Genomic DNA, 58,245 nt, shown 5'->3' with positions numbered 1-58,245 from the left:
TGAAGGTGGGATGCATACATGATGGCAGAATATTGTTGGAATCTTATGTGGGATTGTCTTGGAAGATCCCATTCTCAGAAGTCATACAAAAAGAGCTTCTTGTATGTCAAATGACTGGAAAATTTGTATCATAAACTTGTGGTTTTGGTATGAAATAAGTAGATTTTCATGTTGTACACTTTTCTTTTGATTTTTAATGTTTCTTCATGCATAGAAGATATTAATTTAACACTATATTAAAATATCCTGATTATTTAATGGGCGAACAGAGTGAAGAGTGATATATGGCACGTATTCAGTATCTCAAAAACTAGAGCTGATAGAAGAAATCTGGTGCTATTTTTTGGAATCAGCGGGTCAAATATATCTAGAAACAGGTCTAACATTTGAGGCACCAAAATGAGTGTTAGCCAGTGTTATTATCTATATTCCATTTAAAACATTAAAAAAAAATTATTCTACATTTGTTGTTTGGATGCTTTATTTTTCTATCATGTTGTTTCCAGTTTCTCTTTTCTGCAAATTCTTCAAGTGGTTGCTCTCCATTTGTCTTTTCTTCTCTCTCCTGTCTATTCTCTCACTACATCTCCCTCTGACATATGGATCATTCTATTTTAGCTCTTTCCTGCCTCTTCTTTATCTTTTTTCTCCTCACTTTTCAGCTACCTAACACATTTTCATCTTCTCTCACATTCCCCATCTCATTCTTTCCTCAATTTTCAATTCCCTTTCATGTTCAACATACCCCTACCTTTGTAAAATCTATCCTCTCATCCATTTCCTTGCCAACCTCTCCCCTTCTCAAGTTTCTACTATTCTCAGTGTCTTCCTTCCACCACTCTTATGACCCAGCATCTGCTCCCTCTTCCTTTCCTCCCCATATTTGTAGCCTGACATCTCCCTCTCTCTTCTATCTTCTCTCATACACTCTCCCCCATGGTCCAGCATTTCTCCCTCTCTTTTCCCTCATTCCCATTGCCAAGAATCTCTCCATCACTGCACTCTGCTCCTAGATCCAACATCTCCCTTCTCCCCCTCTCCTCCTGTATATTTTTCACTCCCTTTCATCTACCCCTATGTCCAATACCTCTCCCTCTCCCTCCCTTATGTCCTTCTCCCCATGCAGCATGCACTCCCTACCTCTTCTCCACTGCCATATCCAACATTTCTGTTTCTTTCCCACTGCTTGTGCCCTTGGTTAAACCTTTCTATTTCCCTCCATGCATCGTCCCCCCTTCACTAAATTTGGTGATGGATTTTTCTTTTTCCCCCTTTTTTTTAACATATGCTTTTAAATATATTTTATTAATTGCAAACCGCCTAGATATTATTTTGTGATAGACGGTATATCAAGATATTAATAAACTTGGATTATGTGGACATTTTATCCTCTCCCCTCACCATGCATATCTCTCTCCCTTCCTCCTGTACAATATTTCCCTTAGTCTCACCCTCCCCTTCTCCTGTACCAGCAACTTTCTTTCCTCCCCTCCCCTCCCCTGTACTCTCTTTCCCCTAGTAAGGCTTGCTTCATCAGGTCCCAGTATCAACAGTGATTCTCACACGCTGCCTGCTGCTAACTTAGAAACCTCATATCTGCTGCAGAGAGACTTCCAGGTTAGTGGTAAGCAGCATGTGGGAAATGCTGTCTATACTGTGACCCAAGAAAGCTGACCCCCTTTGAGATCATGCATGGGAAAAGGGAATTATGTACATAATTATGCCAGGAGTAGTAGTAGTCAGTGTAATAGACTATAGAGAAGGGTCCCAGACCCATATCCCATACTAACCATTACAACTGTGGTAGAATGTGTGAGTTCTCAAAAACCCACCTATAACCTTCTGTATCTACAGTATAGTACGTATAAGTGACACCTGAAGGCATAAGGGCTATTGCAGTATACAGTTCGGTACAGTAGGCTTTGGGTGTATTTTGGAGGGCTTCCATACAATGTAAGGGAGTAATGGTGAGATGTGTACCTGGGACCTTTTGTTTAAAGTCCACTGCAGTGTTCCCTAGGCTGTCCCACTGCTCTGCTGGGATGTCAATGTAGTCAGTCTTAAAATAAAAAGTTTGTCATTTTTCTGATCTGAAAATAGCTATTTTCTCCACTAGCATTTATAATAGAACATAAGAACATAAGCAGTGACTCTGCTGGGTCAGACCAGAGGTTCATCATGCCCAGCAGTCCGCTCACGCGGCGGCCCATCAGGTCCAGGACCTGTCTAGTAATCCTCTATCTATACCCTTCTATCCCCTTTTCCTTCAGGAAATTATCTAATCCCTTCTTGAACCCCAATACCGTACTCTGTCCTACCACTCTCTCTGGGAGCGCATTCCAGGTGTCCACCACCCTTTGGGTGAAGAAGAACTTCCTAGCATTGGTTCTGAAACTGTCCCCTCTTAATTTTGCCAAATGCCCTCTCGTTCTTGTAGTTTTTGAAAATTAGAAGAATCTGTCCCTCTCCACTTTCTCTATGCCATTCATGATCTTGTAAGTCTCCATCATGTCCCATCTAAGCCTCCGCTTTTCCAGATTCTCTAATCTTTCAGCATATGAAAGGTTTTCCATACCTTTTATCAATCGCGTCGCTCTTTTCTGAACCCTCTCAAATATCGCCATATCCTTCTTAAGGTACGGCGAGCAATATTAGACGCAGTACTCCAGATGCGGGCGCACCATCGCCTCATATAATGGCAGGATAACTTCTTTCGTTCTGGCTGTAATACCTTTCTTGATAATACCTGAGGGGGGCTGAGACAAGTTCATGCAGGAAAAGGCCTTAAACATAGAAACATGATGGCAGATAAAGGCCAAATAGCCCATCCACAGCAACCATTCTCTCTTCCTCTCTCTAAGAGATCCTACGTGTTAATATGAGAAACAAGGAATAGATTTGCTCTTTGGGATCCTAGCAGATATTTGTGACTTGCATTGGTCTCTATCTGAAACCAGATGATTATGTTCTTATAATTTGTGCTTAGAAACCCTGTAGGGTCAATATTTAAAGCCACTTATCTGGTTAAAAGTTTCTGCTACTCGATTAAGTGCCAATGAGAGGGATAGTCAGTGGCAGTAACGAGATGGTGCTACTAAATAGGAATACCTTGGCATTTTCTGGACAAACCATGGAAGAGCCAAAGGTTATCTAGTTAGTGGCCATATTCCAAATGGTAACTGAATAACAAACTGGATAAACTTAGACAACAAAATGGCTGTTCTATCTTTTCCTGGCTAACTATACATTTAGTAGTCTGAACATAACTCTAACCCATTTGCACTTCCTGGACAATGCTGAAATGGGATCCCTCAGTTTTATACTGCTAAATGTTGAGTGTTCCATTTTTTCTAACAAAATGTCCACAGATTTAAAATGTAAATCAAAATCCCTGAAAAATAAAAACATTTTAAAATGTGCTCACCCAAATAGGTATCTAGTACAGGGCTTTAGCTAGCTATTGGCTCTGAAAACATGTGTTTATGGTAGACCATGAAAGCTATATGGATGCCACTGAAATTTAGTTATAGGATAGTTATTTAGGTAATTTGACTCAAACTGCTAAAGAAGTCAGCTGTCAAAGTCTCCATTCTTGGATAACTCACCTTATCTGTGCTTCCTGAATCCAAAGGTTTCTATGGGCTTTACAAACTTCCTTCCTTGACCAAGAAAGACCTTTATGTCCATACGGGGCACAGGCCCATAAACTACATGTGAAATCTACTGTCAAGAAATTAACAAGAAAATGACTTCAAGACATATGGATACATCAGATTGTCTAACCCCGTCAGCACATACCCTGCTGCTTCTCCTGCTGATCAGAAATGAGGAAAAGATGATTTGGGAGGATATTTAATTGGAATTAATTCTATTGGCTCTGGGGACTATGAACTCTAAGGATTTCAGTTGTCTGAAGAAGAAAACTTTCATGTCTTCTGAGTAAAGCAGTTCCTTAAAGTGACCAAGTTACTAATTTGTGGATTATATGCAGTCCTAGCTTCCCTGATTGTTATTTGGATACTAGCATTGAAAATCAATGGTGCCCAGTTAAATAGTTCAGAATATTGATCTGCATGCTTATAAAAGTAGTTCTTTTTGAGGTTGAGATGCTGTTCAGCATCCCTTGTTAAGTTCGATCGGATCTGTTACACCCTGAGGCAGCAAAATTGTAAAACGCTGGCCATCGTTGGTGTACCGATCAATAACACATAAGTGGAAGATTTTCCTCTATCCTTAAATGCATATAACTTATGAATGATGAAACAGCACCAAGCAATGCTTTTATCTATCTACAACATTACAGAAGTTTTTTGCCAGTGAGGTTATCGCCTAACCACCTTTAAACCACCATTGTGGTGATGGGAGGGCCTCAGTCTGTAGTTTTTTCCTCTGCTTGTTTGTTGTTTATGATTTAGCTTGCAAGGAACCATAGATATCCAGTAGACATCTTTCTTATATCTTTTGTGAAAGTGTTCATTTGATATAAAAGTAGTTCTGCCATTCATTTACCTTGATTTAAGATTCTAATTTATGAGCCTAGTTCTAAAATTAAGTGCTAGATTCCTAAGGGCCTCTTTTTTAAGCCATGGTCAAATCTGCAGTTACTACGTCTTGACAAGGAACTTTTCCCCACAGTAGCTGCAAGTTTTACGTGGTAACAATTGGAGGGTGTGGAAAGCATGCCCTGTAAGGTCCCACATTAACCTGCCTATTAGCATGTGATAATCATGTGCAGTTGCTATAGGGTTACCAGATTTTACTATTGTAAAATCCGGACCCATGGCCCTGCCCCCAATCCCGCCTAGTTCCACCCAGCTCTGCCCCGTTCCGCCCAAGTCATGCCCATTCCGCCCCAGCCTCGTCCCCTAGCCATGCCCCCTGAACCTGTTCTCGAGCCTGGGAGAGCATCTGCACCTGCGCAGGTGTGACACAATCACATCACACACATATGTGCGTGTGCGTAACATCACCGCGTTGCATCTGCATATGTGCAGATGATTTCACGACGTGGCCCGATGCTGAAGTGCAGGGTTTTGTGAAAAGCCATCCAGATGCCTGAACATATCCTCTAAAAAGAGGACATGTCCAGGTAAATCTGGACATCTGGTAACCTTACTTAGGGAGCAATTCTATGATGTGGTGCCTAGAGGTAGGTGCTACATACTTACATGAAAGGAATTATCAAGTAGACAGTTGGGTACCTATGTACACTAGGTGCTATTCTAAAATGTAGTGTCTAAGTGCTATAGTTCCTAACTACAATGGGATGGACATGTAGGTGGAGCATGGATAGGCCAAGGGCATGTCTCTCAGTTAGGTGCATACTGTGACAGGGTCATGGGTGCCCGAGGGTCAACCATGGCACCCGCCACTCGCTTCAGATCCACGCCTCTTGGAGTGCCAATGATAGTAAGGCTCTGGGCCCCAAGGAAAGAAGGTCCAGTCAATATTATTTCTCCCCCCAAAAAAAACAACCCATCTTTTTATTTTTCTTTAAAACAAAACAAATTTCACTCTGATAGAAACATAGAAAGTGACGGCAGAAAAGGGCCAAAGCCCATCAAATCTGCCCACTCTATTGACCCTCCCCCCCTAGTTGCTCTTTGAGAGATCACACTCTGATGACCCATCCCCTTAACTCTACCCTCTTAGAGATCCGACATAAGCATCTCATCTATGCTTAAAATCTGGCATGCTGCTGGCCTCGATCACCTGCACTGGAAGCCCATTCCAATTGTCAACCACTCTTTCGGTGAAGAAGTACTTCCTGATGTCGCCGTGAAACTTCCCGCCCTTGATTTTTAGCGGATGCCCTCTTGTGGCCGAGGGTCCTCTAAGAAAGAAAATATCATCTTCTACCTTGATACGACCAGTGATATATTTAAACGTCTCAATCATGTTTCCCCTCTCCCTATGTTCTTCGAGAGAGTATAGCCGCAGTTTATTCAGCCTTTCTTCGTACGAGAGATCCTTGAGCCCCGAGACAATCCTGGTGGCCATTCACTGAACCGACTCAACTCTCATCACATCCTTACGGTAATGTGGCCTCCAGAATTGTACACAGTACTCCAGATAAGGCCTCACCATGGTTCTGTACAATGGCATTATGACTTCGAGTTTCCAACCGACAAAGCTTCTCCGGATACAACCCAGCATTTGCCTAGCCTTGGATGAAGCCTTCTCTTGATTGGTAGTTTTCATGTCTTCACTAATGATCACCCCCAAATCTCGTTCTGCAGTCTCATTCAGAGGCAGTTTCTCTCAGGTAGCCCTTGGCTTTACTTTATACACAGTCCATACCAGGAACTTCCAAATAATAAAAAATAAGCTTTCCACAGTTCAACTGTTCTCTGGATTCTGTACAATGGGTAGTGCTTGTAATATAGGCTGCTTTGCGTTAAACACAGTTCCAGCAGCTGCCTCTCCCTTCCCCCAAGGGTGGGATAAAGGAGACTCTAGCCTCCTAGCTGGGATAAGGCTTTCCCCCTCCCTGCTCTCTCCTTCTCAGGGAAAAAGAGGTTTTTATTTTCCTCTCTTTTTATTACTATTCAAGCTACAGTCTAGCTTATTGCAAGGCTTCTCTCAGCACTTTTGCCCTGCTTGGGCAATGGCACTGCTGACCCGTTTACTTATGGCCAGAGTGGAATCATGCCCTCCCGGCCCTCTGATAAGTGCCCTAGAGCTCTGATAAAGAAAGCAGCTTTTAGCTCCCTAAGTTTTCTCACCTAGTTCTCCATGTGCAGTGAATGTCCTTTCCCCTTCCCTGGCTGGGGAATTCAATAGTCTTCACTCACACACTTTCCATTTTGAAACCAACTGCAGTGTTTGCTTTCATACCTCTTAGGTTTAAAGTTAAACCGAAGCTTCATTCAACCATATTTTCACTCACACAGACTTCCCCTTCATTTAGCCATTCCATGAACTACCCTAGATCACTATAAACAGATTCAATCTCTTCATAACCCATTAGGCAATCAGGCTCTGCATACTCCTCCCTGCCCCCTGCTTCAGGAGACAGACATTTTCAGCAGTTTCAAAGCTTATCTTTCTCCCACCTCCTCCCACACCGCTACCTGGGGTTGAAGAACTATCCTTCTCTTGGTAGGGCTCTGCTGGGAATTCAAGTGGCTGGGATATGAAGGAGCAGGCAGCTTTCTGCCTACAGAGGCTGTCTGTGTCTTCCTATTTCCCTGGCTCTGAGAACCTTGCTGCAGTCAGCTTCCATGATAGACCAGCTGGGTTCAATTTACCTACACATTCTCTGCCTGCTGGGGAAACTCTCTATCTGATTGGCTGCACAGCATGTTCCTCACTAGACTGAAACCCACCTCCTCTGTTAACTCTTTCAGTGTCAGATCTTATTCTCTGGAGCTCACAGATATTCTGCTCAGTCTTCCTAGCAAGGGAATAATAGGGAGTTACATAATCCTGTCTGATTCTGGTACAAATCTCCCTTATGTTTTTATCCCTCTGCCTTATATCTCCTGAGCTGTCTCTCTTAGCTGGAGTTGACACACTTTTATCCCTGGCAGTATCAGAAGGGGTATTTCTACATGAGATAGGCAGTTGCCTGTCACAATACGAAGGGCCGCTGAACAGTTCTCAGCCTAACCAAGAAGAGAATGATGTGGGACCATGAAGCTTACAAGTTATTCCACACTTTTCGTTTCAATGTTATGAAATAACATGGAAGGTGTGGACTAACTTGTAAGTTTCATACTATAGCACTTAGACATTACATTAGACACATATTAATTCTTAATATATATTTATTTGTAATGTACACATCCATGCTTATCAATATTGGTGTATTAGTCTATAATTCTTTTCTGTGACATTTGCATTCAGTGACAGTAACTTGCACTGCTGATTTTCAATTTGAAATCACAACTGGTTTACTGCTTTTGATTTTGATTTCAAATTCATTTTATATTTACCTCCAAATTCTATAAAGCTCACCTAAAGCTATGTAAGTGCTTAATTTAATAGGCTTAATCAGTGCTGATAATTAGCACTTAATATCTCATAATTGCCATTATTGGACTTAATTGAAAGTTAGACATCTAACTCGAAAAATGCAGCTCAATAAAAAGTAGGTGCCTAGTCCGAAGTGCATATATAAAAGTGGATGTGGCTAGGGGTAGATCGCCTTGATAAAAGGGTCCCTTGGAGTATGGGGGGGCTAAATGTAAAAAAAAAAATTCATTTGGAAGATTCGACTGCAGAAAGTAAAAGTTATATAGCTGAATGCTGGATTTAATAGACCACTTAAAGTTATGGGTAGATTTTCAAAGAATGACTTATTTGGATATATGCTACTTAAATATGCAAATCTATAAAAGACCATTTATATGTTCAATAAATAGTAACTACACCACTGAATTTTGACTTCCTAAACTTTAATTAAAACACAGACTTTAAATGCCTGAACAGGAATCAACCTTCTACCAATAGTACGTCTTAAAGCTCCCTTCACATCATTGTTTCTAAGACTATAAATAAATGGGTTTAGCATTGGTGTAACAACTGTGTACATTACAGCCATGATCCTGTTCCTTTCTTGGATATAGCTAGAAGAGGGTTGCAGATAGGTGAAATAAGCAGACCCAAAGAACAAAGTCAGCACAATAAGGTGGGAGGAACAAGTGGAGAAGACTTTGCTTCTCCCCTCAGATGACTGAATGCCAAGGATGGCGATGAGGATGCGTACGTAGGAGATCAGTATACATAGGAAGGCGCCACATCCTACAATGGCTCCATCAATAAAAATCACTATTTCATTTGTGGAAATGTCAGAGCAGGAGAGCTTTAGTAGAGGTACGAGGTCACAAAAAAAGTGGTCAATTTTATTTGGCCCACAGAATGACAACTGAGACATCAACAAAGTGTGCAACAAGGAATGGAAGTAAGCAATGGTCCAGCATCCAGCTGCTATCAGACTACAGAGTTTCCTGTTCATCACCAGTGTATAATGGAGAGGGTTACAGATTGCCACATATCGATCATATGCCATCGCTGAAAGAAGAAAACATTCAGCAATTCCTGTAGTAAGAAAGAAATGCATCTGTGTAATACATCCAGAGTAAGAAATGGCTTTACTCTTGGAAAAGAAATTGGCCAGTAGATTAGGAACATTGACTGTGGCCAAACACATGTCTGCAAAGGACAAGTTACAGAGAAAGAAATACATGGGGGTTTTAAGTTGGGGGTCATTGACTATTAATATGATCATGACAATATTTCCTAACAAGTTAAGCAGGTACAGAACTAGAAACACCAAGAAAATCAAGATCCGATGCTCTGGAAGGTCCGACATTCCAAAGAGAATGAATGATGTCACAATGGTGTGATTTTTAGTTCCCATTTTCAAGTAATACCTGTGGGAATAAAAATAAGATTATTAAAATTTCAAAGTTTTCCTCTCTATAAATTATAGAATAACTTTTAGATCTTTTTTACTTAATATTCCTTAGTGTTTTTGTATCCCCATTTAAAGTATTGTTGTAAATACTGTAACTTCTTATTTCTTATTTATTCATAACTAGCTGATGCCCCGCCGTTGCACGGGTATTTAATTATAGCAATAGCACTGTAAATGGATTCAAATAAAGATACTTTATAGTGGTGAATGAAATTATTTTTTTACAGCTTAATAAAAAGTACAATATTCAAATTATAATGTGAAATATTTGACAAAATGAATACAATACAACTAACGCAAAACGTGATTATAAACAACATTTTTAGTTTCACCTCCAGGAGCTAGAACATATAAATTGTTCGGTGAACCCACCCTTGAGCAAGCAACATAGAGTTGTGGGCTGAGAGACCCCCAGAACATATCACCCCAGGTAGTGAGGGATCTGCATGCCAAGTTTCGTTCAAATCGGTCAAGCCATTTTTGAATTATAGTGAGAATGGCAGCTTTTTACATATTTTCCATTGACATGAATGGGTGATATCTGATTTTCTGTTTGTAGCTCCGCCCACATGTGCAGGTGGGCTGCGAGACCCCCAGAACATATCAGCCCAGGTAGTGAGGGATCTGCATACCAAGTTTCGTTCAAATCGGTCAAGCCGTTTTTGAATTACAGTGAGAATGGCAGCTTTTTACATTTTTTCCATTGACATGAATGGGTGAAATCTGATTTTCTGTTTGTAGCTCCGCCCACGTGTGCAGGTGGGCCGAGAGACCCCCAGAACATATCACCCTAGGTAGTGAGGGATCTGCATACCAAGTTTCGTTCAAATCGGTCAAGCCGTTTTTGAATTACTGTGAGAATGGCAGCTTTTTACATTTTTTCCATTGACATGAATGGGTGAAATCTGATTTTCTGTTTGGAGCTCCGCCCACGTGTGCAGGTGGGCCGCGAGACCCCCAGAACATATCACCCCAGGTAGTGAGGGATCTGCATACCAAGTTTCGTTCAAATCGGTCAAGCCGTTTTTGAATTACTGTGAGAATGGCAGCTTTTTACATTTTTTCCATTGACATGAATGGGTGAAATCTGATTTTATGTTTGTAGCTCCGCCCACGTGTGCAGGTGGGCCGCGAGACCCCCAGAACATATCATCCCAGGTAGTGAGGGATCTGCATACCAGGTTTCGTTCAAATCGGTCAAGCCGTTTTTGAGTGATCGCGGCACATACACACACACATACATACACACATACATACCTCCGATTTTATATATATAGATAATCTTCTAAATCTTGGCTCTTTTTCCATTCCATCACCATTCTCAAGCCGTCTGTTCTTCTAGCTCATTTCTCCATTCAGTGTCAAGATTACTATTTGTTGTTCCCCCTATTTCTTCTGTCTTGAATTTCTTTCCTTATCAATATTCACCTTCTCGAAATAGCTTGTCAGAAGACTACACTTATTTCACCTTCTTTTGATTTGGGATATATGAAACTCTTTAAAAAGAGGATCAGTGCTTAATTTTAAAAATTAAGAGAAAATTTGCTGGATGATATTATTAAGCCATCTTTAAAGAAAATGCCTCATCTGAGAAACAGTCTATTGGAGATTATACTAATTCCACAATTGGATCTAGAATATATTTATTCACAATCTGTGTTGTCTATCATTCTGTTAAACCGTAATAGAGAACTTTCTCTGGAGTAACTGCGTTCCAGCTCTCTAAAACTGTGAAAAGTTTCAGGAAGACCTTAGGAAATTGGAAAATTGGGCATCCATATAGCAGATGAAATTTAATGTGGACAATGCAATGTAATACACATCGAGAAAAATAATCCAAGTCATAATTACCTTACACTAGGGTCCACCTTAGGAGTCAGTACCCATGGAAAAGATCTGGTTGTCATTGCAGACACTACACTGACATCTTCTGTCCAGTGTGCAGCCGTGGTAATAAAACAAACAAACAAGATGGTAGGAATTATTAAGAAAGTGATTATAAATAAGATCAAGAATAAAACACTCCATGATGTGTCTAACCTTGAGTATTGCACACAGTTCTGGTGAGGTGGAACTCCTCTTGTATGATGAAAGACTAAAGAGTTGCAAGAACTGCCAATCGAGAAGCAGCACCAAACCAGGCAGGAACGTGAACAGCATACTCCTGCCTTCTGTGCTGCTCTGCCCGAACTGATGAAGAGCCGCTCAGTGAAAGAGACAGGTAGGAACAGGAACAGCTCCAACGGACTTCAAAAAAAGGTACCGGGAGGGCTGTTGTCTACAGGGGGGTAATCGCTCCATAAGATGCACCCTTATTTCCACCCCCTTTTGAGGGGTAGAAAAAGTGTGTTTTATAGAGTGAAAAAATATGGTACTGTTTTGGAACAAACTGTATCTGAAACCACTGAGAGAGCTACGCTCTTAGTTGCTTTTGTATTTGAGCAAGATATGAATATGATCCTAGGTTGTATTTTAAAAATTCTCAAAAACTCTTCAGTGGCTAAACAATTTGGCCCTGATTCTCCAAAAGTGTGTCCCGATTTTAGGCAGCTGTAGGCGTCCTACAGCTGTCTAATCAGCCAATCGGGATGCACATTTTTTTTTTAAATGCTCCCCAGTCAGGCCGCCTATATTGAAGGCAAGGCCCGCAAGACACCTAGGCCCTGATTCTGTATAGGACGCCCGGGAGAGGCGTCCTATTCAGAATCGGCCTAAACTAAACCCCGATTCTGTAAACCGGCGTCCATGTTAGATAATCGGGTTAGATTAGACATGGCCCGCTACACTTATCGTGGCAAGGAATCTCTCTGCCGCTATAAGTATAGCAGGCCGTGGCCCCCTGACCGATCGCTGGCAGGAGGGTGCCCAAACCCTCCTGCCTGAAGACGCACCCCCCCCCGACACTACCGACCGCCCCCCCCATACCGACCGCCCCCCCCAACACTACCGACCGCCCCCCGACATTACCGATCTCCCCCCCGACATTACCGATTTCTCCCCCCCCGACAATATCGATCGCTGGCAGGAGGGTGCCCAATCCCTCCTGCCCGAAGACGCACCCCCCCCCGGCGCTAACAACCCCCAAACCTCCACTCCACCAAACCTGTTCTTACGGCGAGATGGGTCTTGCACGTCCAGCCGGCAGGCAAGCCTCATCGAAATGAGGCAGGCCCGCCCCTTCCCGGCCCATCCCGCTGAAACCTAAGGCCTGATTGGCCCAGGCTCTAGAAGCCTGGACCAATCAGGCCTTAGGCATAGCGGGTCCGCCCATCCCCACTTAATCTAAGGTCTTGAATCCCTGGAGGGTGTTTTCCCCTTTGACAGACTCGGGAAGCACATTCCAATTTTCTACCACTCTCTGGGTGAAGAAGAACTTCCTTACGTTCATACGGAATCTATCCCCTTTCAACTTTAGAGAGTGCCCTCTCATTCTCCCTACCTTCGAGAGGGTGAACAACCTGTCTTTATCTACTAAGTCTATCCCCATCAATACCTTGAATGTTTCAATCATGTCCCCTCTCAATCTCCTCCATTCAAGGGAGAAGAGGCCCAGTTTCTCTAATCTTTCGCTGTACGGCAGCTCTTCCAACCCCTTAACCATCTTAGTCACTTTTCTCTGGACCCTTTCGAGTAGTACCGTGTCTTTCTTCATGTATGGCGACCAGTGCTGTACGCAGTACTCCAGGTGAGGGCGCCCCAAGGCCCAGTACAGCGGCATGATAACTTTCTCTGATCTGTTCGTGATCCCCTTCTTTATCATTCCTAGCATTCTGATCGCTCTTTTCGCCGCCACTACACATTGTGTGGATGGCTTCATCGACTTGTCGATCAGAACTCCCAAGTCCCTTTCCTGGGAGGTCTCTCCAAATACTGCCCGGGATATCCTGTATTCGTGCCTGAGATTTTTGTTACCGATATGCATCACTTTACATTTATCCATGTTGAACCTCATTTGCCATGTCGATGATTGTGGCACGTAGCAGATCTTTGCAATCCCCCTTGCATCTTCACTACTCTGAATAGCTTCGTATCATCTGCAAATTTAATCATCTCGCTCATCGTACCTATGTCCAGATCGTTTATAAAGATGTTGAAGAGCACGGGTCCAAGCACTGAGCCCTGCGGCACCCACTAGTGACATTCTTCCAGTCCGAATATTGTCCATTTACCCCTACTCTCTGTTTCCTATGCTCCAGCCAGTTTTTAATCCACATATTTCACCCTCGATTCCATGGCTCACAATTTTCCGAAGTAGTTGTTCATGCCGGAACCTTGTCGAACACCTTCTGAAAATCCAGATACACAATGTCGACCGGGTCGCCCTTGTCTATCTGCCTGTTTACTCACTTGAAGAACTGCAGCAAGTTTGTCAAACAAGATCTCCCTTGCTGAAACTATGTTGGCTGGCCTTCATCAGTCCGTGAAGGTGATCAATGATGCGGTCCTTTATCAGCGCCTCTACCATCTTTCCCAGACCACTTGAAGGAGTTTCTAGAGGTCAAGAAGATCATCAAGGACTGATTATGGGAAATAGAATATAAATGAAGAGCCTACTCACACTATTGCCTTTTCTTTAACGCATATTTTAATTTTCTCCAATTTGGTCTTATGACCACTCCTTTATAACTGAGGTCTTAGGAAGGATTAAAGATATTTTCCTTTGTTAAATTTATTGTCCATTGAAAATTATTTCTTTCTCTGTTTTTCATGTAACAAGGTTTTCTCTTGGAATTGTAATTTGAAATTAATAAATAAATAATTTTAAAATAAAAAAGATGGATACAATTAGTAGAGAATATGCTCTTTCATTTCAACAGGCTTGGCTGTAAGATGAGTGTTAAGATTCTTTATCTGCACAGTCACTTAGATCGCTTTCCAGAGAATCTTGGTGACTTAAGCGAAGAATAAGGTGAAAGATTTTACTAAGACATGAAATCAATGGAAACCATTTACCAATGAAGGTGGGATGCATACATGATGGAATCTTATGTGGGATTGTCTTGGTAGATCTCACTTTCGGAAGTCATACAAAATGAGCTTCTTGTATGTCGAATGACTGGAAACTTTGTATCATAAACTTGTGGTTTTGGTAAGAAATAAGTAGATTTTCATGTTGTACACTTTTATTTTGTTTTTTAATATGTTTCCTTCATGCTTATAAGATATTAATTTAACACTACATTGAAATATCCTGATTATTTAATGGGCGAACAGAGTGAAGATATTTTTGAGTAAAGGAACAGTCAATAAGTGGATCAAAGTGTTCTGGTAGGAAAATAAGGGATCAGGACCTTGTCAGTGAAGGCTGGGGTTTTGTACAACAATCATTTAAGAGTTAACAGACATATTTTATATTTTATTCAGTGTGACACCAGAAGCCAATGAGATTTTTTGAGAAGCGGTGAAACGTGATCAAATTTATTTGCTTTCATTATCATTTTAATAGAAGCATTCTGGATTAATTGGAGGTGTCTTATCTCCTTTTGAGCAATACCCTGAAATAGGGTGTTACATTAATCAATTCTAGAGATGACTGAGTGGATCAATATATTTAGCAATTTTGGTACTAGCCATTTAGAAACCAAACGAATCTGCCGTAATCTAAAGAATGTTGATTTCACTACACTACTGATATGATTATGGTATGACAGTCTATGATTGAATATGACCCCCACAATTTTAATAGTGGTGACTGCCTGAAGAGTAATACCTTTAAGAGAGATATGGGGGTTGCATTTAAGTCCTTTTTTCCATGGGAATATCATTACCTTTGGCTTCTTGACATTGGTTGTTCTCCATTTGTCCTTTCTTCTCTCTCCTGTCTATTCTCTCACTACACCTCCCTCTGCCATATCGATCATTATATTTTAGCACTTTTCTGCCTCTTTGTTTTCCTTTTTCTCCTCACTTTTCATTCTTTCCTCAACTTTCAATTCCCTTTCATCTTCAATATACCCCCTCCTTGGTAAAATCTATCCTCTCATCTATTTCTTTTCCATCTCTCCTTCCTCTCAAGTTTCTACTATTCTTACGTCTTCCTTTTACTACCCTTATAGCCCAGTATCTGCTCCCTCTTCCTTCCCTCCCCACATTTGGAGCCTGACATCTCCCTCTCTCTTCTATCTTCCCTCATGCATTCTCCCCATGGTCCAGCATTTCTCCCACTCTTTTCCCTCATTCCCATTGCCAAGAATCTCTTCACCACTGCATTCTGCTCCTAGATCCAACATCTCCCTTCTCCCCCTCCCCTTCTGTGTATCTTTCACTCCATCATCTACTCCTATGTCCAACACCTCTCCCTCTCCATCCCTTATGTCTCTCCCCATGCAGAATAATCTCCCTACCTCTTCTCCACTGCCATATCCAATATTTCTGTTTCTTTTCTACTGCCTTGTGCCCTGGGTTAAATATCTCTATTTCCCTCCATGCACCATCTCCCCCTTCTTCCACTCCATTATGTGCAACATTTCACCCTCTCCCCTCACCATGCATATATCTCTCCCTTCCTCCTGTACAATATTTTCCTTACTCTCACTCCTCCCCTTCCCCTGTATCAGCAACTTTCCTTCCTCCCCTCCTCTGTACTCTCTTGTTCCTAGTAAGGCTTACTTCATCAGGTCCCAGTATCAACAATGATTCTCATACAATGCCTGATGCTAATCTGGAAGCCTCACCTTTGCTATGGAGAGACTTCTAGGTTAGTGGCAGGCAGCATCTGGTAATTGCTACCTATACTGTGACCCAAGGAAGCTGACTCCCTCTGAGGTCATGCATGGGAAAAGAGAATTCTGTGCGACAGTGCAATTCTGTGGAAATTTGGCATTGCACAGTCACACAGAATTATGCCAGGAGTAGTCAGTGTGTAGACCACAGAGAAGGGGACCCAGACCCATATCCCTACCTAACCATTACAACTGTGTTAGAATGTGTGAGTTCTCCAAAACCCACCCATAACCTTCTGTTTCTATAGGACATATAAGTGACACCTGCAGGCACAATGGCTATTGTTGTGGTATACATTCCGGTACAGTAGGCTTTGGGTGTGTTTTGGAGGGCTTCCATACAAGGTAAGGGAGTAATGGTGAGATGTGTACCTGGGACTTTTTATTTAAAGTTCACTGCAGTGTTCCCTAGGCTGTCCCACTACTCTGCTGGGATGTCAATATGGTCAGTCTTGATATAAAAAGTTTGTCATTTTTCTGATCTGAAAATAGCTATTTTCTCCACTAGCATTTACAGTAAAGTTTAAAGGGGGCTGAGACAGGTTCCTGCAGGAAAAGGCCATAAACATAGAAACATGATGGCAGATAAAGGCCAAATGGCCCATCCACAGCAACTAAGAGCTCCTACGTGCCTAACCCACGCTTACCTCTGAGTATGAGAAACAAGGAATAGTTTTGCTCTTTGGGATCATAGCAAATATTTGTGACTTGCATTGGTCTCTATCTGAAACTGGATGATTATGTTCTTATAATTTGTGCTTAGAAACCCTGTAGGGTCAATATTCAAAGCCACTTACTCGGTTAAGTGCAAGTGAAAGGGATATTCAGTAGCAGTAACTAGATGGTGCTACTAAATATGAACACTTTGGCATTTTCTGGACAAACCATGGAAGAGACAAAGGTTATCTAGTTAGTGGCCATTTTCCGAATGGTAACTGTATAACAAACTGGACAAAATTAGACAACAAAATGGCTGTTCTAACTGTACCTAGTTTACTATACGTTTAGTGGTCTGAACATAACTCTAACCCATTTGCACTTCCTAGTCAATGCTGAAATGGGATCCATAGATTGTATACTGCCAAATGTTAACAGTATGAATTTTTGTTTTTCATTTTCACTAGCAAAATGTCTACAGATTTAAAATGTAAATCAAAAACCCTGAAAAAAAAGCTTTTTAAAATGTGCTCACCCAAACAAGTATCTAGTACAGTACTATAGCTAGCTACTGGCTCTGGAAAACCTGTCTTTATGATGGACCCTGAAAGCTGTCTGGTTGCCACCGACAAAACAGGTATAAGTTCCGAATAGGGCTGGCTCCATATATATCCTAATGGCTTGTTTTTTGTATGTTTTTTTCTTGAACTGTATTTTAGTATTGCTCCTTAAAGATAGACACACTGGGTTCAAAATCATCTAGGAAATGTTCAGTTTTGAAACAAAAAGATTTGACATTTTTCTGGTCTGAAAATATCAAAATCTGATTTGAGATGATTGGGAGAAAATGTCCAAAAAGGCAGTAGAGCAAAAAGCTGTCATATTGAAAATGTCCCTAATAATGGCATACAAAAGGCATGTAAGAGAACATGCAAATTGATAAAGGGGAAGAATGACTCCCCTGTGAAGAAAAACTAAATGGGTTAGTGCTTGTCAGCTTTAATAAAAAACGATTTTGAAAGAATATCATACACGTTTCTAAAATCATAATAGGGGCAGAGTTGGTAAATAGATAATGGCTGTTTGTTTACCATTTCAAATTGTACTAAAACTTTGGAAAAATCCATCAAATAAGCAATAGATTTTTCAAAAGTAAAACTTATATATATTTTTCACTCAACCTACAATAAAGGAAATTGTGGCTAGAAGAAGTGGTCAAGGCATTTAAGAACATAAGAAGTTGCCTCCGCTGGGTCAGACCAGAGGTCCATCGCGCCCAGCAGTCCGCTCCCGCAGCGACCCATCAGGTCCATGACCTGTAAGGTGATCCTTATCTAAAACCCTTTAGTCCCCTTTATCCTTCTATCTATACCCTTTTATAACCTATCTCTACCTCTATCTGTATCCCTCAATCCCTGTATCCTTCAGAAATTTATCCAATCCTTTGAAACCCCGTAGTGTACTCTGTCCTATCACAACCCCCGGAAGCGCATTCCAGGTGCCCACCACCCTCTGAGTGAAAAAGAATTTACTAGCATTTGTTCTAAACCTGTCCCCTTTCAATTTCTCTGAGTGCCCCCTTGTTCTTGTGGTTCCCAATAGGCTGAAGAATCTGTCCCTCTCTACCTTCTCTATGCCTTTCATGATCTTGAAGTCTCTATCATGTCTCCTCCGAGTCTCCGCTTTTCCATGGAGAAGAACCCCAGCCTTTCTAACCTGTCTGTGTATGAAACGTTTTCCATACCTTTTATCATTTTTGTCGCACTTCTCTGTACCCTCTTAAGTATCGCCATGTCCTTCTTAAGGTATGGTGACCAATATTGGACATAGTACTCCAGATGCGGGCGCACCATCGCACGATACAGCGGCATGATGACTTCCTTTGTCCTGGTTGTAATACCCTTCTTAATAATACCCAACATTCTGTTTACTTTCTTTGAGGCTGTTGCGCATTGTGCCATTGATTTCATTGTTGTATCCACCAGCACACCCAAGTCTTTTTCAAGATTACAGTAGTTAAGTTTAAAGGGGCTGAGACAGGTTACAGCAGGAAGACATTGGAAAGCCAACACTTACCTCTGGGTATGAGAAACAAGGAATAGATTTGCTCTTTGGGATCCTAGCAGTTATTTGTGCTATCTGAAACAGGATGACTATGCTCATATATGTGCTTAGAAATCCTGTGGGGCCAATATTCAAAGCCTCTTATCTGGTTAAAAAGGTGCTACGAGTCGGTTAAGTGCCAGTAAGAGGGATATTCAGTGGCAGTAACCAGATGGTGCTACTAAATAGGAACACCTTGGCATTTTCTGGACAAACCATGGCAGAGCCAGAGATTATCTAGTTAGTGGCCATATTTCAAATGGTAACTGAATAACACACTGGACAAAATTAGATAACAAAATGTCCTAACTTCAGCTGGTAGCTATACATTTAGTTGTCTGAATATAACTGTAACCTATTGCCACTTCCTAGTCAATGCTGAAATGGGATCCCCTGTTTTTATTCTGTTAAATATGAGTTTTTCTGAGCAATATGAGTTTTTGCTGTTCCATTTTCACTAGCAAAATATCTACAGATTTAAAATGTAAATTAAAAAATCTTTAAAAAAAAATATTTTTACCATTTGCTCACCCAAACAGGTATTTAGTGCTGGGCCATAGCTAGCTACTGGCTCTGAAAACCTGTGGCTATGGTGGACCCTAAAAGCTATCTGGAAGCCACAAAATTTAGTGCTGGTACCAGGATAGTTATTTAGGCAATTTGACCCAACTGCTAAAGAAATCAGCTGTCAAAGCCTCCATTCTTGGATAACTCACCCTGTCCTGAATCCAAAGTTTCTATGGGCTTTATACACTTCCTTCCTTGACAAAGAAAGACCAATACATCTATACAGAGCACAGGTCCATAAACTACATGTGAAATCTGCTGTCAGGAAATTAACAAGAATTGACTTCAAGACAAATGGATACATCAGAATGTCTGACCCCCATCAGTACATACCCTGCTGCTTTTCCAGCTGACCAGAAATGAGGAAAAGATGATTTGGGAGGATATTTGACTGAGATTAATACTATTCACTCAGGGGCCATGAACTCTAAGGATTTCAGTTGTCTGCAGAACAAAACTTTCATGTCTTCTGAGTAAAGCAGTTCCTTAAAGTGTCCAATTTATTAATTTGTGGATTATATGCAGTATTCGCTTCCACGATAGTTATTTGGATACCAACATTGAAAATCAGTACAATACAATACAATTTTTATTTGTATACCGCCAATACCTCTTCAAAGTTCACAACAGTTCACAAACAATAAAGAATAAAAATTAGGTGCTTTGAAAATACTGTCCAATAGGCTCACAATCTGATTAAAAGCACCTGTATGAACAATAGCTTACATTCTAAGGGGCTCATAATAAAAAAAAAGTCTAAAAAGTGGCCTAAATGGGTACTTGGATGATCAAAAAGCCTGATCGTCCAAGTACCCATAATCAAAGCTGGTTTTAGACATATCTAAAACCAGCTTAGGTCTTTCCCCTGCCTCTAAACACATAAAGTGAAAAGAGGTGTTTTAGAGGAGGGGAAAGGGCGGGTGGTGGGCGAGAGGTGGGCTGATCTAGACCTAGGTGTGCAGCAGGTATAACCAAAACTTTAGGCAGGTTGCCTAGTAGGCACTTATACGTTTTGACTTAGACCAAGTCAAAACAGGTATAAATGCCGAAAAAGGGCCGCTGAGCTGATGGCGGCTGATGCGATCAGCTCAGCAGCCCGGCAAACTACCTACCCCCCATCGCGAACATCAAGGCAGGAGAGATGCCTCATCTCCCCTGCCACAATAGCGATAACATCAAGTGCAGTCAAACGCGTCACTTAGGATCGCTAAAGCAGCAGGAGCGATGACCCATCCCTCCTGCAGTGATCCAACCCTCCCCCCATCCGATCGGACCAGGAGAGAGCCCAAGCCCTCCTGGCCCCCCCCCCCCGACAATGATCGGGGCAAGAAGGAGCCCAAGCCCTTTTGCCCAGCGGCACCCCACCCCCATAACGATTGGGCAGGAGGGAGCCCATGCCACCCTGCCAGCGGCATCCCCATCCCCCCATCACGATCGGGCAGGGAGCCCAAGCCCTCCTGGCCCACCGACAACAATCGGGGCAAGAGGGAGCCCAAGCCCTCTTGCCCCGTGGCACCCCCACCCCCCATCATTATTGGGCAGGAGGGAGCCCAAGCCCTCCTGCCCAGTGGCACCCTACCCCCACTAAGATACAGGCAGGAGGGATCCCAGGCCCTCCTGCCCTCGATGCAACCCCCCTATGACTGCCCCCCTGAACCCCCAATCGCCCCCCGCTGACCCGCCAACCCCCGCCAACCCCTCGAACCCCCACCCCAACCCCAATCCCCCTCCCCATACCTTAAATTTGATGTGCCTAAGGCCCCGCCCACAAGAGGGGCCTAAGCCTACTGGGCCAATTCCGGTTGGCCCAGGTGCCTCAGGCCCCACCTGTGGGCGGGATTTGTTCTGCCTGAGCCAATCAGGCCCTAAGGCCAGCCATTCCGGGGATGGCTGGCCTGTCAGACGGACGGGCTTGGCACCCGTCCGTCCGACCATCGAATTTAAGGTATGGGAAGGGGGATTGGGGGTGGCGTGTCAAGGGGTCAGCGGGGGGGTTCATGGGTCGGCGGGGGGGGCGATTGGGGGTTCATGGGGTGGTTGCGAGGGGTTGCTTTGCCCCACACACTGTGCATGACCCCCACCCCCATCCCGTGTGAGGTCAGTGGCCTGTTCTTTACCAGACCTTAACCTGCCCTTGGCCAGGGACCAACCATATTTCTGTTGCAATGCATAGCCTCTAAGAGCCCCTCTACTGTGTTGGGCCAGGTCTAACCCCCTGGTGTGCACCCCAGCCCACAAAAATGGGACCCCTCCTGTTGGCCGCAGTTATGTGACCCAATAGCTCTCTCAGACCCCAGTGTCTATCAGGCTAGGGTAAGTTTACCTGCCCTCTGCCAGTGTCTCTGCTCCCCAGGCCTTTCTGCTCTTCCCAGCCCTCGGTTTTCTTTGTTGTGCTCCCATGCCCACCTTCAGGCCTGTGGCCTAGGCCCAAGTCTTTTTTACGCATGCATAGAAGTCCGTGCTTGCATCGCACTGCTCCCATGTTCTTCTGCAGCCAGCAATCAGCTGATTGCCGCCATAGAGGGAACCAGACCTCTCTCCCATGACTCTTTAATTTTCTCAGGAGCCTCTCTTGAGGAACATTGTCAAAAGCTTTCTGGAAATCTAGATACACTGCATCACCTGGCTCATCTTTATCCATATGTTTATTCACATCTTCAAAGAAGTCAAGCAAATTGGTGAGGCAAGACCTCCCTTGGCTGAACCCCTGCTGGCTCTGTCTCATTAAATCATATTTGTCTACATATTCCCCAATTTTATTTTTTATAATTGTTTCCTCAGCACTGAGGTCAGGGTTACTGGTCTGAAATTCCCCAGATCTCTCCTGGAATCCTTTTTAAAAATCAGCTCCAGGTACTATAGGCAATTTTAGCAACAGGTTACAGATCACTAACAACAGATCAGCAATTTCATTTTTGAGTTCCTTCAGTACCCTGAGATGTATACCATCCAGTCCAAGTAATTTATCACTCTATTAAAATAACCAGTACCCGGACCACCAGCAAGAATGCAGTGTTCAATAGCAGCTAAAAGGTCTTGGTTGATGCTACTTACATGCAATTTTTTAAGTATTTGGTGGATCTACATATATCGCTGAAAAAATGTCCACAATGATACATTGTGAAAAAGAGAATAATTTAGAGGAGTGGGGGAGCCAAAGGTCCCAAAAAATCCTTATACATTTAGTTGGAAGATTCAGCTGCTGAATTTAAAAGTTATAAATCTGAATGTTGGATTTATAAGGAAAAGGGATTGGGACTTGTAAACCACCTTTTTATAGTTTTACAACCACACTCAAAACGGTTTACATACAGGTACTTCAAGCATTATCCCTATCTGTCCCGATGGGCTCACAAACTATCTAACAGACTATTTAAAGTTATGAGTAGATTTTCAAAGAAGTACTTATTTAGATATATCGTTCTGAAATATGCAGATCTCTGAAAGACCATATATATGTTCAATAAATAGTAACTACACCACTAAGGCCCTCATTTTAAAAAGTGCGCTAAGTGTTTTAGCACTGATTTAGTGTGCGCTGAATCAATGTGTGCGCTAGCCACTAACGTGTTTAGTGTGCAATAATATTTAGCGCGCGCTAAAAAGCTTAGCGCACCTTTCTAAAACAGGGGGTAAATTTTGACACCCTAGACTTTAATTAAAACAAAGGCTTTACATGTCTGAACAGAAATCAACCTTCTAGCTATGATGCGTCTCAGAGCTCCTTTCACATCATTGTTTCTAAGACTATAGATATATGGGTTCAGCATTGGTGTAACAACTGTGTACATCACAGTCATGACTCTGTTCCTTTCATGGGTATAGCTAGAAGAGGGTTGAAGATAGGTAAAATAAGCAGATCCAAAATACAAAGTCACCACAATAAGGTGAGAGGAACAAGTGGAGAAGGCTTTGCGTCTCCCCTCAGATGACCGAATGCTAAGGATGGTGATGAAGATGCATATGTAGGAGATCAATATACACAGAAAGGTGCTACATCCTACAATGCCTCCTGCAATAAAAATCACTATTTCGTTGGTAGAAATGTCAGAGCAGGAGAGTTTTAGTAGAGGTAGGAGGTCACAGAAGAGGTGGTCAATTGTATTTGGTCCACAGAAGGACAATTGAGACATCAACAAAGTGTGCAATAAGGAATTAAGGTAAGCAACGGTCCAGCATCCAGCTGCTATCAGGTTACAGAGTTTCCTGTTCATCACCAGTGTATAATGGAGAGGGTTACAGATTGCCACATATCGATCATATGCCATCGCTGAAAGAAGAAAACATTCAGCAATTCCTGTAATAAGAAAGAAATGCATCTGTGCAATACAGCCAGAATAAGATATGGTTTTACTCTTGGAAAAGAAATTGGCCAGTAGATTAGGAACATTGACTGTTGCCAAACACATGTCTGCAAAGGACAAGTTACAGAGAAAGAAATACATGGGGGTTTTAAGTTGAGCGTCATTGACTATTAATGTGATCATCACAATATTTCCTAACAAGTTAAGCAGGTACAGAACTAGAAATGCCAAGAAAAGCAAGATCCGATGCTCTGGAAGGTCCGACATTCCAAAGAGAATGAATGATGTCACAATGGTGTGATTTTTAGTTCTCATTTTCAGGTAATAAATACCTGTGGGAATAAAAATAATATTAGTAAAATTTCAAAGTTTCTCTTTCTTCTAAATTATAGAATAACTTTTAGATCTTTTTTTTTACTTATTTCTTAGCGCTTTTGTACCCTTGTTTGAATTATTGTTGTAAGTACTATTGTAACATCTTATTTCTTCTTTATTCACAATAATCTTCTAAATCTTGGGTTTTCTCTATTCCATCACACTTCTCAATCCATCTGCTCTTCTAGCTCATTTCTCCATTCACTGTCAAGATTTCTATTTGTTGTTCCCTCTATTTCTTCTGTCTTCACTTTCTATCCTGACAAGGGCCAAAATTTTTCATGATGACTCCTTCTCTACGTATTAGAAATAACTAATTACCATTTCTTTCCTATCAATATTCACCTTCTCTAAATACATGTTCTGAAAACTATACTCTTCTCACCTTCTTTGGATTAGGGATATATGATTCTCTTTAAAAAAAAAAAAAAAAAAAAAGTTCACTGCTTAATTTTAAAAATCAAGAGAAAATTTGCATGTTGATTGAACTATTTTATTGAGCCATATTTAAATAAAAAGCTTCATCTGAGAAATAGTCTATTTCACAATTGTATCCAGAGTATATCTAATAACAATATCTGTTGTCTGTTGTTCTGTTAAACCATAATAGAGAATTTTCTCTTGAGTAACTGCATTCCAGCTCTCTAAAATCTGTGAAAATTAATAGGGAGACCTTAGGAAATTGGAAGATTGGGGATCCATATGGCAGATGAAATCTAAAATGGACAATGCAAAGTGATGCAAATCGGGAGAAATAATCCAAAATCATAGTTGCCTTACACTAGGGTCCACCTTAGGAGTCAGTAACCAAGGAAAAGATCTGGCTGTCATTGTAGTCACTACACTAAAATCTTCGGTCCAATGTGCAGCTGTGGCAAAAACAAACAAACAGGATGGTAAGAATTATTAGGAAAGGGATAGTAAATAAGATCAGGAATATTATAATGCCTCTATATCATTCCATGGTGTATTCTACCTTGAATATTGTTCACAGTTCTGGTCGTCGTATCTCAAAAAATATATATCGGAATTAGAAAAGGTTTAAACAAGAGCAACCAAAATGATATGGGGGCTGGAACTCCTTTTGTATGAAGAAAGACTAAAGAGGTAAGGGTTCTTCAGCTTGGAAAAGTGATGGCTGAGGGGGAATATGATTGAGGTCTGCAGATTCCTGAATGGTGTAGAATGGGTAAAAGTAAGTTGATTTTCACCCTTTGAAAAAGTACAAAAATCAGCGGACATTCAGTGAAATTACATGGGAATACTTTAAAATAAATAGTAACAAATATTATTTTACTCAAATAATAGTTTAGCTCTGGATCTTGTTGCCAGAGGACATGGTTACAAAGGTTAGCATAGCTGGGTTTAAGAAAGGTTTGGAAAAATTACAGGAGGAAAAGTTCATAGCCTGCTATTGAGACAGACATGGGGGAAGCCACTGCATGGGGGCAAGATGAACCTCCAAGATGGAAGAGAGAGGTCATTTAAATTTAGGAGGGACATTCTTAAGGTTACAGGGGAGAATGTTGCCATTCCAGGAGGGAAGTGAATCAGGACAGGGGCAACTGGAGCCCCTACCTAGATGGTAACTGGGTACCAGCCAATATTCAGGCTGATGCTCAGTTGCCTTCGCCCCTTGTTAGTACAACCTTTTTTCTGACCTAACTTTATGCAGTTGCTCAGCCGATTATCAGAGAGATCATTTCTGATAACTGGCTAGCTTTCTGCACTTTCTTGTTTCTGCCCTAATACCACTTCCATACAGTCCACAAAGTATCCAGTTTCAACATGGGAGGTTAGAAGGGATATTCGGTGGCACTGAATATCTGTATACTGTGGTTGTTGTCTGGCACTATCCAGATAGGGGTGGCATTCAGATGCTCTCTGGATAGCTTATCCAGATACAATTAGCACAACCTTTTTGGTGAACTATGTTATCAGGATAGTTATCTAGGTAGATCCAAGTTTATTCCTAATTTTATTAGGATTTACTATCCCACCCAATGGTGAATAACCTGGGTGCCTTACAATCTAAATTTGGGGGAAGTGCAATGATATATGTAACATAGACTCAAAAGTGAATTGCAGGGAAGAACTGCAATTTTTTGATTGAAAATGAGGGGTAAGGTAATAATATATGGGGAAAATGCATCACATCTGCAGGTACTGCAGCCCTGATGAGGGAGAGAAGGGTTGGAATCTTATGGATAGGCATTCCTGAAAAGGAAAGATTTTCATTTGGATTTGAACTTATCAAGAAATGGCTGATAATGGAGTGAAAGTAGGAGTGAGTTCCAAAGCTTGAGTCCTTAAACAGAGAGGATTATATATCTAATATGTTCATGTATAAGATAATGGTATGTAAGAAGAAGGAGTTGATTCTGGCTTCCGGATCTAAGAGAATGGCCAGGTCTATAAGGTGTAAGAAGATGCATGAGATAAGCTGGTTTGCCTGAGTCAAATACTTTTTATGTGAGTAATAGTATCTTGTGGCTAATAAAATGGGAAATAAGTAACCTTTTTAAGGAGAGGAGTGATATGGTCAAATTTATTTGTGTTTTAGAGTAATTATAGACAATGAAAATCTTTCTGTTTCAAACCTACATAAAGAGAATTACAGTAATCAACTTGTTGTATAATCAATGAATGTGTTAATATGTTGAGAATAGAGGGATAGAGTAAAAAATGGATTAAGTGTATCATGTATAATTTAAAGAATGAACTTTTGATTACCTGGGATATCTGTGGGCTAAGATTAACTCATTGATCGAGTATTATTCCACTGGTATGAAAAGCATGGAACAGGAACATTCTGAAGTAGGTTTGGTGTTAGTAATCATATTTCACCTTGAGTGTAAAAATGGATAAGCTTCAATTCTCTGGGTTGAGTTTTTTATTTGTCCTGAGTAAGCCTTTAGTGATTTGTACCAAATGAACATTTATGTTGATATACAAGGAAAAAGGCTACAGAGAGGTCGAGTGATAACATTGACAGTTTTGGATTGATCTAAAGCTTTACATATGAATATGGTAATACCAATGAGAACTGTTTCAGTGCTACAAAATTAATGAGGGTGAAGAGCATTTGTTTTCTTAATAAAGTCTTGCAATTGTGAATGGACAATAGTTTCTGCAATTTTTGATAGAAATGGTAGGTTTGCAATTGGGCAATAATTATTAGTGTAACCAGTGATTGCAAATAAATATATATTTTATAGCTGGCCCAGGGCAGTAGAGACCTGACAGGAATTTTTTAAAAAACTTTTTAATATTATCCAGCAAGATAATAATGTAAATGTTCAGGAAAAGAATATTGGAGTCACTGTGAGAAATATGTTGACATCCTCAATGCAGTGTATAAGGAATGATTTGGATAGGAATACAGAATATCAATTTTGCTTTATGGTATGACATAGTTTAGTTCTGGTTGCCCTATCTCAAAAAGAATATAGGGGTTTAATTTCAAAACAGAAAATATCCAAAAAGTGGTACAAATCTGCAAATGGATGGCGGTATAACAAATTTTTAAATAGACTTGGAAACTTGGAACTTGGTTTTCACAAAAGCATCCAAATCGGTATTTTTGTAACCCATTTTAAGACGTTTTCTATGGAGTTTGTCCAGAGGCTATCTAAATCTCAAGAAGGTAGATTGGGAGCAGGTTTGGGGCAGGAATATGGCATGCTTATGATATGTATAAAAAGACAGAACCATTCAAAGAACAACTTAAATTGTAGCAAATATTTCTCTTTACTTTCTTAAAACAAGTGATACTGAAAGAACAAGCCTCAGAAAGCAGAGCAATTTATCTCATACTAGAATTTCTTCCAAGAGAAGAAAAAAAAAATTTTCCTCCTGATGACATCTTTTTATTCTCTTGGAAGAAATTCCAGTATGAGATAAATTGCTCCACATATTTTGTGTGTAGAATTTCAAAATTCTACACACAAAATATGCAAATTTTGCAAGTTTATTTTTCATAATTTAAACAATATTTTTGCTAATTATTATTCATATTCCATATTGAGAAAGACATGGGGCAAGCCACTGCTTGCCCTGGATCAGTAGCATGCTACTCTTTGGGTTTTAGCCAGGTACTAGTGACCTGGAATGGCCACCGTGAGAATGAGCTACTGGATTTGATGGACCTTTGGTCTGACCCAGTAAGGCTATTCATATGTTATGTAAAATGTTTTCTTCTATTTTTGTTGTCTAGATGTTTCAATTTTCTATCATGTCATTTCCAGTTTCTCTTTTCTGCTTTCCTGTTATCTGCTAATTCCCCTTTAATGGCTGCTATCCAGTTTACTTTTCTCCTCTTTCTCATCTATTTTGCTCACTGCCCCTACCTCTGACATATTGATCATTCCATTTTAGTTCATTTCTGCCTCTTTCTTACCCTTTTTCTCTTTTTTTTTTTTAACTTTTCAACAACCTATCCCATTTCTATCATCTCTCCCATTCCCCATTTCATTCTTTCCTCAACCCTCCATTCCCTTTCATTTTCAATGTAAACTAATATAAAGCCTGAAAGCTTGTCTTGAGGGCCAGCTCTAACGCAGAGCTGGGAGGCACGCGGTGCCGCCCGTTGGGTAAGTAGGAAGGGGGGGGGGGGTTATGGTAGGAAGGGCATTTAGATTACAGGAGGAGGAGGTCTTTCCCGTGGCAGGATTGACTTCCGATAGGGTAGGGCCTCTGCCGCAGGGTAGGGTGGGTAGGGATATAAATAGGAGGGCCCTCGGAGGACCTTAATGGTTTCCGGTCCTCCGAGACAGCTTTCGGTGGTGTCGGCAGGGTGTGGGACTTGCGGCTTACCATGTGTCGGCAGTTACGGCGGCTTTCCTTCCCACGGTGGTGTGCGATTGACGGAGTGTGTCGGCAGGGAGAGTCAGGCCCTCCAGTGGCCCTGTAGATCCGGCGGAGCTGTCCCTCCTGGCTGGCGATTCTCTCGATGAGGACGAGCAGGAGCTGGTGAGTGCATCTGCAGAGGGGGAAGATCATTGCCTCCTAGGCGCTCGCGTTTGTCAGCACGAACTGCGATAGTGCTGGAGGTTGTGGGGGAGGTGTCGGCTGTGCATGGCGGTGCGGGGTCGGACCGCAGGGCAGAGGCAGATTGCCGGGGGTCCGTGGAAGGAGTCGTGGCATGCCCCGGGCTGGAGGTAGGCCTGAGGGGACTTCAGCTGAGGCTGCTGGTGGGGCTGTTATGGCGTCGGCTTCTGAGGTCCTTCCTGCAGCTGGTGTGCCTGTGGCTGAACCGGGTGGTGTTGGGCTTGTTAGTGCTGGGCTGGAGTCTGGCCGGCAGGCTGGGGTGGCTTCATCCCTGGTGTTGGGAGGTGAGGTTGGTGGAGGGTCCGTGGAGATCCCAGTACATCCTTCAACATCAGGGATGGGTCGCTGGTTCCCAGCGATCTCTGGTGGCTGGTGGTCACCTTCGGCATCGGGGCCTTGGGGGACTCCTTGAGAATCTGGCCCCTGGGCTGTGGTTTTGCCTCCGTTCCACGGAGCTGTTCCGCCACCGCCTTGGGGCCTGGGCGCTTCTGTTGGGGATGGACCTCGGGGGTTTGAGGGGGTCGGGGACCAACGGGTGGGGGCTTAGCCCATGGGGCTAACTTACCCTCATGCTGTGCAGGTTGCTGGCCCCTGTATGGATTTTTTCCTCCAGGATCTCGCTGGACGTGAGCGCATCGCCGGGACCTCTGCTGCGGGATTATCTGGAGGTGGACGGGTTGAAGCCCCTCGGACTGGAGTCGAGGAGCCTTTGCAGGCGGCTCGCCGGAGTCCTGCTATGGTGGTTGCTGTGGAGGGCGGCAGTCATGGAGCAGCAGGCGATGGAGGCAGACCTGGAGGAGACCGGACAACGGGTAACATGGCCCTAGAGGCTGGGGCTGGTGGCAAGGGTGGGAAGAGGAAGGGAAAGGGGAAGGGTAGGAAGGGCCATCGGAGTAGGGCTTCTTCTTCGTCCTCCTCGTCTTCTTTAACCTCTTCTTCCTCTTCGACATTGTCTTCCTCATCAGGGTCACCACGGCGGAAGGCGGGTGAGAGGCCAGGGCAAGAAGGGGATGATCAGGGGGCCCCGGCTCTGTCGGAGTTGTGGGAAAAAGTTCCGCGGTCTCTTCGTCACAAGATTAAGAAGCGTACATATGTTGACATTTTTCAGCTTATGGAAGGCAGAGTACGTGGGTTGAAGAAGAAGAGCAAGAAGGAGGGGGGAAGCCGAAAGTGGGTTTGGTGTCCCTCAATGTTGTAAACTGGACATGAGCGTTTTTGCGGTTGGCCAGTGTCTGGAGCGCCCCCAGGACTATGGCCTTTTGCTGGCCTATGCAGACTCCATCCTCGATGCTTGTCAGCGGTTCGGTGGGTGGGCGTGGCTCAACTACGATGAAGCATTCCATGACAAGATGGAGGAGAACCAGCACATGTCATGGGGTACGCAAGACATCAATCTGTGGCTCACCCATATGACGAAACCTGGAGCCCTTAGTTTTATAGACCGAGTCATCAACCAAGAGGAGCTTGACTCGGTTTACAATAATGTAAAACATAATACATAAATTTGACAAAAAAATTTAGACTGAAATAGTTAATTTCCAAATTGTTTAGGAAACAAAAAAGTTTTCAGAACTTTCCGGAATAAAGCGAAAGAACCTAAACTTCTTAATGTAAGTGGTAAAGCATTCCAGAATTTGGTTAATTTAAAAACAAAAGAATAACTAAATCTCTTAAAGGTTCTGTTTTTACCACTGAGAGAGGGAAATGTAAGTTTTAATTTTTGAGAACTCTGGCAAGATGAGATCTATGAACATTCCAGTCTAAAGGAATCAAAGTTGCAAAAATGCCAAATAGGATCTTAAATGTAATACAAATGCACTTAAATTGAATTATGAGATACACTGGAAGGCAATGTAATTCCTTCAGCATAGGGGTTACGTGATCAAATTTACTCTTACCGACGATAAGTTTAGCTGCAGTATTCTGTATTAATTGAAGTCTCTGCAGACTAACCTTTGAAAGATCCAAATACACTGAATTGCAGTAATCCAGCCTTGACAAAATGATTGATTGAACCAATACAGAGAAGTGTTGGTGAAAAAGTGCTCTCACTCTTCTCAGAACACGGAGATTGAAAAAACACGCCAGAGGGTGGTGGTTAATGGAAGTCGCTCGGAGGAAGGAAAGGTGAGTAGAGGAGTCCCTCAGGGTTCGGTGCTGGGGCCAATCCTGTTCAATATGTTTGTGAGTGACATTGCGGAAGGTTTAGAAGGAAAAGTGTGCCTTTTTGCAGATGATATCAAGATTTGTAACAGAGTAGACATCGAAGAGGGAGTGGAAAATATGAAAAAGGATCTGCAAAAGTTAGAGGAATGGTCTAATGCCTGGCAACTAAAATTCAATGCAAAGAAATGCAGAGTAATGCATTTGGGGATTAATAATCGGAAGGAACTGTATATGCTGGGAGGAGAGAAGCTGATATGCACGGACGGGGAGAGGGACCTTGGGGTGATATTGTCCGAAGATCTAAAGGTGAAAAAACAGTGTGACAAGGCAGTGGCTGCTGCCAGAAGGATGCTGGGCTGTATAAAGAGAGGCATAGCCAATAGAAGGAAGAAGGTGTTGATGCCCCTGTACAGGTCATTGGTACGGCCCCACTTGGAATAGTGTTCAGTTTTGGAAACCGTATCTGGCAAAGGACGTAAGAATATTTGAAACAGTTCAGAGGAGGGTGACAAAAATGATAGGAGGTTTCCGCCAGAAGACATATGAGGAGAGTCTGGAAGCCCTGAATATGTATACCCTAGAGGAAAGGAGAGACAGGGAAGATATGATTCGGACGTTCAAATACTTGAAGGGTATTAACGTAGAACATAATCTTTTCCAGAGAAAGGAAAATGGTAAAACCAGAGGACATAATTTGAGGTTGAGGGGTGGTAGATTCAAAGGCAATGTTAGGAAATTCTACTTTATGGAGAGGGTGGTGGATGCTTGGAATGCACTCCCGAGAGAGGTGGTGGAGAGTAAAACTGTGACTGAGTTCAAAGAAGCGTGGGATGAACACAGAGGATCTAGAATTAGAAAATAATATTAAAAATTGAACTAAGGCCAGTACTGGGCAGACTTGCACGATCTGTGTCTGTATATGGCCATTTGGAGGAGTATGGGATGGGGAGGGCTTCAATGGCTGGGAGGGTGTAGATGGGCTGGAGTAGGTTTTAACAGAGCCCACCTGCACATGTGGGCGGAGCTACAAACAGAAAATCAGATTTCACCCATTCATGTCAATGGAAAAAATGTAAAAAGCTGCCATTCTCACAGTAATTCAAAAACGGCTTGACCAATTTGAATGAAACTTGGTATGCAGATCCCTCACTACCTGGGGTGATATGTTCTGGGGGTCTCGCGGCCCACCTGCACACGTGGGCGGAGCTCCAAACAGAAAATCAGATTTCACCCATTCATGTCAATGGAAAATATGTAAAAAGCTGCCATTCTCACAGTAATTAAAAAACGGCTTGACCGATTTGAACGAAACTTGGTATGCAGATCCCTCACTACCTGGGGTGATATGTTCTGGGGGTCTCTCGGCCCACAATTCTATGTTGCTTGCTCAAGGGTGGGTTCACCCAAGAATTTATATGTTCTTGCTCCTGGAGGTGAAACTAAAAATGTTGTTTATAATCACGTTTTGCGTTAGTTTTATTGTATTCATTTTTTCAAATATTTCACATTATAATTTGAATATTGTACTTTTTATTAAGGTGTAAAAAAATAATTTCATTCACCACTATAAAGTATCTTTATTTGAATCCATTTACAGTGTTATTGCTATAATTAAATACCCGTGCAATGCCGGGGCATCAGCTAGTCTACAATAAACTTATGGAAATTGTTGCTAGAAGAAGTTATCAAGGCATTTAAAATAAATAATTTTAAAAGGGGCTCAGACATATTAATGTAGGGAAAGATTTATAGCCAGATAAAGTTTGGAATGCCATTGCTTACCTCTGAGCAAGAGAAACAAGGAATAGATTTGCTTTTTGGGATCCTAGCAGATATTTGTGACTTGCATTGGCCTCTACCTCAGACAGGATGATTATATTCTTATAATTTGTGCTTAGAAACTCTGTGGGACCAATATTCAAAGCCATTATCTGGTTAAAAGGTGCTGCTAGTCAATTAAGTGCCAGTGAGAGGGATATTCAGTGGCAGTAACCAGATGGTGCTACAAAACAGCAATACCTTGGCATTTTTTGGATAGACTGTGGGTGAAGTTTGGACCATATTCCGAATGCTAACTGAATACGGACAAAATTAGACAATAAAATTACTGTCCTGACTTTAGCTGGTGTGCTATACTGTATATTTAGTAGTCTGAACATAACCAGAGCTTCTTTGATTTCGATGGCAGATATATCATTATGGAACAATTTGACAGGACCATTAAGTTTGCTCCCTGATGTTCTGAGATTATAATAAGATTTTGAAAATAACTCTGTCTGTAGAAGCTTTTAATTGATTGGATTATATTACTGGCTGTGGTGACTTTTAGATAAATTGCGTGTTATTTTAAATGTTTGAATGTATGATTATGGCTAAGTTTGTATTTTGTAAACTGCTTAGATTTAAGAGTGTTAGAAATTTTTTAAATAAAATAAATAACCCATTAGCACTTCCTGGTCAATGCTGAAATGAACCCCCCCTGTTTTTATGCTGTTAAACATTAACAGTATAAGTCTTTGCTTTTCTATTTTCACTAGCAAAATGTGTACAGATTTAAAATATAAATCAAAAATCCTGAAAAAAAGCTTTTTAAAATGTGCTCACTGAAACAGGATGTCACTAAAATGTAGTGCTGGTACCAGGATAGTTATTTAGGTGATTTGGCCCAAACTGCTATAAAAAAAATCAGTTGTCAAAGTCTCCATTCTTGGATAACTCACCTTTTCTGTGATTCCTGAATCCATAGGTTTCTATGGGTTTTACAGACTTCCTTCCTTGACCAAAAAAGACCTTTACATCGATACAGGGCACAGGCTTATAAACTATTTGTGAAATCGGTTGTCAGGAAATTAAAGAGGAAATGACTTGAAGGTATATAGCTACTTCAGATTGTCTGACACCACCACCACCACCACACTGCCCTGGCAGCATATATCCTGCTCTTTCTCCAGCTGGTCAGAAATGAGGAAAAAGATGATTTGGGAGGCTATTTAATTGAGATTAATTCTGTTGGTTCTGGGGGCTATGAACCCTAAGGATTTCAATTGTCTGCAGAATAAACTTTCATGTCTTCTGAGTAAAGCAATTCCTTAATGTGACTAATTTACTAATTTGTGGATTATAAGCACTCTTAGCTTCAAGTTCAAGTTGAATTTATTTAATATACACTTCTCCCTCCCTATTTGCGGGGATTAAGGGCAGAGCCGCCCGCGAATAGGGAAAATTTGCGAATAACTTTTGGGCCGGCTCTGACCCACCCCCGGACCTTACCTCGTGGTCTAGCAGTGATGCGGGGCAGGAGCAATCTTCCTATACTCCTACCCCATGCAGAGCCACGCTTTGAGTTCCCATGGTCTCCCAAGACTACAAGAACTCCCTATTGTAGTCTCTTGAGACTACGGGAACTCACAGCATGGCTCTGCACGGGGCAGAAGTATAGGAAGATCGCTCCTGCCCCTCGCCACTGCTGGACCACCAGGTAAGGTTCATGTTCCTGGGGCGGCTGCTCACCTTCTCCGCCTCCAATCGCCCCCCTCCTCCTCCTCCGATTGCCTCCCTCCTCGCCCTAATCCAAGTCCCAGGGCCATTTTTTTTCAATACGGGCTGCCAATGAGCGATTCTCAGGGGGCAGGAGGCCTGGGGAAAAAATTTGCAAATAATCGAAACCGCAAACTTCGAAACCATGAATAGGGAGGGGGAAGTGTATCACAAATATAAAACAAAAGTTAAAATCTAAGTGGTTTACAACAAATATAAAATAGAGGAATAAAACAATACAAAACAAACTCCATTACATTTAAAGGGAAAAACAATAAGGTTAAATTATAATAAAATTTGCAATGGGAAATTTGGGAAAAGGAAAAAAAAGGGGGGTACCCATAATATAACCTTCCTCCTCAGAAAACTATGAGCATGTGGGATCTCTCGGAGAGAGAAACAGATAATGGTTACTGCGGATGGGCACACTAGATGGGCCATTGTGCCTTTATCTGCCATCATGTTTCTATGTAAGTGTGTTTTCATGTCAATCTGCCATTTCTGACCAGTTTTGGTGCCTTGCATCCATTATAAAGCTTTTCTGAACCAAAACCTTATTTACTGGTTACTGGTTACCAATTTCGCATAGAATAATTTATAAAATCGCAGTTACCCTTTAAAATCTGACAAACTAACGCACCAATATTTCTGGATCGTTTTTTGATACCATATTCTCCAGTTAGGACACTTAGGGCTCATTTTACAAAGGTGCATTAGGGCCTTAAAGTGCGGAATAGTGCACAGTAAAATGCCACGTGCGCTAGCTGCTACCGCCTCCTCTTGAGCAGGCGGTAGTTTTTTGGGTAATCCGGTATGTGCGCTAAAAACGCTAGCATACCTTTGTAAGATTCAAGTTTTATTTTAGTTTGATGAATCGCTTATTTAGTTTTACTAAGCAAGATACATTAATAAAAAATATAAGCATATATTTAGACATACTATTTAAAATTTAAAATAATGGGTTAGACAAATAGACTTTACAGACTAATCAATACACAAGATAAAAAGGGACAGAACTACAATTCCCCAGATAGATACTTTAAAGTACAGAGGAGAACCATAAATGGAAAGAACATTAGGGAGGGAACAGTGGAAACCTGGAAGAAAACTAATATAAAATTTGAACATAATTTAAAGATTGGGAGCTTGAAATTCTGAGCGGGGTTGTGAGGTTATTCCAGAGTTCTGTGGTTCTAAAGGGGAGGGATGTTCCTAGTTTTCCTACGCGGGATAAACCTTTTGCAGAGGGGAATGATAGTTTCAGTTTTTGGGAGGATCTAGTAGAATTAGGGTTAGAGGAGTTCCAGAAGAGTGGGATAACGGGAGGGAGGATCCCATGTAGGATCTTGAAAGCTAAACAGGCACATTTAAAGAGGACTCTGGAGTGAACTGGGAGCCAGTGAAGTTTGGACAGGAGTGGGGAGACGTGGTCGAACTTGCCTTTAGCGAAAATAAGCTTGGCCGCGGCATTCTGGATTAGCTGAAGTCTACGGAGTTTTTTTTAAGTTAGGCTTAAATAGATGGAGATGCATATAGGGAGAAAGAACCCGATGTTCAGCTACCAAATGAGGGGATTAGTATTAGAGGGAAGTAACCTTGAAAGAGATTTGGGTGTACTGGTGGATACAACAATGAAGTCAACAGCGCAATGCGCAGCAGCCACGAAGAAGGCAAACAGAATGTTGGGTATTATTAAAAATGGTATTACAACCAGAACAAAAGAAGTCATCCTGCCGTTGTATTGGGCAATGGTGCGCCCGCACCTGGAGTACTGTGTTCAGTATTGGTCATCGTACCTTAAGAAGGATATGGCAATACTTGAGAGGGTCCAGAGAAGAGCGACACGAATGATTAAGGGCATGGAAAACATTTCATACACTGAAAGATTGGAGAGGCTGGAGCTCTTCTCCCTGGAAAAGCGGAGACTCAGAGGAGACATGATAGAGACCTACAAGATCATGAAGGGCATAGAGAAAGTAGAGAGAGATAGATTCTTCAAATTTTCAAAACATAAAAGAACAAGAGAGCATTCGGAAAAATTGGAAGGGGATAGATTCAAAACAAATGCTAGGAAGTTTTTCTTTACTCAGCGGGTGGTGGACACCTGGAATGCGCTTCCAGAGGACGTAATAGGGCAGAGTACGGTACTGGGGTTTAAGAAAGGATTGGACAATTTCCTGTTGGAAAAGGGGATAGAGGGGTATAGATAGAGGATTACTGCACAGGTCCTGGACCTGTTGGGCCGCCGCGTGAGCGGACTGCTGGGCACGATGGACCTCAGGTCTGACCCGGCAGAGGCATTGCTTATGTTCTTATGTTCTTAATCCAGTCTAGAGAGGATGGTGGATTGAACAAGGACGACGAAGTGAGAATGATGAAAGAACGATTTCACTTTCCTCAGCATATGAAGACTAAAGAAGCATTTTTTTACCAAGAAGTTGAGGTGGTCATTGAAGGAGAGAGAGGAGTCTATGATGATGCCAATGACTTTGCTTGAAAACTCAAGCTGAAGAGTGGAGCCAGAAGATAATGGGATGGAGGTAGGTAAATGACCTAATATTGGGCTGAGCCAAAGTAGTTTTGTTTTGGACTCATTCAATTTCATTTGTACAGAATGTGCCCAGGATTGAAGGTTCATTATACATGCAGATATGTTCTCAGCGAGGTTAGTGAGGTTCGAGTCGGTCTCAAGGAGGATGAGGATATCGTCAGCATAGGTGTAGAGAGTTTCCAGGGGGGATAGATGAAGGAGTTTCAAAAAGAACATGTAAATATTGAAAAGGATAAGAGAGAGGGGTGAGCCTTGTGGGACTCCACATATCTGCTTCCAGGGAGGGGATGAGGTACCGTTTATGTTAACAGTGTAGGAGCGTAAGCGTAGGAATTTCGAGAACCAGTCTAGGACTGTGGAACTTATGCCTATTTCAGAGAGTTGGAAAATTAGGATATCATGATGGACGACATCGAAAGCTGCGGAGAGGTCGAATTGTAGAAGTACAGCGAATTTGTTGCGAGAATGAAGTTGTTGTACCTTAGAGATTAGTGAGGCTAATAGGGATTCGGTGCTGAAGTTGGGTCTGAAGCCGAATTGGTGGGGTAGGAGAATATGAATCTTTCTAGGTAGGATGAGAGTTGAGTGGCTATGATGGATTCTAACATCTTGGTTAGGAGAGGGATATTTGCTATTAGACGGTAATTGGAGGGAATAGAGGGGTCAAGGTCGGTCTTTTTCAGTAGAGAGGTTAGTGCAATATGTCCCATTTCGGAGGAGAAAAGGCCCGATGTTAGAGCTGCGTTTATAAGTTTGGTGAGGGAAGCGATGGCCTGTGTAGAGATATTCTCAAATAGGTAGGAGGGGAAAGGATCCAAGGTATATTTGCAAGTTTTTAGTTTGAGGCAGAGTTTGGAGACTTGCAATTCGGAAACAAGCTCAAAAATGGTCCAGGATCTGTCGGCTGGAATGGGATTGGAGACAGGTAGGGAAGGGTTGAGGTCAGTAGAGATTAGGGAGTTGTAGGAGACTGTAGGTGGGAAGGAGCATCTTAGGGTGGTAACCTTTTCATTGAAGAATTTTGCAAGGGCATCTGCTGATAGAGACGAGGGGAGCAAGGATGGGTCCTTTTTTGTAGTTATGGAGCGCCAAATGTTAAACAACGCACAGATCTGGTTGTTGAATCTGGAGATTTTATCTCCGAAGAAATTCTTCCTGGCTTTTTTTAGTAATGAATTGTAAACTTTAATATTGACCCTCCAGGTCTGTCTATCTGAGGGGGATTTAGATTTTTTTTTCCATTTGCGCTCCAAAGTGCGACATTTCTGTTTTAGCTATCTATGGAGCGGTAGATACCAAGGGGCCTTTCGGGGGTAGGAGATGGTTTTTGTGGATATTGGAGCGAGGGAGTGATAGATGGATTCGGAGAGGGAGATCCAATTGCACCAGCAGGATTCAGAGTCTATAGGCTTAGGATTGGAGGAGAGTTGGTTGAGAAATTTGGACCAGAAAAGATTACTCAAAATTTTCTTGCGGAAGGTTATTGAATGGGAGGAATGGGATGGGGGTTCAAGGTGTGACATGAAAATGGGGAGGCAAGTAGCCCCTAAGAAGTGGTCAGACCAAGGGACATCGGTTGAAGTTTTGAAGGCAGTAAGGTCGAGGAAAGTGGTGAAGTCTAGTGTATGTCATTTTTCGTGGGTTGGAGAAGAGGTAGGTTGGAGAGATAAGGAAGTTGTTAAATTTGATCGTGTCCTTGCTGTTGGTGTCATCAAGGTGGAGATTAATATCACCAACAATCAGTAGTCTTTGAAATTTAAGAAAGGCGTTTGTTATAGCCTCAAAGACGAGATTGGAGGAGTTGTTCCAAGGGGTGGGTGGGCGGTATAGTAATAAGATGCCCAATGGGTGAGTGCGGAATTCATCATTGACAGAGACAAGCATATATTCTAGAGAGGCGTGAGTGCCCTTCTCGAGGAGCTGGACGTCAAAGAAAGAGCAGTGCCAGTCCGCCTCCTTTTCGATTGGATCTGGGGGAGAAGAGGCCTTGATAACCATGGGGGAGGAGTTCATTTTGTGTAAAAAGATCATCTTTGGCGATCCATGATTCCGTGATGCACAGGAATCCAGGGTCGAACTCATCTAGAAGGTCCTTCATGATTTGGGTCTTATTGCATGCTGATCTGGCATTGCAATAAAGAGTCGGGACTGGGGTGAGAGAGTCAGAGACAGCATTGGGAAGATTGGCTGGGGGCAGGGGCTTTAGTGAGTTTAGGTTGATTTTTCAGAGATTTTTCTTGAAAGGGGGAATTCTGATGCGTATCAGCGTGGGGATTCTGAGGCCAGGGCAAATATTATTGGTGTTTGGTGGGTCGAGTAGGTTGGGGGAGGGGGTATCAGACAGAGGGAAGAATAGAGAGGTGAACAAAATAGGAGGAAAAGGAACCAGAAGAAAGGATTCATGGCGGGGTTAGGGCTGGATGATTGGTGTGTGAAAGTCTGCAGCAGGGGTGGATTAGTGTTAGCTAAGGAAGGGGCAGGGGACTTAATTAGGCTGGCTGAGTGCATAGTCAAGAGTAGGGAAGAAAGGCAAAACCTTTGGCAATAATACAGTTTGGCACTGAACAAAAGCACAGACAGTAATAAACTTAGGCAACTAAAACAAGAGCATGGACAATAATAAAAAATATGGAGCAAGAGTATAGACAGTAATAAAATTTGGCCCCCAGTGGATCTCGATAAGCCAAGGAGGGGGAGGGCGGTGAGTTAGTCAGAAAGGAGCCCCGTTGGTTTGAGCGTCAGACTGCAGCTTTCAAATGTCCGCTCTCCCCTGCTGGAATGGGGGAGGGGTGTAGATGATGCTAGGTGCCCTGCTGGAAAGGGCTCCCGATCTGGCCAATAGTGAAACTGGCAGTTGGTACCGAGCACCGTCAGCACTGCTCCTCATGTAGTTCTCTCCCCTGCTGGAACGGGGGAGAGGTGTAGATGATATTAGGTGCCCTGCTGGAAAGGGCTCCCGATCTGGCCAATAGTGAAACCTTTAAGTCTAATAATTGATGTTCAGAGGAGGGAGCTAGGCAGCCATCCACCAAGCCTCCAAGTTCCGGAACCTAGCATTTCTTTCCTTATCAATATTTACCTTCTCTAAATAGTTTGTCTGAAGACTACACTTTTTTCACCTTCTTTTGATTTGGGATATATGAATCTCTTTAAAAAGAGGATCACTGCTTAATTTTAAAAATTAAGAGAAAATTTTCTGGATGATTGAACTGTTTTATTAAGCCATCTTTAAAGAAAATGCCTCATCTGAGAAACAGCCTATTACAGATGTATACTAATTCCACAATTGCATCCAGAATATATCTATTCACAATCTGTGTTGTCTGCCATTCTGTTAAACCATAATAGAGAACTTTCTCTGGAGTAACTGCATTCCAGCTCTCTAAAACTGTGAAAAGTTGCAGGAAAACCTTAGGAAATTGGAAGATTGGGCATCCATATAGCAGATGAAATTTAATGTGGACAATGCAATGTAATGCACATCGAGAAGAATAATCCAAGTCATAGTTACCTTACACTAGGGTCCATCTTAGGAGTCAGTACCCATGGAAAAGATCTGGTGGTCATTGCAGACACTACACTGAAATCTTCTGTCTAGTGTGCAGCAGTGGCAATAAAACAAACAAACAAAATGGTATGAATTATTAAGAAAGCGATGATAAATAAAATCAAGAATATTATAATGCCTCTAAAACACTCCATGATGTGTCCAACCTTGAGTACTGCACACAGTTCTGATGGGGTGGAACTCCTCTTGTATGTTGAAAGACTAAAGAGTCGCTAGAACTATCGGCAGCCAATCAGGGAGCAGCGCCAAACCAGGCAGGAATGTGAACAGCATGCACCTGCCTTCTCTGCCGCTCTGCCCGAACTGATGAAGTGCCGCCCAGTGAGAGAGACAGATAGGAGCAGGGACAGCTCCAACGGACATTAAAAAAAGGTACCGGGAGGGATGTTATCTACGGGGGGATAATCGCTCCATAAAATGCACCCTTATTTCCACCCCCTTTTGAGGGGTAGAAAAAGTACATTTTATAGAGCGAAAAATACGGTACTGTTTTGGAACAAACTGTATCTGAAACCACTGAGAGAGCTACGCTCTTAGTTGCTATTGTATTTGAGCAAGATATAAATATGATCCTAAGGTTGTATTTTTAAAATTTTCAAAAACTCTTCGGGGGCCAAAGAATTTGGGTCTATCCAGACATTTCAAGATCTACTCAAGAACGAAGGAAAATGTTTCTTTACGATAGGAGACTATTAAATCGGGTGTTACGTTTCTTTTAACATATCCTTGTAAATGCCTGGTCCGGTATCTGGGAACTAAGCACACTTTTTTATTCTCTCCAGGCCATTTGAAGGAGTTTCTAGAGGTCAAGAAGGTCATCAAGGACTGATTATGGAAAACAGAATATAAATGAAGAGCCTACTCACACTATTCTCTTTTCTTTAACGTATGCTTTAATTTTCTCCAATTTGGTCTAATGATCAATCCTTTATAATTGAGGTCTAAGGAAGAGTTAAAAATATTTTCCTTTGTTAATTTTATTGTCCCTTGAAAATTATTTATTTCTCTGTTTTTCATATAACAATGTTTTCTCTTGTGAATTGTTATTTGAAATTAATAAATAAATAATTTTAAAATTAAAAAAAGATGGAGACAATTAGTAGAGAATATGCTCTTTCATTTCAACAGGCTTGGCTGTAAGATGAGTATTACGGTCCATTTTCTGCACAGTCATTTAGATCGCTTTCCAGAGAACCTTGGTGACTTAAGCGAAGAGTAAGGAGAAAGATTGCACCATGACATGAAAGCAATGGAAACCAGATACCAATGAAGGTGGGATGCTTACATGATGGCAGACTATTGTTGGAATCTTATGTGGGATTATCTTGGTAGATCCCACTCTCGGAAGTCATACAAAAGGAGCTTCTTGTTTGTCGAATGACTGGAAACTTTGTTTCATAAACTTGTGCTTTTGGTATGAAATAAGTAGATTTTCATGTTGTACATTTTTATTTTATTTTTTAATAGGTTTCCTTCATGCTTAAAAGATATTAATTTAACACTACATTAAAATATCCTGATTATTTAATGGGCAAACAGAGTGAAGAGTGATATATGACACATATTCTGTAGCTCAAAAACTAGAGCTGATAGGAGAAACCTAGTGCCATTTCTTGGAATCAGTGGGTCAAATATACCTAGAAAATGTCTAATATTTGAGGCACCAAAATGAGTGTTGTCCAATGTTATTATTCATATTTCATTTAAAATATATTTTTTAAAAAACTATTTTACCTTTGTTGTCTGGATGTTTTATTTTTCTATCATGTTTTTTCCAGTTTCTCTTTTCTGCTAATTCTTCAAGTGTTCAAGTTTCAAGTTTATTTAAAAATTTAATTAATCACCTAATCATAACTTCAAAGCGATGTATAATACTAAAATTATTTACAACGTATAAGGGAAATACTAATGCTACTGACTAAACTTACGGGACTGACAGAACCATTAGGATGAGCAGGGATAGAAATACAATGATTGATAGTAAATAAGACAATTAGAGGAAGCAACAAAAGGAGAGGTTAGAAGAAATCAGAAATCTTAAGATGGGCTCAACAGGTATCTAAAATAAAGGGCTCCTTTTACGAAGGAGTGCTAGTGTTTTTAGCACGCACTACAATGCCGTGTGTGCTAACCCCACACTATACGGAAAATACTAACGCCAGCTCTATGGAGGCGTTAGCGTGATTGTAGCACATCTTCGTAAAAGGAGCCCAAAGTGTGTGGTCTTAACTAAGGGATCTAACAGTCAAAAAGCATCTTTAAAAAGAAAACATTTTAACTTGCCCTTGAATCTAGATATATATCTCTCTTCCCTTATATAAATAGGTAAGGCATTCCACAAGTGTGGAGCCATAACTGAAAAAATATATTGTCTGCGGGTATTGATATTTTTGAGTAAAGGAACAGTCAATAAGTGTTAATCGAAGTGTTCTGGTAGGAAAATAAGGGATCAGGACCTTGTCAATGAAGGCTGGGGCTTTGTACAACAGTGATTTAAGAGTTAACAGACATATTTTATATTTTATTCGGTGTGATACCAGAAGCCAATGAGATTTTTTGAGAAGTGGTGAAACGTGATCAAATTTCTTTGCTTTCATTATCATTTTAATAGAAGCATTCTGGATTAATTGGAGGTGTCTTCTCTCCTTTTGGGCAATATCCTGAAATAGGGTGTTACAATAATCAATTCTAGAGATGACTGAGTGGATCAATATATTTAGCAATTTTGGTTCTAGCCATTTAGAAAATGAACGAATCTGCCGTAATCTAAAGAATGTTGATTTCGCTACACTACTGATATGATCATGGTATGACAGTCTCTGATTGAATATGACCCCCACAATTTTAATAGTGGTGACTGCCTTAAGAGTAATACCTTTAAGAGAGATGAGGGGGTTGCATTTAAGTCCTTCTTTCCATGGGAATATCATTACCTTTGGCTTGTTGACATTGGTTGCTCTCCATTTGTCTTTCTTCTCTCTCCTGTATCTCTCCCTCTGGCATATGGATCATTATATTTTAGCACTTTTCTACCTCTTTGTTATCCTTTTTCTCCTCACTTTTCAGCTACCTATCACATTTTCATCTTCTCTCCCATTCCCCATCTCATTCTTTACTCAAATTTCAATTCCCTTTCATCTTCAACATACCCCCTCCTTTGTAAAATCTATCCACTCATCCATTTCCTTTCCATCCTCTCGTTCCTCTCAAGTTTCTACTATTCTTACGTCTTCCTTCTACCACACTGATAGCCCAGCATCTGCTCCCTCTTCCTTCCCTCCCCACATTTGGAGCCTGACATCTCCCTCTCTCTTCTATCTTCCCTCATGCACTCTCCCCCATGGTCCAGCATTTCTCCCACTCTTTCCCTCATTCCCATTGCCAAGAATCTCTTCACTGCATTCTTCTCCTGGATCCAACATCTCCCTTCTCTTCCTCCCCTTCTGTGTATCTTTCACTCCATCATCTACCCCAAAGTCCAACACCTCTCCCTCCCCATCTCTTATGTCCCTCACCATGCAGAATATTCTCCCTACCTCTTCTTCACTGCCATATCCAATATTTCTGTTTCTTTCCTACTGCCTTGTACCCTTGGTTAAATATGTCTATCGGCATTGCACAGTCACACAGAATTATGCCAGGAGAAGTCAGTGCGTAGACTATGGAGAAGGGGACCCAGACCCATATCCCTCTCTAACCATTACAACTGTGGTAGAATGTGTGAGTTCTCCAAAACCCACCTACAACCTTCTGTTTCTATAGGACATATAAGTGACACCTGAAGGTATAAGGGCTATTGTTGTGGTATACAGTTCGGTACAGTAGGCATGTGGGTGTGTTTTGGAGGGCTTCTATACAATGTAAGGGAGTAATGGTGAGATGTGTACCTGGGACCTTTTATTTAAAGTCCACTGCTGTGTTCCCTAGGCTGTCCCACTATTCTGATGGGATGTCAATGTGGTCAGTCTTGAAATAAAAAGTTTGTCATTTTTCTGATCTGAAAATAGCTGTTTTCTCCACTAGCATTTAAAATAGTTAAGTTTAAAGGGGGCTGAGACAGTTTCCTGCAGGAAAAGGCCATAGACATAGAAACATGATGTCAAATAAAGGCCAAATAGCCCATCCACAGCAACCATTATCTCTTCCACTCTCTCTAAGAGCTCCTACATGCCTAACCCACACTTACCTCTGAGCTCTTTGGGATTCTAGCAGATATTTGTGACTTGCAATGATTTCTATCTGAAACCAGATGATTATGTTCTTATAATTTGTGCTTAGAAACCCTGTAAGGTCAATATTCAAAGCCACTTATCTGGTTAAAAGGTGCTGTTACTCGGTTAAGTGCCAATGAGAGGGATAGTAAGCGGCAATAACAAGATGGTGCTACTAAATAGGAATACCTTGGCATTTTCTGGACAAACCATGGAAGAGCCAAAGGTTATCTAGTTAGTGGCCATATTCTGAATGGTAACTAAATAACAAACTGGACAAAATTAGACAACAAAATGGCTGTTCTAACTTTACCTGGCTAACTATACATTTAGTAGTCTGAACATAACTCTAATCCATTTGCACTTTCTGGTCAATGCTGAAATGGGATCCCTCGATTTTATACTGCTAAATGTTAAGGGTATAAATTTTTGGTTTTCATTTTCATTAGCAAAATGTCTATAGTTTTAAAATGTATATCAAAAACTCTGAAAAAAAAAAAAGCTTTTTAAAATGTGCTCACCCAAACAGGTATCTAGTACAGGGCCATAACTAACTACTGGCTCTGGTAAACCTGTGTTTATGGTGAACTCTGAAAGCTATCAGGATGCCACCAAAATTTAGTACCAGTACCAGGACAGTTATTTATGCGATTTGACCTAAACTGCTAAAGAAGTCATCTGTCAAAGTCTCAATTTTTGGAAAACTCGCCTTATCTGTGCTTTCTGAATCCAAAGGTTTCTATGGGTTTTACAAACTTCCTTCCTTGACCAAGAAAGACCTTTATGTCCATACGGGGCACAGGCCCATAAACTACATGTGAAATCTGCTGTCAGGAAATTAACAAAAAAATGACTTCAAGACAAATAGATACACCAGATTGTCTAACCCCGTCAGCACATACCCTGCTGCTTCTCCTGCTGATCAGAAATGAGGAAAAGATGATTTGGGAGGATATTTAATTGGAATTAATTCTATTGGCTCTGGGGACTATGAACTCTAAGGATTTCAGTTGTTTGAAGAAAACTTTCATGTCTTCTGAGTAAAGCAATTCCTTAAAGTGACCAAGTTACTAATTTGTGGATTATATGCAGTCCTAGCTTCCCTGATAGTTAATTGGTTGCTAGCATTGAAAATCAGTGGTGCCCAGTTAAATAGCCCAGAATATTGATCTACATGTTTATAAAAGTAGTTCTGCCATTCATTTACCTTGATTTAAGATCCTAATTTAAGAGCCTAGTTCTAAAATTAAGTGCTAGATTCCTAAGGGCCTCTTTTTTAAGTCATGGTCAAATTTGCAGTTACTACATCTTGACAAGGAACTGTTCCCCACGGTAGCTGCAAGTTTTATGTGGTAACAATTGGAGGGTGTGCATAGCATGCCCTCTAAGGTCCCACATTAACCTGCCTATTAGCATATGATAATCATTTGCATTTACTACAGAGACACTTAGTGGTAGGGTTACCAGATTTTACTATTGTAAAATCCGGACCCATGGCCCTGCCCCCAGGCCCGCCCAGTTCTACCCAGCCCTGCCCCATTCTTCCCAAGTCATGCCCATTCTGCCCCAGCCTCGTCCCCTAGCCCTGCCCCCTCAACCTGTTCTCGAGCTCAGGAGGGCATCTGCACATGCGCAGGTGTAACACAATCATGTCACACGCATGTGTATTACATCACCGCCATGCAGCCGCACATGTGCAGATGACCTCACGATGTGGGCCTGTGCTGAAAGCTTTTCAAAACCTAGACAAAGTAAATAGTGATTCAATAGGGCTTAGTGTATACCATTTTAATGTAGTCATATAGAAATTGAAAAGATGTTGTACCCCCAAAGTTTACTACCTAGGACCGCAATGAAAGAAATCCTTTGAACCAGATGAGAACTTTATCCTCCATGCCCATATCTGAAAACAGTTTAACTAGAACATGATAGTTTACGATGTCAAAAGCTGTTGAAAGATCAAATTGTAATAGTATGGCATAGCGATTCTGGGATAATTAATTTTGGATCTTAGATATCAGTGAAAGTGATAAGGTTACTGTGCTTAAATTAGAATGGAATCCATGTTGAAAGATCAACAAAATGGAAAATTTATCTAAATAGTTTGAAAGTTGTTTGAAAACGATTGTCTCGATCAGCTTAGTTACTAGAGGAATGCTGACAATAGGACAATAATTTGATGGAGCAGCAGTATTTAGATCAGTGCCTTTCAGTAGTGGGATAAGAACTATATGGCCCATAGATACAGAAGGGAGACAGATACTTTTTAACTAAGTAGTCATGCCTGATAAAGCATATTCACATATTCCTGGGGAAAACCATCCTCCGTGGCGGAAGCTGACTTCTGCGCCTTGGATTTGGAATGCTTTGAAGATTTTTGAGATTTTTCACTGGATCCGTATTTGCATTTCACCAAAACATCGCTAACATACTCCCAAGGGCTCCCTAACACTAATTTCATGGGAGTCAGGGCAGAAGGCATTTGAAGTACCTCCCTGGAGGTCGAAGGCCCCACATCTGGGAAAATCTCGCCCCCCTCATAAGTCACAGAATATGTGGAACCGTAAATGAGGCATGAATCCATCCCAACCTTCCCTAGGGGGGGCCAGGTATGAAGTTTTCTTGCAAAAACGAAGCTCAGAAATATGAAAAATATATTTTAATTTAAATCAGGAAAAATCCAAGATGGCCATCACTGGTGCCTTTTTTGAAGAAAAAGAGCATGGGAAAACTCAGAAACCCTTAGAAAATGGCAATTTTGAGATCTTAGAGGTGGGGTAGGGTAGAGCATGCATGGAAGCCATCCCAAAACAACTTTTCAAGACCCCCAAAATTGCTGATTTAGGCTGTTAGCCTCTTGCTCACTGTGTCATGTGTTGAATGAGAGAAATTCTGTGACTCAAGGAACTTGGAAAACGGGACTTCAAGTCTTCTGACTGCCCCACCAGCTTAACCACAACAGCTGGAGACATCTGCCACCAGTGCTCACATCACGCAAATGCCTGGCAGAGGAATACAATCTGACCCCGATCCTGGTCATGGCTCCACAGAACCGCTCAGGACAAACCTGGGGTGAGCTAGCTCCCAAGGGAATGATCCCGGAGCCCTAATCTGATGTGCAGGCTTTCCAGGGGGCTTACTGCCAAGCAGGGAACCCCCCAGAAGAAGTCGTTCTACAAGACTCTGTGATCTCCCACAGTCAAGGATGTCCCTGTAGGAAAACTCCGCAACACAAGAGCGAAAATTGCGAACGAAAATTACTGAAAGGTACTAAAATATCATGAAATGAAACACGAGCAGAAAAGATAAGCTCCTACAACTTGGCTTGTAGGAAAGAAGACTGTTGTGGACAGGAGCATGTTCAGTGATGTTCAGTATGAAAGGGAGAAAGTAAAAGTCTCTAATGTTTTGAGGCTTTCTACAGATCCCTTGTGAGAGGAGGGAAATAATCCACTGGTCCCTGAATAAAGTGGGATTGTAGAAGAACTGATAATAAATGGGACCAAAACTCCTCAATATTAACCTTTTTTCTAAGGTTTAGTAACCTTCCTTTTGAGCTTTTACATATTTTAGACATGAAAACAAGTAGGCTAAAATTCCTTAAAATATGGTCAGACCAAGGAAACCTCTGCCAATCACAATCAGAAATTTAAAAATGTTGGTTATCAGAGTTTAAATAACTAATGAGGTCCAAAATATGAATTTTATCATGTGTGTTTCTAGGGAGACGGAAATTCATTTCAAATGATGACATAAATGATTTGAAGTTGGCAATATCTTATTTCTGTCATTATCTAAATGCAAATTAATATCTCCTATTACTACCAATCTTGGGAACTTTAGTGTAAGACTTAAGGCTCTATTCTTTAAATGGATATGTGTGTTTTCATGCCAATCTACTATCTTACAATCTTCTTCAAACAGGAAAATCCCAATAGTGCTGCACATTTCCCTAGCATGCCAAAGAATAAACTTCCAGTTCTTTAAGTATTTTAAGACCACCACTGAGTATCCTAACTTCAAGTGGTTTAATTCCTCATTGATCCTACTGGAATCTATACTATTTTTTTATATATATTCTTCTTGATTTAATAGTTGTATCTTTGCTTATTGTATCATAACATTAAGTCCAATGATATATACAGGTATTTAGCTTTTTAGTATCTGTTCATCCCCATTGGCGACGTATTTCGCAACTCTTTCTCATGGTGGGGAGATACTGCAAATAGAAATTACAATTTAGATACAATCAACCTAAGAAGCATTAAATCTCTCAGGCCATTCATACTCTTACCATTCTGCAGTTAGCACTCATTAATGCCGCTACAGAGCTAAAATGGCCGCAGCATCTTACTTGGCAGTTAAATAGGGAAATCCCATGACATTACCCCCCCACGTATGGTGGGAATAGAAATGGGACCGCCCACACTCACATCAGAGGGAATCTTTTAAAGGAGCAGATTTCAAGATATTAAACCAGCATTATACGGCCAGAGTCATCCAATCAGATGTTAAGTCATCCAATCAGATGTTAAGATCTTCAGGTTGCAAAGAGTCTAGCTCGAACATCTAGTGTAATTCATTTGTATTTAAAATATAATCCAGATTGCCACCCTCCTACCCAATATTGACAGATTCCAAAATCCTCCATTTAAGATCTTTTAAAGTATGTTTACATAACATCCAATGATGAACGAGGGGCGCATTTTCACTAGGAGAAGTATATTGAGGAGGCTTAGCACCGCACTAGTCAGTGCTGATTTGACTCAGTTGTTTCTCAAAGGGTGTGTGGTTTAAAAAACAATTTAGTATCATGGAATAGTTTAGACCTAGAGTAATTCATCAATGTGAATATAATGTAGTGTAAAACGAGTCCACAGGATCCACAAAGAGGAATAGATTTCAGATTTATGAAGCTTTGCAACTAAGCCTTTTTCTTATATCACATATATTCAAATGCATCTAATGAATATTCTTAATGGACATCTTGTAAACCACACTATTTGTTGGTTCCTGGAAATAGAATGTATTGTCTATGATTATAGTATTAAAATGACCAGTACTCAGACCAAGAGTTAGAATCCAGTATTCAACAGGAGCAGCAGGTCATTGTTCATACTGGTTACATGCAATTTGTTTTTAAAATCATTGATGGATCAACATATAACTCTGGTCATCTTATTAGAAAAAAAATGCCCACAGCTACTATACTTTGTGAAAAAAGGAGTAACTTGGAGTATGGGGAGGGGGGGCAAAGGTAAAAAAAAATATATAAATTTTGTTGGAAAATTCAGCTGCGGAATTTAAAAGTTATATAGCTGAATGCTGGACTTAGAACAGACTATTTAAAGTTATTCATACAGGACTTATTTGGATATATGCTACTGAAATATGCAAATCTTTAAAAGATCATTTATATGTTCAATAAATAATAACAAACCACTGAATTTTGACACCATAAACTTTAATTAAAACAGAGGCTTTACATGTCTGAACAGGAATCAACCTTCTACCAATGGTGCGTCTTAGAGCTTCCTTCACATCATTGTTTCTAAGACTATAGATAAATGGGTTCAGCATTGGTGTAACAACTGTGTATATCACAGTCATGATTCTGTTCCTTTCATGGATATAGCTAGAAGAGGGTTGCAGATAGGTAAAATAAGCAGACCCAAAGAACAAAGTCAGCACAACAAGGTGGGAAGAACAAGTGGAAAAGACTTTGCATCTCCCCTCAGATGACTGAATGCCAAGTATGGCGATGAGGATGCGTATGTAGATCAGTATACACAGGAAGGCGACACATCCTACAATGGCTACATCAATAAAAATCACTATTTCATTTGTGGAAAAGTTCAGAGCAGGAGAGCTTTAGTAGAGGTATGATGTCACAGAAAAAGTGGTCAATTGTATTTGGCCCACAGAAGAACAACTGAGACATCAACAAAGTGTGCAACAAGGAATGGAGGTAAGCAACAGTCCAGGTTCCAGCTGCTATCAGGTTACAGAGTTTCCTGTTCATCACCAGTGTATAATGGAGAGGGTTACAGATTGCCACATATCGATCATATGCCATCGCTGAAAGAAGAAAACATTCAGCAATTCCTGTAGTAAAAAAGAAATGCATCTGTGCAATACAGCCAGAATAAGAAATGGTTTTACTTTTGGAAAAGAAATTGGCCAGTAGATTAGGAACATTGACTGTGGCCAAACACATGTCTGCAAAGGACAAGTTACAGAGAAAGAAATACATGGGGGTTTTAAGTTGAGGGTCAATGACTATTAATGTGATCATGACAATATTTCCTAACAAGTTAAGCAGGTACAGAATTAAAAATATCAAGAAAAGCAAGATCTGATGCTCTGGAAGATCCGACATTCCAAAGAGAATGAATGATGTCACATTTTGTAATTTGCTGATTGTCCAACCTTCTTTCTATGTGAACCGCCTAGAATTCACTTTGACTATGGCGGTATAGAAAAATAAAGTTATTATTATTATTATTTAAAGTTATGGGTAGATTTTCAAAGCAGTACTTATTTGGATATATTGTTCTGAAATATGCAAATCTCTGAAAGACCATATATATGATCAATAAATAATAACTACACCACTAAGGCCCTCTTTTACAAAAGCACGCTAAGCGTTTTAGCACAGATTTAGTGTGCGCTGAATCAACACGAGCGCTAACCGCTAATGCATCCATAGGATAACATGCACGTGTTAGCATTTAGCACGTGTTCAGCGCGCAATAATATTTAGCATGTGTAAAAAAGCTTAGTGCACCTTTGTAAAAGAGGGGGTAAATTTTGGCACTCTAAACTTTAATTAGAACAGAGGCTTTACATGTCTGAACAGAAATCAACCTTCTAGCAATGGTGCGTCTCAGAGCTCCTTTCACATCATTGTTTCTAAGACTATAGATATATGGGTTCAGCATTGGTGTAACAACTGTGTACATCACAGTCATGACTCTGTTCCTCTCATGGGTATAGCTAGAAGAGGGTTGATAATAGGTAAAATAAGCAGACCCAAAGTACAAAGTCACCACAATAAGGTGAGAGGAACAAGTGGAGAAGGCTTTGTGTCTCCCTTCAGATGATCGAATGCTAAGGATGGTGATGAAGATGCGTATATAGGAGATCAATATACACAGAAAGGTGCCACATCCTACAATGGATCCTTCCGTATAAAGCACTATTTCGTTGGTAGAGATGTCAGAGCAGGAGAGTTTTAGTAGAGGTAGGAGGTCACAGAAGAAGTGGTCAATTGTATTTAGCCCGCAGAAGGACAACTGAGACATCAACAAAGTGTGTAGCAAGGAATGGAGGCAAGCAATGGTCCAGCATCCAGCTGCTATCAGGCTACAGAGTTTCCTGTTCATCACCAGTGTATAATGGAGAGGGTTACAGATTGCCACATATCGATCATATGCCATCGCTGAAAGAAGAAAACATTCAGCAATTCCTGTAATAAGAAAGAAATGCATCTGTGCTATACAGCCAGAATAAGAAATGGTTTTACTCTTGGAAAATAAATTGGCCAATAAATTAGGAACATTGACTGTGGCCAAACACATGTCTGCAAAGGACAAGTTACAGAGAAAGAAATACATGGGGGTTTTAAGTTGAGGGTCAATGACTATTAATGTGATCATGACAATATTTCCTAACAAGTTAAGCAGGTACAGAATTAGAAACACCAAGAAAAGCAAGATCCGATGCTCTGGAAGATCCGACATTCCAAAGAGAATGAATGATGTCACAATGGTGTGATTTTTAGTTCTCATTTTCAGGTAATACCTGTGGGAATAAAAATAATATTAGTAAAATTTTAAAGTTTCTCTTTCTTCTAAATTACAGAAAATTTTAGATCTTTTTTTTTTTTACTTATTATTTCTTAGTGCTTTTGTACCCCTGTTTTAATTATTGTTGTCAGTACTATTGTAACATCTAATTTATTCACAATAATCTTCTAAATCTTGGGTTTTCTCTATTCCATCACACTTCTCAATCCATTTGCTCTTCTAGCTCATTTCTCCATTCAGTGTCAAGATTTCTATTTGTTGTTCCTTCTATTTCTTTTGTCTTCTCTTTCTGTCCTAACAAGGGCCAAAACTTTTCATGATGACTCCTCTACATTTTAGAAATAACTAATTACCATTTCTTTCCTATCAATATTCACCTTCTTTAAATAGATTGTCTGAAAATTACACTCGTCTCACCTTCTTTGGATTAGGGATATATGAATCTCTAAAAAAAAAAAAAGGTTCACTGCTTAATTTTAAAAATCAAGAGAAAATTTGCAGCTTGATTGAACTATTTTATTGAGCCATATTTAAAGAAAAAGCTTCATCTGAGAAATAGTCTATTTCACAATTGTATCCAGAGTATATCTAATAACAATATCTGTTGTCTGTTGTTCTGTTAAACCATAATAGAGAATTTTCTCTTGAGTAACTGCATTCCAGCTCTCTAAAATCTGTGAAAATTAATAGGGAGACCTTAGGAAATTGGAAGATTGGGGATCCATATGGCAGATGAAATCTAAAATGGACAATGCAAAGTGATGCAAATCGGGAGAAATAATCCAAAATCATAGTTGCCTTACACTAGGGTCCACCTTAGGAGTCAGTAACCAAGGAAAAGATCTGGCTGTCATTGTAGTCACTACACTAAAATCTTCTGTCCAATGTGCAGCTGTGGCAAAAACAAACAAACAGGATGGTAAGAATTATTAGGAAAGGGATAGTAAATAAGATCAGGAATATTATAATGCCTCTATATCATTCCATGGTGTATTCTACCTTGAATATTGTTCACAGTTCTGGTCGTTGTATCTCAAAAAATATATATCGGAATTAGAAAAGGTTTAAACAAGAGCAACCAAAATGATATGGGGGCTGGAACTCCTTTTGTATGAAGAAAGACTAAAGAGATAAGGGTTCTTCAGCTTGGAAAAGTGATGGCTGAGGGGGAATATGATTGAGGTCTACAGATTCCTGAATGGTGTAGAATGGGTAAAAGTAAGTTGATTTTCACCCTTTGAAAAAGTACAAAAATCAGCGGACAGTCAGTGAAATTACATGGGAATACTTTAAAATAAATAGTAACAAATATTATTTTACTCAAATAATAGTTTAGCTCTGGATCTTGTTGCCAGAGGACATGGTTACAAAGGTTAGCATAGCTGGGTTTAAGAAAGGTTTGGAAAAATTACAGGAGGAAAAGTTCATAGCCTGCTATTGAGACAGACATGGGGGAAGCCACTGCTTGGACTGAATTGGTAGCATGGAATGTTGCTTCTATTTGGGTTTCTGTCAGGTTCTGTGACCTGGATTGGTCACTGTTAGAAACAAGAAACCAGGCAGGATGGACCATTGGTCTCACCCATTATGGCTTTTCTTATGTTCTTATGCTAAGAATGCCCTTAATGGCTACCACAGAGGTTAGGCACCTAACTCACTATAACATTTGTACTTGACACATGTTAAGTGCAAAACCTTAATATTTATCTGATTGATTAGTCCCCAGTATTCAATACTGGGCCATATGCAATCCTCAGCACTAAATTTCTAGGGCTAAATAAAGCTGCTATGGTCACTAAAGCATACGAGTTCCCAGCCAATATTCAGCTGGGGTTTGAATAAGACAATTGTGGGAGCCAAGGCTGAATATCATCCTGAAGCCACATCACTGCAGGATCATTAGCAGTCCTTTGAGGCTACCCAGGTCTGCCCCAAAATAGTCCTCTTCTTACTTCCCCCTCCCCTGACTCACAACCTTAAATGTTTCCTTTCAACACCCTCATAACACCCCCCCCCTCCATCTCAGAAGCTCTAACAGGCATATCTTCAATCCTTGGTGGTCTAGTGGGGGTGAAGGGGCAAGATGAACCTCCAAGATGGAAGAGAGAGGTCATTTACATTTAGGAGAGACATTCTTAAGGTTACAGGGGGGAATGTTGCCATTCCAGGAGGGAAGTGAATCGGGACAGAGGCAACTGGAGCCCCTACCCAGATGGTAACTGGGTACCAGCCAATATTCAGGCTGATGCTCAGTTGCCTTCGCCCCTTGTTAGTATAACCTTTTCTCTGACCTAACTTTATGCAGTTGCTCAGCTGATTAGCAGAGAGATCATTTCTGATAACTGGCTAGCTTTCTGCACTTTCTTGTTTCTGCCCTAATACCACATCCATACAGTTCACAAAGTATCCAGTTTCAACATGGGAGTTAGAAGGAATATTGAGTGGCACTGAATATCTGTATACCGTACTGTGGTTGTTGTCCGGCACTATCCAGATAGGGGTGGCATTCAGATGCTCTCTGGATAGCTTATCCAGATACAATTAGCACAACCTTTTTGGTGAACTATATTATCAGGATAGTTATCTAGGTAGATCCAAGTTTATTCCAAATTTTATTAGGATTTACTATCCCACCCAATGGTGAATAACATGGGTGCCTTACATTCTAAATATGGGGGAAGTGCAATGATATATGTAACATAGACTCAAAAGTGAAATGCAGGGGAAGAACTGCAATTTTTTGATTGAAAATGAGGGGTAAGGTAATAATATATGGGGAAAATGCATCACATCTGCAGGTACTGCAGCCCTGATGAGGGAGAGAAGGGTTGGAATCTTATGGATAGGCATTCCTGAAAAGGAAAGATTTTCATTTGGATTTGAACTTATCAAGAAATGGCTGATAATGGAGTGAAAGTGGGAGTGAGTTCCAAAGCTTGAGTCCTTAAACAGAGAGGATTATATATCTAATATGTTCATGTATAAGATAATGGTATGTAAGAAGAAGGAGTTGATTCTGGCTACCGGATCTAAGAGAATGGCCAGGTCTATAAGGTGTAAGAAGATGCATGAGATAAGCTGGTTTGCCTGAGTCAAGTACTTTTTATGTGAATAATAATAATAATAACAGTTTATATACCGCAATACCGTTAAGTTCTATGCGGTTTACAGAAGATTAGTGGGGTACAAGTTGAGTTGACGTACAAGTTGAGTTAACTTAAGGGATGTGGGAACAATGGGGAGAAAGGGCAAGAGAGGGGAAGGAAGGAAGTGGGTCAGCTAATAAAATGGGAAATAAGTAACCTTTTTAAGGAGAGGAGTGATATGGTCAAATTTATTTGTGTTTTAGATTAATTATAGACGATGAAAATCTTTCTGTTTCAAACCTGCATAAAGAGAATTACAGTAATCAACTTGTATAATCAATGAATGTGTTAATATGTTAAGAATAGAGGGATAGAGTAAAGAATGGATTAAGTGTATCATGCATAATTTAAAGAATGAACGTTTGATTACCTTGGATATCTGTGGGCTAAGATTAACTCATTGATCGAGTATTATTCCATGGATATGAAAAGAGGTAGTACATGGAACAGGAACATTCTGAAGTAGGTTTGGTGTTAGTAATCATATTTCACCTAGATTATAAAAGTGGATGAGCTTGAATTCTCTGGGTTGAGTTTTTTATTTGTCCTGAGTAAGCCTTTAGTGATTTGTACCAAATGAACATTTATGTTGATATACAAGGAAAAAGGCTACAGAGAGGTCGAGTGATAACATTGACAGTTTTGGATTGATCTAAAGCTTTACATATGAATATGGTAATACCAATGAGAACAGTTTCAAAATTAATGAGGGTGAAGAGCATTTGTTTTCTTAATAAAGTCTTGCAATTGTGAATGGACAATAGTTTCTGCAATTTTTGATAGAAATGGTAGGTTTGCAATTGGGCAATAATTATTAGTGTAACCAGTGATTGCAAATAAATATATATTTTATAGCTGGCCCAAGGCAGTAGAGACCTGACAGGAATTTTTTTAAAAACTTTTTAATATTATCCAGCAAGATAATAATGTAAATGTTCAGGAAAAGGATATTGGAGTCACTGTGAGTCACTTGTTTTAAGAAAGTGAAGAGAAATATTTGCTACAATTTAAGTTGTTCTTTGAATGGTTCTGTCTTTTTATACATATCATAAGAATGCCATATTCCTGCCCCAAACCTGCTCCCAACCCACCTTCTTGAGATTTAGATGGCCTCTGGACAAACTCCATAGAAAACGTCTTAAAATGGGTTCCAAAAATACCGATTTGGATGCTTTTGTGAAAACCAAGTTCCAAGTTTCCAAGTATATTTAAACATTTGTTATACTGCCATCCATCTGCAGATTTGTACCACTTTTTAGATATTTTCTGTTTTGAAATTAAACCCCAGTGTATAAGGAATGATTTGGATATCAATTTTGCTCTATGGTATGACAGAGTTTAGTTCTGGTTGCCCTATCTCGAAAAGAATATAGGGGTTTAATTTCAAAACAGAAAATATCCAAAAAGTGGTACAAATCTGCAGATGGATGGCAGTATAACAAATGTTTAAATATACTTGGAAACTTGGAACTTGGTTTTCACAAAAGCATCCAAATCGGAATTTTTGGAACCCATTTTAAGACGTTTTCTATGGAGTTTGTCCAGAGGCCATCTAGATCTCAAGAAGGTGGGTTGGGAGCAGGTTTGGGGCAGGAATATGGCACTCTTATGATATGTATAAAAAGACAGAACCATTCAAAGAACAACTTAAATTGTAGCAAATATTTCTCTTCACTTTCTTAAAACAAGTGATACTGACAGGAACAAGCCTCAGAAAGCGGAGCAATTTATCTCATACTGGAATTTCTTCCAAGAGAAGAAAAAAAAAAATTTACTTCCTGATGACATCTTTTTATTCTCTTAGAAGAAATTCCAGTATGAGATAAATTGCTCCACATATTTTGTGTGTAGAATTTCAAAATTCTACACACAAAATATGCAAATTCTGCAAGTTTATTTGTCATAATTTAAATAATATTTTTGCTAATTATTATTCATATTCCATATTGAGAAAGACATGGGGCAAGCCACTGCTTGCCCTGGATCAGTAGCATGCTACTCTTTGGGTTTTAGCCAGGTACTAGTGACCTGGAATGGCCACCGTGAGAATGAGCTACTGG

The 58,245-nt window shown here is 40.9% G+C and overlaps 3 protein-coding genes across 3 annotated transcripts; all 3 read right to left on the bottom strand.

Moving 5' to 3' along the window:
- Positions 1 to 8,392: 8,392 nt before the first annotated feature.
- On the bottom strand, positions 8,393 to 9,364 carry LOC117368457 (olfactory receptor 1361-like). Its single transcript, XM_033962140.1, has one exon. It carries the CDS (start codon positions 9,362 to 9,364, stop codon positions 8,393 to 8,395), a length of 972 nt encoding a protein of 323 aa, XP_033818031.1.
- Positions 9,365 to 9,366: 2 nt separating this feature from the next.
- LOC117368452 lies at positions 9,367 to 51,815 on the bottom strand. Its single transcript, XM_033962128.1, is given in 5 exon segments — positions 9,367 to 9,377; positions 23,147 to 24,106; positions 50,718 to 51,078; positions 51,080 to 51,647; positions 51,769 to 51,815. Coding segments are annotated over 5 exon segments (1,947 nt in total).
- Positions 51,816 to 52,049: 234 nt separating this feature from the next.
- LOC117368439 (olfactory receptor 1361-like) lies at positions 52,050 to 53,021 on the bottom strand. Its single transcript, XM_033962102.1, has one exon. It carries the CDS (start codon positions 53,019 to 53,021, stop codon positions 52,050 to 52,052), a length of 972 nt encoding a protein of 323 aa, XP_033817993.1.
- Positions 53,022 to 58,245: the final 5,224 nt, after the last annotated feature.

This window comes from Geotrypetes seraphini, chromosome 1 (assembly GCF_902459505.1).
Source record: "Geotrypetes seraphini chromosome 1, aGeoSer1.1, whole genome shotgun sequence".
In the NCBI taxonomy this organism is placed as follows: Eukaryota; Metazoa; Chordata; class Amphibia; order Gymnophiona; family Dermophiidae; genus Geotrypetes; species Geotrypetes seraphini.
Note: the sequence above shows the minus strand (reverse complement) of the source record. Positions and strands in the feature narration are given on the sequence as shown.

What these genes read in the sequence shown, in the direction of transcription:
- LOC117368457 (XM_033962140.1), bottom strand. Translation starts at nt 9,364, where the DNA reads ATGGGAACTAAAAATCACACCATTGTGACATCATTCATTCTCTTTGGA.
- LOC117368439 (XM_033962102.1), bottom strand. Translation starts at nt 53,021, where the DNA reads ATGAGAACTAAAAATCACACCATTGTGACATCATTCATTCTCTTTGGA.